This window comes from Alligator mississippiensis, chromosome 11 (genome assembly GCF_030867095.1).
Source record: "Alligator mississippiensis isolate rAllMis1 chromosome 11, rAllMis1, whole genome shotgun sequence".
In the NCBI taxonomy this organism is placed as follows: domain Eukaryota; kingdom Metazoa; phylum Chordata; order Crocodylia; family Alligatoridae; genus Alligator; species Alligator mississippiensis.
In genome coordinates, this window is record NC_081834.1 from 48,198,111 (window position 1) to 48,269,276 (window position 71,166).

At 46.4% G+C, this 71,166-nt stretch overlaps 4 protein-coding genes and 1 long non-coding RNA gene across 5 annotated transcripts; 4 read left to right on the forward strand and 1 right to left on the reverse strand.

Annotated features, from left to right (window-relative positions):
• The first annotated feature begins 8,347 nt into the window (after window positions 1-8,347).
• Window positions 8,348-9,842, forward strand: LOC132243870 (olfactory receptor 2V1-like). The gene has a single exon (XM_059714385.1). The coding sequence runs from the start codon at window positions 8,446-8,448 to the stop codon at window positions 9,385-9,387; it is 942 nt and encodes a 313-aa protein (XP_059570368.1). The 5' UTR covers window positions 8,348-8,445; the 3' UTR covers window positions 9,388-9,842.
• Window positions 9,843-20,626: 10,784 nt separating this feature from the next.
• LOC132243871 (olfactory receptor 2T27-like) lies at window positions 20,627-22,950 on the forward strand. Its single transcript, XM_059714386.1, has one exon. It carries the CDS (start codon window positions 20,775-20,777, stop codon window positions 21,717-21,719), a length of 945 nt encoding a protein of 314 aa, XP_059570369.1. The 5' UTR covers window positions 20,627-20,774; the 3' UTR covers window positions 21,720-22,950.
• A 6,970-nt stretch (window positions 22,951-29,920) lies between these two features.
• LOC132243872 (uncharacterized) lies at window positions 29,921-39,894 on the reverse strand. Its single transcript, XR_009455453.1, has 2 exons — window positions 39,639-39,894; window positions 29,921-30,296 (listed from the first exon to the last, which is right to left on the reverse strand). It is a non-coding gene; the product is annotated as an uncharacterized LOC132243872 (long non-coding RNA).
• LOC102565239 (olfactory receptor 2T11-like) lies at window positions 32,911-33,855 on the forward strand. The gene has a single exon (XM_014611096.3). It carries the CDS (start codon window positions 32,911-32,913, stop codon window positions 33,853-33,855), a length of 945 nt encoding a protein of 314 aa, XP_014466582.2.
• A 7,175-nt stretch (window positions 39,895-47,069) lies between the features above and the next one.
• LOC132244038 (olfactory receptor 2T33-like) lies at window positions 47,070-48,014 on the forward strand. Its single transcript, XM_059714963.1, has one exon. It carries the CDS (start codon window positions 47,070-47,072, stop codon window positions 48,012-48,014), a length of 945 nt encoding a protein of 314 aa, XP_059570946.1.
• Window positions 48,015-71,166: the final 23,152 nt, after the last annotated feature.

A 71,166-nucleotide genomic window follows, 5' to 3' on the forward strand; every position in this document is an offset into this window, starting at 1 on the left:
TTCACTTCTGCCAGCGCGTGACCTAGTTACTTGGTTACTGATCCAGAAGCCAAGGTGTATGTCTCTTCCACCCTCTCAGCCCGCTGCCAGTGCCCATGCCTGTCTCTGTGTATGCATCATTTTCCACAGATGCAAGAACAGATTCCTTCCTGTGCATAAGTGTCAAGAATGACATATAGACAAATCCATGAACTGGTCACAGAGACAACCAAGAATGAATAGACTATGTCCTCGCTGAGCTTCTTCTTGAAGGGTGGATATCAATCAATCAATCAATCAATCAATCAATCAATCAATCAAACAAACAAACACGTTAGGTTTTATACTGTTAGCTTTCTCCTGCTTATTGTTCTCAGGTCATCTGGACTATTCTTGACCCATCTCTGTCTCTTGGTTCCTGATTTTGGACCCTGCCCTGGCCTCTTCCTTGGCTACTGACTCTGGCCCCTGCTGAAGGACTTAGTCATGCGGGATGACTGCCTGAGTTCTTGTTAGTGAAATCTGGTGATGACTAAAGCCACTAGACTGATTAAACCTGAATGTGCCAGACACTTCACATCATGTAGACCATAAGAACATAATTTCTGTTCCCTGGGTCAGACCATAGGTCCATCTTGTCCAGTATCCTGTGTCGCACAATGGCAGAAAGTGGAGGCTGAAGGGGAGAGTGAAATGACTCTTAACAGGATTTTTTACCCTACTCTTCCTGTCACACTTGCAGCTTATAGCATTTAAGGCCTAGGAAGTTACATAAAGATGTAGGCACTCCACAAGGTATAAGAAATTCAGAAGGTTATAGCAAAAGCCAGGTACCACTCTACTTCAGAATGGTCTCACTCCTTAAGAGCAGTTAACAATACAATATAACCCAGCTGGAGTGACAGGTCACAAGAGAGGGAATTTTAATACAGCTGGAGTGACCGTGTAGCTGGGCTGGTACAAAAAATATGTGAGTGGCCAAGTAATTTGTGGGTGATAACATTTCTTGGACCAGCTGCATGATTGGATATGCTTTGACATGCTTTCAGGCCTGTTCTTGGGTCTTCTCTCTCTAAACTTTCATCGACACGGGTATGCCAGTTATGGGGGAAAGGTTACTTTCCTCCCAACCCCCAGCATAGTTCTGCATTTGGTATAGGTGAGGCTGCATTAAAACTACCAGCCTAGACTCTGTGTTGACTGGCAGAGATTATTCAAAGCACTATGGAGAGCTACAGATGCCTTCTCTTACACATTAGACTAATGTACAGGCAGTCTCAGATCAAGCACCTGATTCTGTGGTCTGCAATCAAGGAATGGACCCCACTCATCTGAGTAGCATCTATTCAAGTCTGAGGCCTCTGGGCCTGTTCTACTATTATCTGCATCCTGCACTAGAAAATCCATCAGTGAGAAATCGGGCATTCTGTATTAGAATGAAAACAGTCAAATATGACATTTCCCACTTTAAAAAAAAAAAATCCTACCCTTAGACTTTCTTTAAAAAAAGACTGAAATGTATTGTGATTTGTCCTTCCTGAAATGCTTTGCTATCTCCCACCTCAACACAGAGGTTGTCAAGAAATTTCCCTTTGCATAAGTTTACAGAGTTTTCAAACAGCTAAATAGAGGAAGGTTTGGCAGAGTACCCGTTGGAGCTGAAAGTACAACTTAATTAAAGACTTAACAAGAGTCCCCAGAGTGTGGGAACATTTGTGTATTTTCCTCCCCTTAGATTTAAAAACTATTGCTGATGAGTAACGTAATGGTCACAAACTTGACTTGGCTTTTGTAAAGACTGTGTTTTTTATGACCTGCCTGATCCATTCTCCACTACCGAATTTACTCAGTGAGCTGCAGATGCGTGATGAAAAAGACTTGCACTGTGCCTTTATGTAGTGTAGAACATCTTTTTTTAAAGACTGATTTCAAATTGTTTTTATATATTGCCTGTGTTGCAAAATTTTAAACATATTAAAATATTTTTTCAACCTGTGGGCAAGAATTGTTATTATATATTTTAATCTTGAAATTGAAATGGAGTTCATGCCTGAGAGTTTTTAAAGTAATTTACTTCCTCAGAAAACTACTGATGCCCTCTACTAAAGGAATGCCAAGCCTCGAACAGTCACTTCTTTAATTTTAAAAGTAAAGACAGCAAGAAAAGAGATTTATGTGGATAGCTCATGTAGTTGCTTTTGAGCTAATAACTCTCTATTTTTTGTAAATGCCCAGATGGGATTGGAAAAATAAAATATTTTGGGAATATATTAGAATACAGGAGAGTAGGTGTGTAAAAATTTGGGGTGTGGGAACTTCTTTTTAAATAAAGGACAGTGTTTTTTGGAAGAGATGAAACTTCTTACTGAAGTGGTCACAGAAAGAGATAAATCAAATCAAGGTAAGTGATTCCTGTTTTCTTTTAGTCCTACTTTATGCAGGCAAAGTTTTTAAAAAATTGATTTATCTTTATTAGAAACAGCACCATGTTTCTTCTTAAAGGTCCGCATGTGAAATAGGCCATAGAAGAAGTGGCACATAAATATTTCTCAAAATGTATCTCACTTATTACGTGGCAATAAAGTCATGTACATTTTACTTTTAACTATTATTACTTCTACTAGTAGGATTATTAATAAAATATGTTTTATTTTATTTTATTTTTCCTACAAATGTGTATGAAATGGCTTTTTTGCTGTGATAAATGAGATGATACAATTAAGAATTGGAAGGTGGAAATTATTAATGAAAACAGATTATTTCTGTCATGGTAGCTATGTAAGTCAAAGGAACCTGAAGAGGAGGAAATGTTTGTAAGGATTAAATCGTTGCTTTCCTGGAATCAATTCCAATATCCCCATTCACATTAGCAGGTCCAGGATTTCACCCAGGCCACTTTTAGGGCTATTAAAAGTGTTAGAGAAAGAGAGATTTAGTTTAACATAACATATCATAAATGGTCTGTGTTGTATATCATAACATACATGTATAATATCATATCATATATTTCCACTTCAAGGACTTTGAAACCCCCCTATAAGGAGGATCATTTGTGTTATGTGCTTCACCACTCTGTATCACACAGTAACTTGGGGCCTGTGTTCTCTGAAAGACCTTCTTTTTTGAGAGGACGTAGACCCCAAATTACTGGTGGTACCGGTGTATGAAACACATAACACAAACAATCCACTCTTTCAAGACTTTCCCTTGTCCCTAGCTTTGCATGTAAGGGGATAAATCCTAGTTACCTTTCTGTGCCTACTTGGTATGTACAAACTTCAGTAGCTATAGAGATTTAGGGTTTCTAGTTCACTCTGCCAGAAGGAAAACAGGCACCGAGGCTGAGGACTGCAGAGCCCCAGGGAGATTCTGGGGACCAAGGATGCTTTGAGAAGCTGGGTCCGGTAAAAGCACACAGTCCAAAAAACAGAGTCAAGGAAATTTTAACAGCACTTCTAATATTAGAATACAAACCACAGGCAATTGCTAAGATAGTAGAGGTAAAGCATAGCAAGCTGCTGATTTAAAAAAAACCAAAAAACAACAACTGTTAATTAAACGAAGAGAGTCACAGAATTGTTAGAACAAAAAGAAAGAAATCTTTAAGTTACCAATTCTTTTAACTCTCCAATGGGTGGGCAGCCTGTCTGGCAAAATAACTTCTTACTGAGGTTTCAGAAACTCGGTTTCTTGAAGCGCTGATATTAGTTCACCTGCAGGGGGGAAATACAGCAAGGATCTGGGTTGCTGCCTGAAAAGAGTTTCTGAGGCAGACCTGGGATCTTTATCACCAGCTTTGAGCTGGGCTTAAAAACCTTACTAAATAAAATTATCACAAATTAAGTTATCAGATGTTTTAAAATTATGCCTATTCATCAATGATATACACTTAATCCATCTAATATGGTAATAAGGTATACTTTATCTATTTCCCAAGGCATATTTTAGTTGACAGTGGACACATCTACACGAGAAGCTTAACATTGCATTAGCATAGTTTACTGTGAAGTAAGCAAGTCTGTCTACACATGCACATGCCTAGTTCATAGTAAACTTCTGTAATCCTGAGTAAATTTGTGAGCTGAAATGGCGTAGTGAATTTACTTGAGATTAGTAATAGTGCCGTAGTGCTCATGTAAACATCTGATTGGGAGCAAAATCTGGTCCAGGTCAGCCATCCACCTGGAGGCAGGAGGAAGCTTCCTGCTCATGGGAGCTGCCGGCTGGTAGGACGGGCTCCACCACAGGACTATGTCCCTCTGCCCAAGCCCTATGCTCTGAAATCGTGATTGGGGCCTGGGGACTGGGAGATCCTTATGTCCTGGCCCCCACTCTGCCATTGGACTGGGGAGTGGGGGCTGGGAGACCCTTAAATCCCATTCCTAGCTCCGTGATTGGGACCCAGTGCTGGGAGATCCTTATTTCCTGGACCGAGCTCTGTGGTTTTGGGACTCGGGCTGGGAGATAAGCATCTTCCATCACTGGGCCTGTGGTCGTGGAGCCAGTGCTGGGAGCTCCTCGTTGGTGGGGATGGGGAAACGTGGAGCATGGAGTTGGGCAGGGAACATGCTTGCTTGTTCCTAGCTCAGTTCTGCACTCACAGAGCTGGGTGGGGAAAGCCCCTCAGCCTGTCCCACCCCCCAGCTCTGTGCTGATGGACCTGAATGGGAAACAAGCCCCCTAGCCTTTCCCTCCTCCCCACCCCCCAGCTTTGGGCTTGCAGAGCTAAGCGGAGAACAAGCTGCCCAACCTCTACCTGGCATGCAGGGTGGGGGACAGGTCAAGGACAGGTCCCAGCACTATGCCCAATTGGGTGACTGAGGCACGGGGTTTAGAAAGAGATGCAGGGGTGAGGTAGGTGCCAGCCCTCTGCCCTGATCTGCTGGTGGGTAAGCTAGTAGCAACATAGCTGCCTCACTGGCAGATTTGGGGCAGGGAGCTGGGACCTGTCCCACCCCTGCAGCTCTCTCCAAGTCCCCTGCCCCTGATCAGGGAGCCAGGGCAGGAGCTCTGTGCTACTGGGTCAGGGGGACATAGTCCCCACTCCAGGAGCAGGCAGATCCAAGGAGCCGGGAAGCAGTTGTCTCCTGCCCCTTGCTGCCTGACAGCCCCTGTGCTAGGACCTGGGGGGAGTCTGGAGCTCCCCGCAGTGGTGGCAGGGGTCCATGGCAGGGCTGCAGGAATCTTGCTGCAAAGAGCAGCAAATCTTCTCTCTAATCCATGCATTTGTAGATACCTGCCTGAAAACACTTACTCCTGATTGGTTTACACCAGAATCAATCTAGGCCAGAGTTAATGCACCCAGTAGAAAGCTAGGTCTCTTAGAAAATCAGATTTGACCAGATTAGGTCAAGGCTGGCTGGCTGAATGCTGGCTTGTAGTTTATAAGTAGAGATCACCTGTAATGGAATACATTGTCCTGTGAGGTCAGAGGAAGAGCACAGCAAAGTCACTGTATCTTCCTCACAGTTGAACATCATGGGCACAGGTGGAGGGAATTTTTTTTGGGGGGGAGGGGGGTGCGTGTGTGCATGAGTGCCCCCCCCCCCACCCCCTTGACAGGAAGGTCTGTGGGGGAATAGGCAGATGAAGGGGAAAGGGCCGTGGGGAGGGAGAGAAAAGCTGAGCCTGGGATTGGGGCTGTGGCAGCCTCTTCCCTTGTGCCCAGGGTTGTTGCCTGGCACTGGTGGCCCCTGTGAATTTACCACCCCGCAGCACTGCACTGGCCACAGCTGCCTCCCCACACTGGCCCCGCACCACCCAGCAGGGCCCAGAGCCAGGAGCTAGACTGGGGCCAGCCTTGGCTGCACCACTGGGTCATAGGGGACGAAGACTATGGGACCCCTGGACCCAACTTGCATCATCCACAGGAAATACCCAGTGCAGCCCGGTGGCTCCTCCAGAAGCACTGTGCCAGGGAGCCAAGGAGGAACCATGTGACACCTGATCTTTGCACAGAGCTCTGCCTGCTCCCTGCCTGCATGCCTTGCTGCCATCTTTGAAAGCAGTGCAGCTGCATATGCGTCTCACTGCCAACCCAGCTAGGCAGTGAGGCATAAGGTGCCACCTCACACCACTTGCAAAGGCTGCAGCGAGGCGTGCAGGCCAGGAGCAGGCTGAGCCCAGCCCGCAGCTGTAGCTCGTCCTTGCCCCGTGCACAGACCGGGGCACCACGTGCCCCTGTTTTGGCTCCCTGGCGCCACACCCCTAGATGAGCTTCTGGGTTCTGTTTGCCCCACAATCCATCATGGCGGGGGCCCCATTCCCCATGAATGGAGGCCCAGCCAGGCTGGGGTGTGGGGCAATGCCCACAGTGCAGCAGGGAGTGGGGCAGGGGCAAATGATTCACCCCTGCCCCTACCCCACTCCCTCTTGGTTTATGGGGGGGGTCTTGATCTGCACCCCCGCAAGTCCAGGCAGAAAGGAAACTGCAGGTCAGTTTCTTTCAGTCTCTGCGAGCCAGCTGTGTTCCTGGCTAAGCACGGTATGTGAGTATATGTGTGTCTCCTCCCCAGCCCACTGCAGCAGCCTGCAGCTGGGCTGCCCTGGGACCCTACCACCCTCCCTAGAGAAACAGAGAAGCCAGTGAGATTGTGGCCTTTTACCTAGTGGGAAGAGGCAACTTCTTTCAGGTTCAGAGAGCTTTTGTTCCAAGAGTTATGAAGGCTATTCTTCAGGTGTTGCATCTGTACCACTCCTAGTCAGGCAGGTCCCTCACAGAGTATTTTGTACTGTATGGCCTTTAGCCCGTTACTGGAAATGTTCAAAATTAATGTTTCAATTTTGGGGGGAAATGCCCCTTAAAAAAGTGAAACATCCTTTTTTTCAGGAAAAAATACCCACTCACATTAATTGAAATACTGATTGACCATTTTTATCAAAAGCATTATAGAACTGACATTTCTTCTTAATTTTATTTTATCATTGGTTTCATGGAATTGAAATGATAGGCCAGAGATCTCTAGCAACCTGAGACTAAAATAAATTTGTTTCAGTTTTTTTCCTGAAATATATATACATAATTTTAAGCAACTTTTGTCATGTTCTAGTCTTCTCTTTCTTTGTTTTTCTTCTTCTTTTCTGAACAGCCTACAGCTGATTTTACTTGGCACATTTATTTGTGTCCCCTACACGCTGTTGTTACTGCACCATCATTTACTATTTCTTCTTGGAAGTACTAAATGACCGTGTAGTAACAACCCATACTGTGTCATGAGGATCAATGCTGCCCTTGCCACTCACTGCCCAGCTGGTCTGTTCCTCTCCCATCCCTGTGCCTGAAAGGAGCCTGATCCTGCTGTCCTTCCCTCCCAAGGGTTGCGTCGCAGGGCAGGCAAGCAACTACAGAATAGGTTGCCGTGCCGCTCCAGATACAGAGTGCGTGCGTGTGTGCGTGCATGTGTGTGTGTGTGTGTGGTGTTGGGGGTTGTAGCTCCAAACCACCCCCAAACTGCATCAGATCCCCCAGCAAGGCAGGGTGTGGTGCTTTAGTCCTGCTGCTATTGGGTGCTTTGGGGTACAGAGAAGGGGAATCCTACTCACCCCAGGATGCTTCCTGCAGTTCTTGACCCCAAACCGAGCTCCCAATAGAGAGGGAGTGTGCATTTTTCCCAAGTGATGGCAGCTCGTGTAGGGAAGGGTGAGCTCTTCTAGGAGCTGATTAGATCTGTCTGTCTACATTATATATATATATATAATGCATATTAATTAATATAACACAATATATCTATACATTTTGGTTATAAAATTATGCAATGGTAGCACAAGGGTGTAATGGGGAGATAAAAGAGAGAGCTTTACAGTATATGATGTTTAGCATCTGTTTAAGTTTTTGGGAAAGAGAAAAAAAAGAGTTGTATTGTGTAGGTCTTTATTTTAATTGCAAGAATCACTAACAGCATTCTTAGACTGATACTCAAGGCTATAGGAGTGGCCCATATTTTTCTTGCAATAGTTACTGTAGTGCAGGTACAATGTAAAATGTGTATTTAAAAAAAAAACAGTCAGACAAGAATCTATATGACCACTAAACTAGAACATCTTTCCTTTCATATTATTATACATTTATGGCAATCCCATGCATCTGAGTCATTTTCCTACGGCAGTTGTTTTATTCAGTTTTGTGTGTGGCAAAACTAAATAGTTAATTTTGACATTGCCTCTTGTGCTTTATTTATTAATGCAGCATGTAACCATTTAATGGGTCTATTTATTAATGCTTTTTGATACATTCCTGTTTATAATGTGGTACAGGGGACCTCCAGTTTTCTGTTTGCCCAGGGGCCCAAAGAAATCTTAATCGACCACTGCATGTCTCCCCTCTCTTTTGAACCATAATGCCTGTCATTTCTTTCACAGGAGAAGAAAACCTGCCAGTTGCCTCAGTTGCTATTAGTGAGTGTATGCACATTCCCCAAGGCATTTGGTTCTTGTCCAGGGTTTCAGGCAAAGCTGCATGAAGAGGAAATGAAGAGTGGGAATGAAACATCTTCAGCAGACTTCATTCTGCTGGGACTCCTGAGCCGGACCAATGTACACATGTTCTCCATGGCCATGATCTTATTAACCTTCATTGCTGCCGTTTCTGGAAATACTCTCCTCATACTTCTAATCAAAGTGGATTCCTCCCTTCACACTCCCATGTATTTTTTCCTAAGTCAATTGGCCTTCATGGACATCTGTCAGACTCTGATTGTTGTTCCCAAAATGGCAGTAGACTTCCTGACCCCAGGCAACCCCATTTCTCCAGCTGGCTGTGGGGCTCAGATTTTCCTCTTTTTGACAATGGGTGGAGCAGAGTGCCTCCTCCTGGCAGTCATGGCTTATGACAGGTACGTAGCAATCTGCAACCCCTTGCAATACCCTGTCCTCCTGAGCAAGAGAGTCTGCCTGGGTCTGACAGGCGGGGTCTGGATCGGGACATGTGTAGATGCCTTGATTCTTACAGCTTCTACCATGCACTTGCCCTACTGCGGCTCTAAAAAAATTAACCACTTTTTCTGTGAGGTCCCAGCCCTGCTCAAATTGTCCTGCTCTGACACGTCCCAATATGAGACCCTGCTGTTTGTGTGTAGCATTGTTATGTTCCTTATCCCTTCTTTCACCATCCTTGCCTCTTATGCTCGCATCCTTGCTGCAGTCCTCAGGATGAATTCAACCAGACAGCAGAAAGCGCTGGTCACCTGCTCTTCCCATCTGACTGTGGTGGGCATGTTCTACGGGGCAGCCATCTTCATGTACATGAGACCCAGCTCCTACCACTCCCCAGTGCAAGACAAGATTGTGGCTCTCTTTTACACCATTGTCACCCCAGTGCTGAATCCACTCATCTACAGCCTGAGAAACAGGGATGTCTTAGGAGCCCTAAGAAAGCTGGTTGGGAAATGCAGAGCATTCCAGCAAAATTGACAAATGCTGTAGTTTACTGTGAGCTAAGTCTCATTCAACTGAGACGGCCACCAGCAAGGTTTTCTGGAACATTTAGGGGACTAAATTTTCTCAGTCACTTAACAGCCAGTGACCTACTACGAATCATGGGTTATATCACTGAAATGCTTAGAAAAAAGGTTTGAGGAAGTCTACTCCATTTTCCAAGTTCACTAGAGTTCTTCTGTTGCAGGAAATTTTACTAAATTATTGTATATGTGAAGATTTAATGGGAGATTGAAACTTTTTATTTCCCTCATGCTGACCCTCTGAAGAAAGCCAAAACCCAGATAAAACGTCAAGATAATAGGAGAAGTGGCAGGGCAACAAAAATGATCTGGGGCCCAAGGAGATAAGACTTATGAGGAAAGGTTGAAAGCACAAGGGTTATTTATTAGGGCTGTGCAAAGCTTCAGTCCCTGATTTGATTCAGCGGAGATTCGGCCGAATCCAGTGGCCAAATCTCCAAATCTGAATTGAATCAGAGGACCCTTTAATCTCTGTGAATCAAATCAGAACACTTCAAATAGATTCAGATTCATTTGGAAAGATTCAGCGATTCAGCTGTAGAGGCAGCTTTAAACGTTTTTTCTACATACCTCTAGGTAGCAGGTGGCTCGTGAGTGCTGTGATGCTGGGGCACATGGAGCATCCCACAGGAGCACGGGGGACTCCCCAGTGCGCTTGGCAGCAGACCCAGAAGTGGACCAGAAGCACTTCTGGGTCCGCTGGGAAACATGTGGGGAGCCCTGCCACACTCCCCCGGCTCAGTGCCTGGTGCCTCCTGGGTCTGGGGAGGCACCCGGGGTCCCCTTGCAGCCATTCACTGATCTGGGGGAGGGAGTGTGGGGGGGGGGGGTGCAGCTGCACATTACCTGGCAGAGTACTTCTGGTCCACTTCTGGGCCCATTTCACACACCCCTATTATTTAGCATGAAGAAGAGAAGACTTAGCGGGGATTTGAGAACAGTCTTCAAAAACCTGAATTATAGAGAGAATGGAGATGAGCTTTTCTCTGTGGCTATCAGGTACAGGGCTAGGAGCAACTGCCTCAAGCCACAACAGAAGAAATTGAAGATGGAGATCAGGGGAACTAGCTGACTTTGGAGTGGTCAGGCATTGGATCAGGCGACCTAGAGAAGCTGTGTATTCTCCGTGCTTGGAAACTGTCACAAGCAGGTGAGACGGACACTCGGCTGGAGTGGTTTAGTGAGGGATGATCCTGCCTTGAGTAGGGTTATGGCATAAATGTCCCAATAGACACAGATAAACATGGCTGAAGTGGTTTTAACTAGTGGGGTCCTTTGCAGCGTGAATTTCCTATGATCCTATGTGCTTAGATCAGGGGTGGGCAAAATGATGAAGATCCGGCCAGTGGCCAGACTCCATTTCCCAGTAACCCCTGCCCACATAGTTGGGGCCAGTTTCACTATCACAACGCGGATGCTGCTGGAGTTTCCATGGAGACCAGCCCCAGCCACATAGGTAGGGGCTGCTGGGAAATGGAGAACTCCAAAGACCACCTGCATAGGCAGCCATAGTTTTTACAGAAGACAAGAAAAGTACTATTTTATCTCTTATTCATGAAAAAGGCTGTTACCAAAGAATCTCTCTACGCCTTGTGTAAAATAAATATATTTGATTTAACCAAGATATCAAGGAAAAGGCCAACAGGGGGAAACAGGAAGCTTGCTAGGCAAGAATGCAGAGCAGTAAATGAAAACTGAATGATGTTCGATGTTCCTGTCTTGTGACTGGAAGTAATGGAGCCAATCAGTAGACAGGACCAAATGACTGCAGGGCATTAATCAAATAAAGGAATCTTTAATTAAAAATGTGGTAAAATGAATTGGTTAATAGGTATAATATTTGTTTCACTTCTCACATCTGCCAGTTTTCACCTCAGACTGGTATTATGGTGCTAATTCTCAAAGAAGCAATTGAATAATTCTGTGAAGCAACAAAAATGATCCGGGGCCTGGGAGACAAGACTTATAAAGAAAGGTTGAAAGAACTACAGTTCTTTAGCTTGGAGAAGAGAAGACTGCCAATAGCATTTGATAACAGTCTTCAAATACCTGCAGGGTGATTGTAGAAAGGATAGAAATGAGTGTTTAGCTGTGTCTTTTGGGAACAGGACTAGGAGCAATGGTCTCACACTGCAGCAGGGGAAGTTGAGGTTGGAGATTAGGGAGAACTAGCTAACTCTGGGAGCAGTTGGGCATTGGAACAGGCTGCCTAGGGAAGCTGAGGAGTCTCCATGCTTGAAAACATTCAAGAGCAGGTGAGACAGGCACTTGCCTGGGGATATTTAGTCAGGGATGATCTTGCTTTGAGCAGGAGCTGAACAAGATGTGACCTTGTGAGGTCCCTTCCAGGCCTTCATGCCTACAAACATAGGATCCTATGATCCTAAGTGCTTAGACGCACATGTTCCCAAGAACTATTTTAAAGAGCGAGGGACTTTAGACTCGATTCTTGTCTCACCTATATTTTTTTTACGCCATTTTCACTCCACTGAGACAATGGTGGAACACATTTTTTTACAAAAGAGAAGAAAAACTCCATTTTAGTCTAATCTTTTCTCTTTAGTGGAAAAGATTATTATTATTATTATATTATATATATATTATATTTAATGCATTATTATTATTATTATATTCATAAAAAATGTTACCAAGTATCTGTCTAAACCTTATGGAAGAGAAATTGATTTGATTTATGCAAGACATCTCAGCGAAGGGCAGCATGGAGAAACAAGAAGCCTCCTAGCTTTACATCCATGGTGAAATGGCACAGGAGCAAATGAAAACAAAACGACATACAGCGGAGGCACTCATAGTAATAAGAGGAATAAGAGGCCATGGTGTCTGTGGTGCTCAGGTGCACTGATGGATGAGCTTGTTGAGACTGGAGCTGGCTCCGAGTCTAGTCAAGACATGGTTCCCAGATGAGGAAAGTAGTTGATCTCAAATGTGGCTTGGAGGAAACAGTGACCCCAAACTGAATAGCAAGACAGAGACGGGAGACATAGGATACTTCTTTCAATAATCTAGGCCGGGTTGTCCAAAGTAGGCCACTGAGGACCATACAGCCCTGGGGCAACCCCTGTGCTTCAGACACTGGGAGTTAAGTGTTTGAAAAAGGGTTCAGAGGAGAGGATCCCAGAGCTTTGCACAGTGCTTGAGCCCCTGAGTCACCCGTCTGCCTCCTGCACACATCTATAGCATGGTGGCCAGAGGCCTGGAGTGAGTGACTTGGGCCAGTGCAAGGGATTGAGCATGAGAAGATTTTGGATAATGCACTTACAACCTACTGGGAGTGTGCAGGCTTCATGAATGGACCCTGTTGTTTTCATGGAGCTGAAGTGGGATGCAGGGGAGGGATCCAGATGTTTTGGTTTGCATGGCCAGAAAGTGATGGCGATGTCCCCTTGGAAAAGTAGGACTGTTTGCCTGGGATTACACACAGGACTTTCCTCATGGCTCAGTTCAATGGTGAGTCACAGACCAGAAGGGAATAAAGCAGATGTGACCTCTTATTAGGAGTCTGGCACTTCTGGACTTTCAGAAATGCTATCTGCTTTTGGTTGTATCCTGTCTCTGGTCCTGAGTAGGGACCTACCAAATTCATGCTGGAAGCTGCCTAGGCAGAAGCTCCTTTAATCTTGGAGGTTCCCCTCTGCAATCCCCCACAAATCCTCACCCCCACTCCCACCCCCAGTTGCTGATAGGCCGAGGGGCCCAGGTGGCCCTGCTGCATGTGTCTGACCAGCTGGAAGGAGAAAACAGCACCATATTTGAAACCACGGCTTTTGCCTGTCTGCCAATCAGGAGCAAGGGGCAGGGCCCTGCTGTCAATTGGGGGAGGAGGGGACACGTTTCAGGGAACCTGCAAGATGAAGGGAATTGCTGCGCAGCCCACGTCCACTGTGAATTCGGTAGATCCCTAGTCGTGAGGACAATGTCAGACAAACAGAGGGGACTTGCCACATGTGACAGTGCTGGGGCTGTTCTGCTGGGGCAGTGTCAGGGGCCCGAAAGGCAGCCCAGCCTAACCAAAACAGGCTCTAACCTGTGGCCCATCTTTGTTTTTGAACCAACTGGCCAATGTTAGGGCCTTCTGCCTGGCTGCTGGTAATAGCAGTCTCTGCAAGAAAGTCCAGCTGTGGCTGCAGGACAGCCAACACTTCTGTCTGAAGATCTGCTGTGGTTAAGCTCTGTGGATCCTGCACTCACTGCTTTTCCAGTTTCTCAACCTGCTCACCTGTGTGTCTGGGCTTTGGCTCTTGGAATCTCCTCTTTGCTTTTCTTATTCACTTCCTCACCCCTGAACCTTGACCGGGACACTGTCTCAGCTTTTCCCCCATGGACCTCATGGCTAAGTCTTTGATTCCTGATCCGTAACTCACACCGTGATGTGGAGTCCACCCCTTATAGGCATCCAACTTCATGTGCATGAAACTCAACAATTGCCATTGGACAGGTGCAATAAAAGTAAGATTGAGTCTCCATATCATACCCTTGTCAGCAAAATCCTTACTCCTCTCTGACACTATCTGAGAAACTGGGCAATTTTAGGAGTCCTAAGAAACTCACTTGGCTATTCCATCTCTAGTTTATGGTCCGACCTAATTTAACGAGTTTTTGCTGTGAACTCTTTGGTACAGGATTGTCCTGACACTGGTGTTTGGTCCACGGAACACCAAACCAAGACATACCAACAAGAACAGCCCAGCCAAGACAGGCGATGAGCCCAAGAAGTATCCAGGTAGGAGACAGGGGCCTGGAGAGTCCTGGGATTAGTGGGACGGTGCATACATTCTCAGGAGGCTTTAAATGCCTCTACACTAATGCTCGTAGTATGGGGAACAAGCAGGATGACCTCCTTAGCAGCTCAGCGGCTGAGAGGGATCTTGGAGTCATAGTTGCCTCCAAGATAAACATGAGCCAGCAGTGTAACGAGGCCATCAACAAGGCCAATCACACATTGTTGTGCATTAGCAGGTGCACGACCAACAGATTGAGGGAGGTGATGCTCCCCCTCTATGTGGCATTGGTCAGGCCGCAATTGGAGTACTGTGTCCAGTTTTGGGTGCCACACTTCAACAGGGACATGGAGAATATGGAGAGGGTTCAGAGTTGGGCCACTCGCATGATTAGCGGCCTCTGTGAAAGACCCTACTTGGGGAGGTTGAGAGATCTGGATCTCTTCAGCCTTCATAAGAGACGGCTGAGAGGAGAACATGTAACCACCTAAAGTTTGTCAAGGGAGGACAACAGGGAATTGGAGATGCGCTATTTACCAGAGCGCCCCTAGGAGTAACTAGGAAAAATGGGTGTAAACTAGTGGAGAGTAGATTCAGGTTAGACGTTAGGAAGACATTTTTTACAGTGAGGGTGGCCAGAATCTGGAATGGGCTTCCAAGAGAGGTAGTGATATCACGTAACTTGGAGGTCTTCAAGAGGAGGCTTGATAGTCATCTGGCTGGGGTCATCTGACCTCGGTCCTCTTTCCTGCCAGGGGCAGGCGGTTGGACATGGTGATCCAAGTGATCCAAGTTTACTGGTGAAAAAGTTAAGTACTGGTGAACAAGTTAAGATACTGGTGAACAAGTTAAGAGGCTGTGACGTGGATGACTACACAGTCCGGTGGGTGGCGAATTGGCTGGAGGGCCGCACCCAGAGAGTCGTGGTGGATGGGTCGGTCTCGACCTGGAAGGGTGTGGGCAGTGGGGTCCCACAGGGCTCGGTCCTTGGACCGATACTCTTTAATGTCTTCATCAGTGACTTGGACGAGGGAGTCAAATGTACTCTGCCCAAGTTTGCAGATGACACAAAGCTATGGAGAGAAGTGGACATGCCGGAGGGCAGGGAACAGCTGCAGGCAGACCTGGATAGGTTGGACAAGTGGGCAGAAAACAACAGGATGCAGTTCAACAAGGAGAAATGCAAAGTGCTGCACCTAGGGAGGAAAAATGTCCAGCACACCTACAGCCTAGGGAATGACCTGCTGGGTGGCACAGAGGTGGAAAGGGATCTTGGAGTCCTAGTGGACTCCAAGATGAACATGAGCCGGCAGTGTGACGAAGCCATCAAAAAAGCCAATGGCACTTTATCATGCATCAGCAGATGCATGACGAATAGGTCCAAGGAGGTGATACTTCCCCTCTATCAGGCGCTGATCAGACTGCAGTTGGAGTACTGCATGCAATTCTGGGCGCCACACTTCAAGAGGGATCCGGATAACCTGGAGAGGGTCCAGAGAAGGGCAACTCGTATGGTCAAGGGCCTGCAGACCAAGCCCTACGAGGAGAGACTAGAGAAACTGGACCTTTTCAGCCTCTGCAAGAGAAGGTTGAGAGGCGACCTTGTGGCTGCCTATAAGGTCATCACGGGGGCACAGAAGGGAATTGGTGAGTATTTATTCACCAAGGCGCCCTTGGGGGTTACAAGAAACAATGGCCACAAGCTAGCAGAGAGCAGATTTAGATTGGACATTAGGAAGAACTTCTTCACAGTTCGAGTGGCCAAGGTCTGGAACGGGCTCCCAAGGGAGGTGGTGCTCTCCCCTACCCTGGGGGTTTTCAAGAGGAGGTTGGATGAGTATCTAGCTGGGGTCATCTAGACCCAGCACTCTTTCCTGCTTATGCAGGGGGTCGGACTCGATGATCTATTGAGGTCCCTTCCGACCCTAACATCTATGAATCTATGAATCCATTGTGGTCCCTTCCGACCCTACAATCTATGAATCATTTTCTGTAGGTGAGGGACTATTAAAACTACCAGCCTAGACTCTGTGTTATCTGGCAGATTTTAAAGAGACTTTTTCAAAGAACTAAGGAGAGCGACAGGTAAATGTCATACATATTAGACTAATGTACAGGCAGTCTCCGATAAAGTACCTGATTCTGTGGTCTACAATCAAGGAATAGATTCCACTCATTTGTGTGCAATCTGTTCAAATCTGAGGCCTCTGGACCTGTTCTTTTACTACTATTTGCATCCAACAAATTAGGAGATGCCTATCTGACCAGACTGTGCTCCTTTGCTTATTCTCTGTTCCAAACAGTGCATATGAGAGGGATGTCTTGCGCACAAATGTTTCAGGAACTAATGCTCTTGGTGGAGAAACATCATGTAGATTGAGTCAGAATCTGGAAGTCTTATTTCACTAGAAAATCACGCAGTGAGAGATTTGGCATTCTACGTTAGAATGAAAATATTCAAATATGACGTTTTCTCCTTAAAGAAACCCAAAAACACTACCTCTAGAATTTTGTTGAACAAACACTGAAGTATACTGTCTCTTGTCCTTCCTGACACGCTTTGTTCTCTCCCGCCTGAAGACACAGGTTACTAAGACATTTCTCTGAGCAGAAGTTTGCAGAGTTTTCAAACACCTGACTGGAGAACGGTCTGCCGGAGCACCCGTTGGGGCTGAAAGTGGAACTTAATTAAAGACTTGGGACAAGAGTCCCCAAAGTGTGGGAAGTTTTGTGTATTTTTCTCCTCTTAGATTTCACCATTATTGCTGATGAGTGACATCAAGCCCACAATCTTGTATTGGCTTTTTAAAACACTGTATTTTTATGACATGTCTGTTCCCCTCTCTCTGCTATCTGATTTACTCAGTGAACTGCAGACACAGGACTGAAAGTGTTGCAATGCCCGTTTTTTTCAATGTGGGGGCAGTCTTTGTTTCAGACTGATTTTAGATTGTTTTTATATATTGCCCATGTTCCATTTTCTCACCCCATAAAATATTTTTTCAGGCTTTGTGCATCAGCTATTATTATATTATTTAATTCTGAGACTTATATTGAGTTCATGCATGAGAGATTTTAAAGCAACTAACTTCCTTAGAAAACTACTGCTGGCCCATACTAAAGGAATGCCATGCCTAGAACAGCCACTTCTTTCATTTTAAAGTAACGATAGCAAGAGAAGAGATTTACATGGGTTGCTTGTGTATTTGCTTTTGAGCTTATAATTGTATATTTCTTGGAAATGTACATGTACCATTAGGATGGAAAAAGGAAACATTCTAGGACTCTAGTAGAAAAGATTAAGCTTCTTACTGAAGTCATCACAGAACGAGACAAAGCAGATCCAGGTAAGTGATTACTGTTTTCTTCCAGTCCTGTTTTATATAGGTGAAGATTCTTACAATCAGATATTTCTTTATTACAAACAGCCATTACCATTTTTCTCCATAAAGATCCTAATGTGTTAAGGACAAAAGAAGTAGCATGTAAATATTTTTCAAAATATATCTCATGTGTTGCATTTGAATAAAGTCACATACATTTTACTTTTAATTATTACTTCTCTTAATATTAATAATGTGTGTTTGGTTTTATTTTCTGTTAGGGCTTCTAAAAATGTCAGATAAAGAGAGATTTAGTTTAAAATAGCATATCATATATGCTCTGTGTTGTATATCATAACATAGATACATAATACAATATCATATATTTCTATTTTTAATATCACACATCCTTCACACTGTAAGAAGGATGGTTTGTTTTGGGTGCTTCACAACCCTGTACCTCACAGTTAGGTTGGGGTCTGTGCTCTCTCACAGAGGAAACTACAGGTCCTCTCTTTCAAGACTTTTCCTTGCCCCACCTTTGCATGTAAGTGGGTTAATTTCTAGTTATCTTTCTGTGCCTGCATGGTATGTACAGAGTTTGGTAGCTGTAGGGCTCTAGGGTTTCTAGTTCACTCTGCCAGAAGGAAAACAGGCACCGAGGCAGAGGACTGCAGAGCCCCAGGGAGAGTTTGCAGATCAAGGATGGTTTGAGAAGCCAGGACCAGTAAAACCACCCATTCCAAAAAACAGTGTCACAGACATCTTAATAGCACGTCTAATATTGGAATACAAACCATAGGCAATTATGAAGACAATACAGATAAGGCATAGTGAGCTGCTGATTTAAAAGAAATATCCATTAATCTAAGAGAGTTGCAGAATCGTTAGTACACAAAAAATCTTAAAGTCACCCGTATTTATGGGTCTCCGACAGGAGGACAGCCTTCCAGGCAAAATAACTTCTTCCCAAGGTTTCAGAAACAAGGTTTCAAAGAGGCGCTGATTTTGGGTCACCTGCAGAGGGACAACACAGCAAGGATCAGGGTTCCTGCCTGAAAGGAAAGTTTCTGAGGCCAACCAGAGCTCTTGATCACCAGTTTTAGCTGAGCTTAAAAACTTACTAGATAAAATAACCAGAGATCACCTGTGATGGAGTAGATTGGCCTGTGAAGTCAGAGGAAGGGCAGCGCAAGGTCACCATATTTCCCTCCCACTTGAACACCATGGGCGTTATCTCTCTAGTTAATCCAGTAGATCCCACACCGCCCTGCAGAAACAGAAAAGCCAGTGAGATTGTGGCCTTTTATCAAATGGGCAGAGGCAACTTCTCTTTGGCTCAGAGAGTTTCTGTTCCTAATTTCATGGAAGCTATTCTTCAGGTCTTGCACCTGGACCGCTCCTAGTCAGGCCCTTTGCAGCATATTTTGCACTCTATGTCATTCAGCTGGTTACTAAATATGTTCTGAATTAATATTTAAATTTTAAAGTAAAATGTCACTTAAAAGAGTGAAATTTCTCTTTTTCCCATAAAAAATATCCACACACATTAATTGAATTATTGATTGACAGTTTTTATCAAAAGTACTCCAGAGCTGATATTTCTTTTAATTATATTTTATTAATGGTTTGGTAGAAATGAAATGATATGGCACAGAGCTCCACCAGCATGAGAATAATTTCATTTGACTTATTTTCATGACAATTATTTTTTGTTTTTAAGAGGCTTATGTTGTGTTTATTCTACTATTTCTTTCTTTTTCCTTTCTGACCAACCTAGAACAGAACCCATTAGGTGGTACCTTTCATTTAGTCTATTTTAGTTCGTTTGCCCAAGTTACTGTACTGTGATATTCAGAAAGAGCTGAAAATCTCTCCTCTGAAATTCAGATGTTATAAAGGAGAATCAGTCTGAGCTCTTTAAACACTGAATACTAAAAATGAAGAGCTGATAGGAACATTTCTTTTAAAGCCATTCTTTTTAAACAGTACGTTGGCTTTGAAATGTTTCTGTTTTGAGGGGTTTTTTTAGTTTTGCTTGCTAAATAGTGAGGTGTTTGGAACAGACAGTGTTTTCCCAGACTCCGACATCCAGTTCCTGTCTTGGCAAGTACTCCTCCTCCTATTATTACAAGTAGCATTTATAGCGATAAATATCTTTGTTGGTGGTGATGGAAAGTGCAAATGGGTAGAATAACTGAGCCACACTCGGTCATTGTGGAATATTTCACCGAGGTGATTTTGTGAGATTATATACCATTGATTTTAGTCAGACTCACACGTAACAAGGGAGTATTAGGAGTGGAGCTCCTATTTGGGTAATATTACCAGCATGGAGCATAGGAACACCTTATTTGCCCTGCTTCTGGCTAGGGAAAGTACTATGCACTGACTTCCTCACTGCTGTGGCTACATTGCAACCAGGACTCCAGTTAACTCTTATAAACCTGGCTATGATGTCTCTATAGAGCATAGTAGTTGAAGAGTAGGCAACTGTTTCCAGCTGTAAACTGGAATAACCTACTGCAGGTTGGAGGCGGACACCCTAGCACCCTGCCACCACTGCCACTAATCTCCACTCGTGGCACAAGTAGATAGCTCACAGATGTTGCGTATCTTTGTGACAGCCTGGGGACAGCACCTGGAGAAGGTGCCCCCACCTCCAAAGGCCACCAATGCCCCAAAAAGGTCAGGGCAGATTCAAAACTTCTGCAGGCCATGGGTAATTCAGGGGTTGGCAACCTTTTTCAGATGCAAACTGGAATAGCCTAACCCAGGTTGGAGGTGGTGGGTGCTAGGACCTGCCACTAGTCTCCACCCGTGGCACAACTAGGATGCCCACAGCCGGCATTACTTGCCATAGCATCCTGGGGAGAGCACCTGCACAATGTGCCCCTCACCAAAAAATGCCACCAAAACCCCTGGGCCTGATTCAAAGGTTATGCAGGCCATCGGTTTAAAATCTCTGCTGTGCTCAATTCCACAGCGTAGGTATAACACAAGGTACACCACTGCGATTCCACATGCAGGTGGGGCCTGCAGCTGAACACAGAAATGCTGAGCAAAGTGTAGAAAATCTTTAGCCTAAGTAAACTCTGTTCCCCTGGAAGTGAGGTTATTGTCTCATCACCCATAATGTCTTGCATTTCTTCCACAGGAAAAGAAAACCTGCCAGGTGCCTCAGGTGCTGTTAGTATTATCCAGTAGGAAGTGTGCACACATTGCCCAAGGCATCTTGTTCTTGTCCAGGACTTCAGACACAGCCACATGAAGCGGAAATGAAGAGTGGGAATGAAACTTCTTCAGCAGACTTCATTCTGCTGGGACTCCTGAGCCGGACCAATGTACACAAGTTCTCCATGGCCACGATCTTATTAGCCTTCATAGCTGCCTTGTCCGGGAATGCTCTTCTCATACTTGTAATCCAAGTGGATTCCTCCCTTCACACTCCCATGTACTTTTTCCTCAGACAATTGGCCTTCATGGACATCTGTCAGACACTGATCATTGTCCCCAAAATGTTAGCAGACTTCCTGATCCCAGGCAACCCCATTTCTCCAGCTGGTTGTGGGGCTCAGATTTTCCTTGCGTTGACAATGGGTGTATCAGAGTGCCTCCTCCTGGCAGTCATGGCTTATGACAGGTACATAGCGATCTGCAACCCCTTGCAGTACCCCATCCTCATGAGCAGGAACATCTGCTTTCTTTTATCAGTTGGAGTCTGGATGGGAGCATCAGTAAATGCGTTGATTCAGACAGTGTTCACACTGGGTTTCCACTACTGTGGCTCAAAAGAGATTGACCAATTCTTCTGTGAGGTCCCAGCCCTGCTCAAATTGTCCTGCTCTGACACATCTCGATATGAATCTCTGGTATTTGTGGCTGGCATTGTCCTGCTCCTCATCCCTTCTTCCCTTATACTAGCCACTTACGCTTGTATCCTCTCCAGGGTCCTGAGCATGAAGTCAACCAAAGGACAACAGAAAGCTCTGGCCACCTGCTCCTCCCATCTCACTGTGGTGGTCATGTTTTATGGGGCAGCCATTTTCATGTACATGAGACCCAGGTCCTACCACTCCCCAGAGCAAGACAAGATTGTTTCTCTCTTTTACACCATTGTCCCCCCAGTACTCAATCCACTCATCTACAGCCTGAGAAACAGGGATGTCTTAGGAGCCCTCAGAAAGTGGATTGGGAAATGCAGAGACTTCCAGCAAGATTGACAGAATTTGTAGACAGCCCAGGTGACAGGGAGAGGAGACTTGCGTGCGGCTCAGCCCATTGCAGAGCCTGGCAGCCCTAACTGTAAAGTAATGTCTCTGAAGTCCAGCCTGAACCTTCTCTCTAACATTTTGTGGCTGTTATTTCTAGTCACCTCAGGTGGTGCCTGGGGGAACAGAGCCTCCCCAAATTTCCTCTGTTCCCCCCTGGTAAGTTTGTAAGTTGCCACCAGATCCCCTCTCAGCCTTCTTGTGTGGAGACTGAATAGTTTCAGGCCCTTTATCCTGTCCTCATGGAGCCTGCCCTGCTGCCCCTTGACCATTCGGGTGGCCCTCTTCTGGACCCTCTCGATGCTGTCCACATCCCTCCTGAAGCTCAGCACACAGAACTGGATGCAGTACTCCAACTGCAGCCTGATCAGCGCCGCACAGAGGGGAATGATCACCTCCCTGGACCTGGTTGTGGTGTATCTGTATTTGCACGACAAGGTGTGATTAGCCTTGCTGACCTCTTCCTTGCATTGGCGGCTCATGTTCATCCTGGAGTCAACAATGACTCCAAGATCCCTTTCTGCCACCGTCTGGACAAGAAGGGTGTTCCCAGCCTATAGGTGTGTTTCTGGTTCCTTCTCCCTAGATGCAGCACCTTGCCCTTGTCTGTGTTGAAGTCCATCCTATTCTCATCCGTCCACCTCTGTAACCTTCCTAGATCTAGCTGGATTCTGTCCCTCCCCTCCAGTGTGCCCACTTCATCCTACAGCTTGGTGTCATCAGAAAATTTGGACAGCGTGCTTTTTAGTTTGCCGCAATCACCAGATTGCCAAGCCTATCCTGTAGCATCCTCATGCTACCCAGTGCCTTCTTCTTACTTCCTATTTATTTGAAAAAAATGACTTTTTATTATCCTTAATTCTGGTCACTAGCCGGAGCTCCATCTCTGCCTTGGCCTGCCTAACAGCCTCCCTGATTAATCTGTTCTATTTAGCAGAAATTTCAGGTTAACCTGTTCTATTTAGCAGCTTTATTCATGGAAAAGGCTGTTACCCAAGAATCTATGTAAGCCTTTTGTAAAATAAATTGATTTGATATATTCCAGATATCATGAAAAAGGGCAACAGGGAGAAACTGGAAGCTTTCAAGGTTTACATCGATGGCAAGAATGCAGAGCAGTAAATGAAAACAAAACTGTGTCCAATATTCCTTTCTTTGTGACTGGAAGGAATGGAGCTGATGGGTAGACACAAAATGAATGCACAACATTAATGAAATAAAGGAATTTTTCATTAAAAATGAATAAGGTGTTGAAGAATGTTAATAGGAGTGCGCCTTCTCAAAGAAGCAATGGAACAATTTTGTGAAGGCTGGCTATCTCCATATTCCCAACTTTACCTAAAAATGAACAAACCCATGTGCTAGGTTCACATATAGCATTGCTCCATCTGCCCCTAAGAAGAAATCCCTATGATCTCCTTCTGAGATGTTGAAATCTCTATGATGTCACTGAGGGGAATGTATTATAGGTCAGTCTGTGTGTCCCCCTGGATTGAGTGAGGGTGAGAAAGAAAAGGCCATTGTGTTTGTGGTCCTCATGCATAATGATGGATGAGCCTGTTGATAGTGGAGCTGGCTCTGAGACTAGCCAAGCCATGGTTCCCAGAAGAGGTAAGTTGTTGAACTGAAGTGTGGCTTCAGGGAAACAGTGACCCCAGACTGACTACCAAGACGGAGAGGGGAGTCATAGGATCCTGCCTGTAATAATCTTGGCCACATGGGCTGAAGTAGGCCACTGGAGACCATAAAGACCTGGGGCAACACCTGCATTTCAGACATTGGGTGTCAAGTGTTTGAAAAAGCTTTCAGAGGAGAGGATCCCCAGAGTCACGCACAGTGCTAGAGATCCTGAGTCACTCCTCTGCCCCCTGTGCACGTGTACAGCATGGTTGTCATAGGCCTGGAGTGGCTGGCATGGCCCAGTGCAAGGGAGTGAGCATGGCAAGATTGAACCTAATGTACGTACGACCTACTGGAAGTATACGGGCTTCATGTGTAGTACCTACTCCTTTCATACAGCTGAAGTGGGAAGCAGGGGAGGCATCCAGGTGTTTTGGTTTGCATGGCCAGAAAATGATGGCAGTGTTCCCATGGAAAACTGGGACTCTTGGCCTGAGTGGTCCTTAGAAAGTTCATGTTGAACTTAACCTACCTGGACATATAGGAATCCTATCTACTTCTCCTTTTATAAGCCCTATGGTCATGAGTAGGGACCTACTGAGTTCATTGTAGTAGTGGGCTGTCCAGCAGCTCTCTTAATCTTGCAGGTTCCCCTGTGCACCCCACTGCCCAACATTGCAGATTGGCAGATGGGCCCTGGTGGCCCTGCTGCTTGTGGCTCACCATTTGGGAGGCAAAAACAGCACCATATTTAATACTACAACAATGGCCTTCCTACCAATCAGTGTGTGTGGGATGGGGTGTGGAGGGGATGGGACATGACAGGGACCCTGCAGGATTAAGTGAGCTGCGCAGAAGACTTCCACTGTGAATTGGGTAGCCCCTAGTTAGGAGGACAAGGTTGGGCAAAGGCTGCCAGGGGGCATTGAACATGTGTGACAGTGGTGGGGATATACTACTGGGGCAGTGCTGTGGGCTCTTATAGGCAGCCCAGCCAGGACTAATTCCCTAGACAACAGAGGCTCTAACTGGTGGCCCCACTCTGCTATTGAACCAACTGGCCACTCTTAGGGCCTCCTGCTGAGCTGCTGGTAACGGTTGTCCACTTAATTAAGTTCAGCTGTGGCAGCAGGCTGCAGGCCAGATGACACTTCTGTGTGAAGATCTGCTGTGGTAAGCTGTCTGGATCCTGCTGGGTTTTCAGCTCTAGGTTTCCAGCTTCTCACACTGCTCGCCTGTGTGTTCTGGGTCCGGCTCTTGGAATCTCCTCTTTGCTTTCCTTGCCCACTCGGGAACCATCAGCGGGAAGGAGAGGAGTCAGACGCACGTGTGTCCCACACGCACGTGTGCCCCTTTACCAACTGACTGACCGGAGGCGGCGGCGGCGGCAGCAGCAGCAGCAGAGGAATCGGCAGCGGGGGCAGCAGCAGCAGCTGATCCCCCGAAGGTAAGTGGGGCGGAGGGATCCAGTTCTGGGTCATAGAACAACTCATAGATAGAGAGAGAGAGACGAGCCAGGCCCACCAGAACTGCTGGGACTCATAAGTTTCCCGAAAAGGGGATTGCAGTCCTGAGGAGGGGAGGAGGCGAGGATTTCTACAGGGGAAGAAGGGTCCTCCCCTTTTGGTGATCAAGGGGAAGCCCCATGATGAAGTTGGTGAGGAAGGGGGAAACCTCCTTTGTGGCAGAGAGAGTTAAGGGTCCCCTTTTGTCATGAGGTGTCTTTGCAGTTACTGGGTCCGTCTAGATATGTGTCCTAGAGGAGGGAGATGGTGTTTCTTATGGTAACTTGCTCTTTTCCCCTGGTATCATTCCATCTTTTGAGCATAATTGCTGTACCATTGTTGTTGTTCTTGTTCCTTATATTGCTGAGCCCCTTGCTGTAAACTTGTGTACGTAATGTTGTATCATGAAATGATTATGAGCTGCTTTATTTAGCTTGCTACGGGACCTGCTAGCACATCCCCTACTCCAGGGGTTTTCAAGCTTTTTTAAGGAGCATACTCCTTCTGGTGGCAGCGGCTGGACATCACACGGCCAGTCCCATGGAAGTCGCTTGTTGCATGTGTGGCTCCAAGGGCTGCTGATGGGCCTTGCACCTGGCTAGTCATGCACGGCCCATCAGCAGCCTGCGGAATCGCATGTGCAATGCGTGGCAGTGGCGTTTGGTGTGCTGGATGGTGGCGGTGGCCACTGCAAGTGAGCTCCCCCCTGCCACCTCTGCCTGGTTGGCCTGCCAGCACCTGTGCATCCCACAGAGGAGGACTGCTGCCCTCAACCTCCCTGACCCTACTCCTGGGACATGGCAGTGTGGGGTGGTAGGTGGCAGCACTTCATTGCTGCCCACCCACATGTACCCCTTAGCAACTTTCTCAGTACCCTGGAGGTACACATACCCCTGGCTGACAACCCCTGCCCTAATCAATACTTGCTTTCGTTATACTGGTTATCTTCATGTATTGAATCTTATTAATGTAATCTCACTTACATATGTTTAGACTATAGTTTCATCTCTGCCAGGTTCTGTCTGTTCACCTATTGTCTAACCTGTGTTTTACCATCGAGTGTTCCTTTGCTGGCTGCCTGGAGGGCCTGCTGAGGGTAGGGGCTGTACACTAACTGGAAGACCAAAGAAGGCCATGGCCTATGCTGTTATAGTGCCTTCGCCTGCCATACCCAGCTTAGTTCGTCTGGGTTTACATTTAGTAAGATTTCTTGGTTTTGTACTCTTATATTGGTAAATAGTATATATCTATATCTATATCTACATATGTACACATTATATATTTTTATTGACACTGTACTGTAACATTAAATCTGTAAATAGTTAAACATCTTTGGGTGTTCCTGGTCTCTGCTCTGCTGTGCTCTGCTTTACTCTACTCTGTAAGGGAGGGAGGTGAGCTGGCCTGAAGCTTGGCAGTCATGCTCCCACAACACATTCACACCAGCTAGCATCCCTTCAATTGAAGAGGGGGTGCCAGCCACATACCACCTCAGCTACACTGAGATTTGCTATGAACTCTTTGGTTGGATTGTCCTGATCCTGGTCCCAGCAGAATGGATCATATACATAAAACGGCTTACCCAAGTCCATCGCTTATCAACATTTTAAAAAGGTAAAAGTTGTGTCTTGGTAAAAAATCTACTCTGTATATAGAATCAGCAGAAGGATTAAATTGTATGTAAGTACCAAAAGCTGCCCATATGCTACCATAAATTAACCGCTTTGGCACCTGATGGTGAAATAGGAATCACCCCTAGTGTTTTAGTAAGCTTGGAGATAACCCTGATCCCAAAATCTTAACTTAAAGTTGTCCCTGTTCTTATTCCCTGTTCCTAACTTCGTGTGGCATCACCATTCTTTCCCACATGTCAATGGGGCCATCTTTTCATTTGTCTATATGCCATTCTTGGCACTGACATGCAGGAAAGATTTCCATTCCTGAGTCCATAAACCTGCCCACTAACCAACAGAGTCTCTAACTGGTTGCCCCACTCTGCTATTTAACCAACTGGCCACTCTTAGGGCCTCCTGCTGGGCTGCTGGTAATGGCTGTCTCTTCAATAAAGTCCAGTTGTGGCAGCAGGCTGCAGGCCAGAGGACACTTCTGTGTGTAGATCTGCTGTGGTAAGCTCTCTGGATCCTGCTGGGTTTTCAGCTCTTTGTTTCCAAGTTCTCACCCTTCTCACCTGCATGTTTTGGCTCCGGCTCTTTGAATCTCCTCTTTGCTTTGCTTGCTCACTTCCTGGCTCCTGAGCTTTGACCGGGGCTCTGCCTGAGATTTTCCCCAATGGATCTTATAGCTAAGTCCTTAATTCCTGATCTCTGACTTGGCCATAGATTTGGAGTCCACACATAGCTTCTGCCTTCTCCCAACAGCCTTCACATTAGGCCAGAACACCTATGCTATGGTCCTTACCGGCAGTCATTTTCATGTGCATGAAACTCATCAATTGCCATTGGAAATGCACAATAAAAGTAAGTTTGGGTCTCCATATTACACCATTGTAAGCACATTGCTGGTTCCTTCCAGAATCTGGGATATTTTAGGAGCTCTAGGCATCTCATTTGGGATATTCAGTCTCTAGTTTGTGGTCTGATCTAATTTACTGATGTGGTAGGCTGGCCAAGGGTTCACCAGCAGCCCAGCTTGATGGCTTGAGCCTGGTGGCTCAGACTGATTGGTCGGGGCATTTCTCTCCCCAACCAATCAAAAAAAAGTAGGAGGATGGCTTGCCCTGCCCTGACCAATGTGTGAGGTGAAAAAGAGGACCTGATGGGGAACTAACCTCTCAGGCTTCCCCTTGGTCCATCTTCAATAGTGGGGTGGAGCCTCCAGAAGGGATAAAAGCCTGTGTGCCTAGCACATGGGTGGCTTTGGTGCGGGATGATGAAGATGGGGTGGCAGAAGAGCTGTTAGAGCTGACCATCAGGTTGGAGGAGTTGCCCCAGAAGTGGCTTGAAGATCCACTGAGTGGGAAGCAATAAGCAGCTGCTCTCAGCCCTACAGTGTAGAGAGCCGCAGTGGTGGTGCATGGATCTGTGCACTGTGGGTCTGGAGAGCTGATGGGACTGCGTGGCTGCATGAGGAAGCGCAGGTCCCTATTCCTACAGGAGGCAAGAGCCCCTTTGGTGCTCAGAGCAGTGCATGGGGCCTGTGAGGGCTGACAGGCCAGGAAGCTACATGAGGTATCTTGGGATTTCCTGCAGAAGGGGAAAGCAGGACGAAGCAACCATGGCAATGAAGGGGGAAGCCCCACAGCCAACTCAGAGAGAGAGAGACGAGCCAGTCCACAAGAACTGCTGGGAGTCATAAATTACCCGAAAAGGGGATTGCAGTTCTTAGGAGAGAAGGAGGCGAGGATTTCCACAGGTGAAGAAGGGCCCTGCCCTTTTGTTGATCAAAGGGATGCCCCATGATGAAGTTGGCAGAGGCAACCTCCTTCATGGCAGAGAGATTTAAGGGCCCACGTTCATCATGGGGTGGCTTTGCAGTTACAGCATCATGCATAATTGCTGTACCATTGTTGTTGTCCGTGTTCCTTATATTGTTGAGACCCTTGCTGGAAACTTGTGTACGTAATGTTGTATCATGAAATGATATGATTATGATCTGCTTTATTTAGCTTGTTATGGGGCCTGCTAGCACATCCCCTACTCCAGGGGTTTTCAAGCTTTTTTAAGGAGTGTACTGCTTCTGGTGGCAGCGGCTGGACATCACACGGCCAGTCACATGGCAGCGGCTGGTTGCACGTGTGGCTCCATGGGCTGCTGATGGGCCTCTCACACGGCTAGTGATGCACCCCCCATCAGCAGCCTATGGAATCGCATGTGCAATGCGTGGCAGTGGTGGTATGGTATGGTGTGGTGGATGGTGGTGAAGAGATTTAATACCACCTGTCCTTGTCTTCCCAGGTGGGTGTCCTCCCTGAGATGCTTCAAGGAAGGTCGGCATATAATGGTATCAATCAAACAAATAAAATGTCAGGTTCTTGACTTCTAGCTTCCTCCTGCCTTTCATTCTTAGATCCTCCAGACTACTCTTGACCCAGCCCTGTCTCTTGGCCCCTGACCCTGGTCTCCTCTCCAGCTGCTGATTCTGGCCCTGGTGGAGGACGGACAGACTGTGATTTTGTCAGTGACATCTGGTGGTGACTGAAGTCACTAGACTGATTCAGATCTGAATGTGCCAGGCACTTGAGAAAAGTCAACTAAAGATCAGTGCACCACAGAGTATAAAGAAATCCAAAGACTGAGAAATCAGCTATGCACCACAATACAGCCCATTAAGTCAGAAAGATATTTGGTCTCACCCAAGTTATCCAACTGGCCTTGGTCCCAGAGCTGAGTTTTATCTGCACAGACTCTCATCGTCTTTAAAACATGAAGTCTCTCTTTTTTTTTCTTTTTTTTTTTTTACCCCAGATTTCTTCACCTCTAGGTCTTTAGGACATTTATTTTTGCCTAGAAATCCTACCTGAGGAGCCACATACTACAGACAACTTCTAATAATGCTGAATGCAATCTTCTCTCTTCTTAGGAGCGGTGGCCACATCCACACTAGATGCCACTGTGCAGTGGTATTCAGGCTCCTGTGCAGTCAGTCTCTCATGTAGGTGCATCCAGTTAAAAATGAAATATAATCCAGGTCACAATAGAGGGGGTTTAATACTGTGGGAGTGATGGTGTAGTTGGGATAGTCCAGGAAATATGTGACAGACAAGTACTTCTGTGAATGATAAATGTGAATGGACCAACTGCATGGTTGGGATAGATTTTGACAAGCTGTCAAATGCAGTGAATTTGTCTTCAGGTCACTGGGAGGTTTTTGTTCCTAATGCAAGAAATGTGTCCCACACTGTCTTATCCTCAGTGTGAGAATGTTTCTGAGTAGCTCTCAGGCCTTTTGTCTCTAAATGTTCACTGACAAAGGTCTGCTAGTTAGGGGGCAGGGGTCTCTCCCTCCCACCCCCGACATACTTTTGCTTTTTGTGTAAGAGAGGCTCTGTTAAACCACGAGCCTAGACTCTGTGTTGACTGGCAGAATTTAAAGAGATTTTTCAAAGCACTAAGGAGAGCTACAGATGCCCTCACATACACATTAGACTAAGGTACAAACAGTCTCAGATCAGGCACCTGAGTCTGTGGTCTGCAATCAAGGAATAGATTCCATTCTTTTGAGTGGACTCTATTCATACCAGTGGCCTCCGGGCCTGTTCCTCTACCATAATTTACATACAACAAGTTCGGAGAGGCCTATCTGCCCAGACTGTGCTTCTTCGCTTTTTCTCTGTTCCGAGCTGTGCATACGAGAGGGATGTCTTGTGCACAAATGCTTCAGGAACTGATGTTCTTGATGGAGAAACATCGTGTCGAGTGAGTCACAACCCAGACGTCTCATTCCACTAGAAAATCAACCAGTGAGAGATTTGGGATTTTGTATTAGAATTAAAATTCAAACATGACATTTCCCACTTAAAAAAAACCAAACCCTACCCCTAGAATTTATTTTAAGAAAGACTGAAAAATAGTGTCGTCTTTCCATCCTGACATGCTTTGTTCTCTTCCACCTCAACACAGAGGTTGCCAAGGAATTGCCCTGAGCAGAAGTTTGCAGAGTTTTCAAACACCTGAATGGAGGAAGAGCTGCCCGAGCACCAGCTTGAGCAGAGAGTGCAACTTTAATTAAAGTCTTGGGACAAAAGTCCCTAAAGTGTAGCAAAGTTTGTGTATTTTTCTCCCCTTAGATTTATGAGCTATTGCTGATGAGTAACGTAATGGCCACAAACTGGATTTGGATTTTTTAAAGACTGGACTTTTATGGCATGCCTCCTCCCCTCTCTCTGCTACCTAATTTACTCAGTGAGCTGCAGACACAGGATTGAAAGAGTTACAATGCCCCTTTATTCAATATGGGGGGTCTTTGTTTCAGATTGATTTCAGATTGCTTTTATATAGTGGCCATGTTGCATTTTTTCAACCCATAAAATATTTTTTCAGGCTCTGGACATAAGTTATTTTTACTATATTCTTTTAATTTTGAAACTTAAATGGAGTTCATGCCTGAGAGATTATAAAATAATTTACTTCCCTAGAAAGCTACTGCTGCCCCATACTAAAGGAGTGCCATGCCTTGCAGAACAGTCACTTCTTTCATTTTAAAGTAAAGACAGCAAAAGAAGAGATTTACATGGGTTGCTTGCATACTTGCATTTGAATTAACTGTTTATTACTTGTAAATGAACAGGTCCCATAGGATGGGAAAAAGAACATATTCTAGGAATATAATAGCATATGGGAGACTAGATCTTTAAAGATTTGCCAGGAGGGGAGCTTCATTTTAAATAAAGGACAGCATTCTTGGAAGAAATTAAACATTTTCCTAAAGTGGTCAGAGAAAGAGATACAGCAGTTCAATGTAAGTGATTGCTGTTTTCTTAATGGTCCTACTTTATACAGGTACACATTCTTAAAAGCAGACATATATTTATTGCAAATAGCGCTATTTTTCTCCTGAGAGATCCCCACATGATAATGACAGAAGTAGTGGCATGTAAATGTTTCTCACAGTGCATATTCTCCAGTATTACTTTTAAATGAAATCATATACATTTTACTTTTAATTATTACTTCTACTAGTTCATTTCATTTCAGTTTTTAACTCCAAAGGTGCTTCAATGTGCTTCATTTTTGATGTGGAAAAAAATCAGAGGATACAATTAAGACTTAGGAAGGAGGAGGAAACTGAGGAGGAGGAAATGTTTGCAAAGAAGGGGTAAAAATCTGGCTTTCTTGGAGGCAGTTCCAGATATTGTACCCCTTTCACCATGGCAGGTCTAAGATTTTACCCAGTCCACATTTAGGGCTATTAAAACATGATATACAGAGAGATTTAGTTTAACATAGCATATCACATATGATCCATGTTGTATATTATAACATATATGTATAATATCATGTATTTCCAGTTTTAATGTCTTTGAAACCCACACTGTAAGAAGGATAGTTTTGAGAGGTGCTTCACAGCCCTGTATCTAACAGTTACTTTCGGGTCTGTGCTCTCTCAAAGAGGAAACCAGCGCCCTCATATTAATTTTTTATTTTTTTTTACCAACAGTAACAAAGTTTTGGTTTCAATGGCACTACAAGTCTTCGCTTAAAGGAAACATTTATAACCAAATTGAACCCACCAAAACTATTTGTTGCTGGATTGAGCACTTCTGGGGAAAAGTTGCGTTAGCATCCGCACATACTTTTTACACCAAACCTTTAAAAAAAAAATTTTTAGCCGCAGCACAAGGACCTGGTGGCTGCCTACAAGCTCGATAGGGGGAATCAACAGCAAATAGGCAGAGCTCTTTTCTTCCCAGCACCAGCTGGGGTGACGAGGAACAATGGTCATAAGCTGATGGAGAATAGGTTTAGGTTGGAGATCAGAAAGCAATATTTTACAGTTAGGGTGGCCAAAATCTGGAACCAACTTCCCAGGGAAGTGGTCCTCACCCCTACCTTGGGCATATTCAAGAGGAGGTTGGACAATCACCTGTCTGGGGTCTTGTGAACCCAGCATTCATTCCTGCCTGTGGCAGGGGGTCAGGCTAGATGATCTGTTCAGTTCCCTCCTGGCCCTAGCTACTATGAAACTATGAAACTCTTCCAAGACTTTCCCTTGTCCCTAGCTTTGCATGTGAGGGGAGAAATCCTAGTTATCTTTCTGTACCTACATGGTATGTACAAAGTTTGGTGATTATCGAGCTCTTGGGTTTCTAGTTCACTCTGCCAGAAGGAAAACAGGCGCCGAGGCAGAGGACTGCAGAGCCCCAGGGAGAAATGAACACCGTTCCCAGGGAAGTGCAGTTATTGTCTCATCAACCATAATGTCTGGCATTTCTTTACAGGAGACAAAAACCTGCTGGCTGCCTCACTTGCCATTAGTGTTACCCAAGAGAAAGTATATACACATTTCTCAAGACATTTTGTTTTTGTCCAGGGCTTCAGGCACAGCTGCATTAAGAGAAAATGAAGAGTGGGAATGATACTTCTTCAGCAGACTTCTTTCTGCTGGGATTCCTGAGCTGGACCAATGTACACATGTTCTCCCTGGCCATAATCGTATTAGCCTTCATCGCTGCCTTGTCTGGGAATGCTCTCCTCATATTTCTAATCCAAGTGGACTCCTCCCTTCACACTCCCATGTACTTTTTCCTGAGTCAACTGGCCTTCATGGACATCTGTCAGACCCTGATTGTTGTCCCCAAAATGGTAGCAGACTTCCTGACCCCAGGCAACCCCATTTCTCCAGCTGGCTGTGGGGCTCAGGTTTCCCTCACACTGACAATGGGAAGAGCAGAGTGCCTCCTCCTGGCAGTCATGGCTTATGACAGGTACATAGCTATCTGCAATCTTTTGCAATACCCTATTCTCCTGAGCAGGAGAGTCTGCCTGGGCCTGACAAGTAGCGTCTGGGTTGGGGCATCTGCAGATGCTTTGATTCTTACAACTTGCGCAATGCACCTGCCCTACTGTGGCTCTAAAGAGATTAACTATTTCTTTTGTGAGGTCCCAGTCCTGCTCAAATTGTCCTGCTCTGACACGTCCCAATATGAGACTCTGCTGTTTGTATGTGGCAATTTCCTGCTCCTCATCCCCTCTTCCACCATCCTAGCCTCTTACTCTCACATCCTTGCTGCAGTCCTAAGCATGAAGTCAACCAGAGGACAGCAGAAAGCTCTGGCCACCTGCTCCTCCCACCTGACTGTGGTGGGCATGTTCTACGGGGCAGCCATCTTCACGTACATGAGACCCAGCTCCTACCACTTCCCAGAGCAAGTCAAAATTGTGTCTCTGTTTTACACTATTGTCACCCCAGTGCTGAATCCACTCATCTACAGCCTGAGAAACAAGGATTTCTTAGCAGCCCTAAGAAATTTGTTTGGGAAAGGCAGAATCTTCCAGCAGAATTGACAAAAGCTGTGGTTTAATGTTATTTATACTAAGTCTGATCAAAGCCAAAGCCTAGGCTTACTGGAAAATTTAGAATTAAACCATATTATTTTAACAGTATCTGACTGCCTTAGCTACCAGTTTCCCCTGAGAATCACAATCATTTGCATTCCTCTCTCACGTAATCCCTTAGGAAATAGTTGGAGGTAGTCAGCCCCACACCTCTATCATAGGAGCTTTCTCCAGTCTGTTGCATGGACCAAAGGCCTCCAAGGACCTTGAAGATCTTCAAGGCCCTTGTCCTGCCCTTTGTAAATGCCTGAAATTGTGCTGCAGGAAGAAGGCCAAGTGTTTACCTGCAGACGTTTCAAGCAGCCACTTGTCATAGTAGGGCATTACGTTTGGGCATGATTCTCCTGTCATTTGCATTGGTTTTAAATCAAGTAAACATCACTGAGTTCATCAGTGGAGCCCTTGTGTTTCCTAGCACAAGGAATGAGCTCAGTTTGTGCTTTTCTCCTCTTTATAGCAGCCAGAATCATGTAGAATGGGAAATGGTCGGTAACCAAGTATGTCTCTAAACCACATGTAACCTAAATTAATTTGACTTATGCATGCCATCATGGAAACGGGCAACAGGGCAAAACTTGTGAGCTCTGCATCCACCATGAGACTTTGCAGAGGAGAAAGAGACAAGGAGATGGGACTTATTGTTGCCTTTCTTTCTCGATAGGAGAAATGGAGTGTGGCAGGAGACAGGAGTTACTAAACATAGATTCTGAAATAATAAAAGAATTGTTCCTTAAGGATAAATAAAAAATCTTAAAGATGAATTGATATGCTGATATAATTCTTCTATTCACTTATCACAGCTGTGCTTAATCTCCAGCCTGCAGATCACATCCATTTATACGCATCATACGTGTCATCGGGCTCCCCATAGTTCCAGAAATTTGGTGGCTTGAAATTGGGGCAATAACAATGCCACTGCTTCCTCACTGTCAAATTGCCAAGCCCAGCACCAATGGATTAGGCCCTGGGCACCACCAACCTGTCACATTTGTAATTTGCCTATCAGTCTCATATTTTGACCCAGTTTCTAAGTGAATAAATATAAAACCTTTGAAAAGCATTGGGTTCGTCTTCATCTTCCAAATAGCATCTCAATATAATGCATGTCAATTCAGTAAATTCTTAAAAGTGTAGGCATCAGACCATGGCCCTAGCCTAGTATCTTGTCTCTGACAGTGGCACTAGTTCTGCCTGAAGGTCTCCTAACACTGCTTGGCTCTGTCACTGGAGTCTGGCCTTTGGAAACTTGGCTCAACTTTGGTGACTTGGTCTTTAACTGCAAAGACCTGATACTACCTGTGCCTTGGTCTCTGCCTCTGGATTTTCCCCTTGGATTTGGCAACTTGGTCTGTAGCTTCTGCCCCTCCATGTGGCTCTTGGTCCCCAGGTCCTGTCTGTAGCCCTACCTGCAGTCCGGACCACCTAAAACCTGGTTCTTACAATACATGCCTGAATGTCCTGTTTCACGTCTGTTAATGAAGCTTTCCTCCATGAAATCTTTTTATCCCCTTTTCAACTTGGCTGTCCTATCTTCTTCTATAGCCTCTTATTGTAACAAGTAACACAGGTTAACTAGGCGCTGCAGAATTATTTTGAAGTCCTCTACCTGTGGACTTTGGCCCTTGGTAAAGGCCCTAGTTATAAGGATTACTAGAAATCACCATCAACAACAGCATAACCCAGGCAAGAATCCATTTTAAGTGTTCTTAATATAAGAAACTCATTCCACCATTTTATCCTGAGAATGAGAATATGAATTGAAATGAACAGTCACATATCTGTACATTAGACCTCCAGGCTGGTGTTTTTAATGGGTGACATGAACACCTACATGCTGGCCAGCACTGCATCACAATATGGCCCACTTGCACCCATAAGGGCAAGTGTCGTCATCTCGGCTATTCTATTGGCCACGGCACAGAGATGAGCTTCACCAACACAGCATCTCACTGCCTTTAAAAGTCTTTCCTGACAACTTGTTTCATTCTGTTACCTTAGAGGAATGTCATTTGTAGTTTGCAGACCTAGTTATGCAGATGGTGCCTGACTATCTGGGTGTGCAAAGGCCTAGGCAGCCAGACGAGAATTCAAGATGGAAACCTGCCAGTTTTTGGGTCGATGGTCAACTCTGGTGCATCTGTCTCAAATCCTTCTGACCCGTGCAGGACTGATTAAACCATAAGAATGGCCAAATACCAGGGGAATGGCCAAAAAAAAAAAAAATGCCAAGTTTAAGAGACACTCACTTTGGGTTCAAAGGGAAAACCTGGCAAGAGACACCCAGAGAGCAAACCAGGAAAGCCAAGGCTGGGACAGAACTCCAGGTAGCTGCAAATATTAAGGACAACAAAAAGTCCTTTTTTAGATCTGTGGAGAGCCAGAGATAAAACAAGGGATCATTGGTCCCCTGCTAAACCAGGTGGGACAACTGACAACTGATGCCCAGGAAAAAGCAAACTTGATGAATGGGTATTTTGCGACAGTTTTTCACCACCCCATGGGATGCCCCTGCCCACTGCGGGGCAGGGAGGCCCGGGTGAGGGAGATTCCTCACCCTCCATCAAAGCTGACCTCATGAAGGAACACCTTGACAGGCTGGATACCTTCAAGTCAGCCAGCCCGGACGGTTTACACCCCCGGGGACTCAAGGAGCTGGCAAGCATCATAGCCCAGGCCCTGGCACGGATCTTCGAGAACTCCTCATGCTCTGGTGAGGTGCCCAAATATTGGAGGAGGGCCAATGTGATCCTATGATCCCTGCTGACTTCCTGCCCCTGGGGCAGGGGGCTGGACTTGATGATCCTCCGGGGTCCCTTCCAGCCCGAATGTCTATGAAATCTATGAAATCTATGAAAGCAATTGGGAGTTTGCCAAAAATTGGATATGCCTAAGGTATCAGGTGCTGCAGACATCTAGCAAGTGTAGTCTTCCCATTGTAGAAAGAAGCCTTTTTTAGAAGTGATAGTGATCTAAAATCTCTACAGATCATTATGTCAGTGGTGGCTTCTTTCTTCTTCACACAGAGAAGTTTCCATGTCAAGTGGCAAAATGCAATATCTTCCATGTTTCAGGGATCTTGGCTGTAGCCATATTGGTCTAACCATAAAGACAGGGAAACCATTTTGCCATTTGAAGTGTTGCTGTTTGAAATGGAAACTTCACAAAGTGAAGAAGAAAGAGGTCAAATATAGCAGGCCAGGCTACTAATGAACACAAGGTTTCAGGCCTCCCACAGCCTGTCTGGCATCTGAGAAGTCCAGGTAACCAGCCTCCTTTTTATCCCTGCAACTCATATCCGTTTGCATTCTCACAGAACAGTTCTCCAAAGACAGCTTTTTTCCTACCTGAGACATTTCTGACCATCTTGAATCTCTCTCACCATTTTCATTTCTTTTTCTCTGAAGACGAACACGTGTGCCAGAAAGCTTGCAAAGAACAACTTTTTTGCAACTCTTTAGTTAATCTAATAAAAGATATTGCCTCAACCCAAAGAGATTTTATGTCCTTGTGCTTAGACCAATACGGCTACAGCCAAGATCCTTTGCTCAGTCTGTGCACCTACCTAGTCATGCTTAGGTATTCCCGTGCAGAAAGCTATGTATCCAGGATGAGAATTCCCCTGGGCATCTAACTACCCCAAAATGCCATGTAGTTGAACAAAAAAATGATCACTTAAATGACCAGAAAAGTACTAAATGTCTGAACCCAGAAATCCCCGTCCACCAGAATGCTGTTGTGCCACCCTGGAGTGATGGCAGATCCTTTGAAGGGTTCTGCGAAGTAGGACGAGATAAGTGAAGTGTGAAGAGAAAAGCACATAAGTGCAGGCTTAGCCATGGCCTCACAACCCCACTGCCTGGCCTCTCTGCAAGTAACTCAGGACTGTAAGTTATTTTTATTTTAGTTAATTGACTGCCACTCAATTCACAACAGTTATGGAGGGGGCCTCGAGTCCAGTGAGGGCTGGCTTGAGTCTGCAAAGGTTGAGCCCTACTGCACAAGACCATCAAACATTGTGAGAAGCTTCACATTCTGTTTCGCATTGAGAATATTAAAATTTGGCTTTTCCAACACAGAAAATGAAAATAAAACTCTTAAAAATTCAATTAAGGATAACTAAAAATTGTTTTCTTTGGTCATTTCTGAAATGTTTTGTTCTGTGCCCTCACCCGCCTGAGGCAGAGGATGCCAAGAAATTCCCCCAAAGAGAAGATTGCAGAGTTGTCAAGTAATTGAAGAGAAATTGCAACTTAATTAATGACTTGGGACAAGATTCCCCAAAGCCTGGGGAAGTGTTTCTCTCCTTAGATTTTACATTTATTCCTGTAGAGTGATGTAATGGCTCTAAGGTTCACCTGGCTTTTTTAAAGACTGCATTTCTTTAAATAAGTTCTCCTCCCTTTCTACTAGGTAATTTATTCAAGTAGCTCCAGAACCAAGTGTGACAGTCAGAGCTATATTGTCCCTTGTTCAACAGAAAGGTTTTTTGTTTAATACAGATTTCAGATGTCTTGTTCTAAAATTTCATCCAGGCCATATTTTTTTGATGGCCGAATACCATTCATTTATTTTTCGAATTAAGTCATGAATCATTATTATATCCTTTTATTTTTGGAAGTTCAATGGAATTAATGCCTGAATGACTTTTAACCCAGTGTCCTGTGTTATAAAAATACCATGGCCTCTCCCTAAAAAAAAATCATTTAAAAATTTTTAATTCCTTTATAAAGTATTATTTTTAAAGCAGTGTTGGCCAAAAGGATGTTATATGGGGTGCTCATTCATATACTATTGCAACTTCTTTTGAGCTGATAACTATGTATTTCTTGTAGATACCCATAAGTCAGTGGGATGGGAAAAAACAAAGCATTCAACAAATACAGGAGAGTAGACCTGCAAGATTTTTGTTTTGAGAGGTTCTTTATAAATAGAGGAGAATATTTTTTGCTGGACATCAAACATCTCTCATTTTTAGAATGATTGAAGGATGAGATACAGCAAATAAAGCTAAGTAATTATTTTACATACATTAAGGCACTGAAATATAGGTGTTTCTGAATTACACGTGAAACCTTTCTGGTACTTTAAGTTCTGCATATAATAATCAGAGAGGACGAGTCACATAAATGTTTCTCAACATATATTTCAGCTACTATATTTAATTACAGCTAAACTTAAATTTAATTATTAATTTTAATTTCACCTACAAGTAGTACTAAGAAAAGGTATGTTATTGCACTTTGATTTTTTTTTAATCTAACACATGTTACTGTATGATAATAATGATGTGGAAAAGAGGCAGATAATATAACTGATTGTGATGTCCTTGCAATGATAATGAGGACAGATTCTTCCTGTTAGCATGTCTACATACATTGATGCATTTCAGATGAATTGAAGAGGAAATTCTTGTTTTTAAAGGGTAAAATCCTGGCTCTAGTAAGTCATGTACAAAATCCCTGTTCATCTCTGTGTCTCCAGGAAATCAAACATATATGACATCCTGGACAGATTGAGATGAATGCAACTTTTGTCTTTATAATATTTCTATATTTCCATTCATACTATCACTTAATGCATTTTCATTCCTAATGTCTTTGAAGCCCATCCAGTAGAAGGGATGGTTCGTTTAACGTCCCCCACAGCCCCGTGTCCCACAACCAGCCTGGGATCCCTGCTCCGGCAATGGAGAAACGAGGGTCCCACTCTTCCTAGATCTCACTGTTTTTTACCTTTCCTGCTTATGAGCCAAATCCTTGCTGACCTTCTGTGCTTCCATGCAGCTGCAGAGGTATTTAGCTGTAGAGGTATTTAGCTGCAGAGGTATTTAACTGCAGAGAGCAATTAGCAGTTCAAAGAGTTTGCCTTCTAGTCTCAAATCCCCTTCCCGAGATTCAAGGCTGCGTTCGTCTATTGAGGTCAATGTCTCCGTATCTCCCCAAGGGCTCTTTCAGGGACTGCAGACACTGAAGAGGTGGTTTGCTTGGCTGGCGGGCGGTTGTACGCAGCAGAGCCAGCCACCCTCCTCCTGCGGTTACAGAGAAGCCAGTGTGATTGCACGATTCTTTATGGAGTGAGAAGAGGCAGTTGCTCTGTGTTTTTCAATACTTCACATTTCTCTCTAACAACTTATGGCTGCTATTCCTTGTTACGGTGGGAGGCGCTTGGGGGAACAAGGTCTCTCCCATTCCCCGCTGGTCCCCCCTAGCAAGTTTATAGATGGGCACCAGGTCCCCCCTCAGCCTTCTCTTGTGAAGGCTGAACAGGCTCAGGTCCCATAGCCTCTCCTCGTAGGGTCTGCCCTGCTGTCCCTGGATCATGTGAGTGGCCCTCCTTTGGACCCTCTCAATGCTGTACTCCAACGCAATACTCCAACATGTTTTAGGGTATGTGTCATATCCAAATCCATGTTCCCTAGTGCAGACTTGCAGCGACTGAATAAAAGCATTTCACAAGTGCTGCAAGAATTGTGGCTCCTTATCTCACTGTTCAAGTGTGCCCAAAGAGTGAAAAGGCATCCACCCAACAGAGACGATCTGAGCAGGGTGTGGGGCCCCGGGCAAATCAGTGTGTGCAGGGACACACTCCCAGACTCAAGGAAGTCAGGGGCAGATTCGGCAGTGGGGGGGTGCTGAGCAGCCGAACATGAAGGCAGCAGCAGTACAAAATCACTGTGCCGCTCCACCCGGCTCCGCGAGACCCACAAAGCATGGGGAATGGGATGATTGTCCTAATTCATCCCCACCAGGGACGGCCCTCCCGCCCAAAACACATTAATTCCAGCAAAACACTGCTACAGTGGTTGCTACTCACTGTAGACTTGTACCAAGATCAGGCCAGTACTGAGAGGTTCAACCAGAACCAGGAAGGGCACAGAAATCCCCGTAGGCCCCTACCCATGACCCCTACTGTGGCCAGATGATCTTTCTCTGTCGTGCGCAATGCACCAGGCATCCTCAAGCCCTTGTCAATTCTTTTGGAGAGTCCATGTATTACTGTTCAGGGAAACAAGAGCTTGCTCTGTGAGGCCTGCTCCAGTCAGATTTCATTGAAGGTGTGCTAAGCCATTGTCCCATTGTGGTTAATCATCTCTCTGGTGGCAAGGCAGTGGCTGCTGTGCTTGAAGGAGACCAACACAGCTTTCAAACCAGGAGGGCAAACTGTGGTGGACTGCCTGTGCAAAAAAGCATAAGTCCCATTTCTGTTTCTTGCTCCTAAGTGATGGCCAGACAGTTTCATAAGTACAATAATTTGTGCTTAGGCACTGCTACATGCAGCTACACTTGCCCTGTGTTTCCCTTCTAGGCTCAGGCTTGCTCATGCTCATGCACGATGGCTGCATAAAAATCCATGGGTGACAGAATCACCTGGGCATGTGCTTAATAGCATGTAGCTCCAGAGATGTAAGTCCTCCTTTTCCTTCATTTTTCCTCACATATGTATGTTGGATGGACAATCTCAGCCCAGCACAGGAGGAAATAGAATCTGAACTTTGTGTCTGTTCCAAAAATTGCCATAATCTAAGTAGAAGGATACTCCTTTGGCACGTCAAGGTGAAATAGGATTTAGCTCTAAGTATCCTGGTGAGGTCGCAGCTTGCCTTGACTTTGGTCCCTGCTCCCAACCCCTTTTCCTGCACCTCTGTTCTCTGAGCCTGGTTTCTGACATTTGATTTCTTCCTGATTATGGCTCAGCTCCTGACTATGGACTACTCCTGAGCCAGCCCTATCTCTCAGCTTCTGATTCTAGCCCCTAATGCTGGCCTATTCCTGAGCTACTGATTATGGTCCCTGGCCACGTCCCTAATCATGAAGGCAGACTACCCATGTCCTAGACACCGACATCTAGTAGAGAGAGAAGGACACTAGATTAATCAATGCTTGAACGTGTCAGAAACTTCACAAAAGTCACATAAAGATACTCTGGGATCCAGAAAGCATGAACACTCAAAAAGGCAAAGACATGAGTAGGCTGATGTAGAACAAAGAGGAGAAGAACATTTAATTAAAGTTCATAATGGTTTCAATAAATCATGTGGCCTGACCAGTACAGTGGTTATGCAGCACTATATGGCCTGCTTGAGCCCTGAAGGATGTGGACATGGGTGGATGCAGGAATATGAAAAGAGGGTTGTGAGAGCTTCCACTTGTGTCCCCTGCCCGCACCAAGGAGGGAAGCCAGGACAGCAGTTGTGGCGGGTGACTTTTTGAAGTCTGTGAATCAGGGAAACTCCTCCCTTCACCTCTAAGCACCTTCTCCCTTCCAGTGCAGGTGCCCCAGTCCTCTCCCATGCTCTCCAACAGGAGTTGCCTAGGTGTTGTCTTTGGGTGGAAGAAGGACTGACTTGTCCACTGCCCCCACTGTCCACAGCTGATCCAGGGGCAGGGGAGCCCCAGGGCTGCTCCTGATCTGCTCCAGGCAGGGGCAAGGAGAAGTGACAGCCTGAGGTGCCAGGCTCAGCTGGGGACAATGGGAATGGGGGGTGGATCCCCCATCCCAGCACCTGCTTCCAGACTGCAAGGGACACTTGGGAGGTGGGCAGGGAGCAAGGGCACCTGGAAGCCTGTTGCCACTGCTGTCTCCAGCTGACCCGGAGCAGGCCAGTGGGTGATCCCCGCCTTCCAGGCACTCCTGCTCCCTATCCAGCCCTTGGGTGTCCCAGTTGGTGGAGAGGGGTGAAGCCATGTCACAGGCAGTCATTGCAGTGAACCAGCAGCAAGGGGTGGGCTGTCTGCCATCTTGCTGGCAGCCCTTCACGCTGGCATCCTCCTCCCCTCTTTCCCCTTAATGGGCTGCATGGCTGGTCTGCGGCACAATGAGGACTGCTGGCTTTCTTTGGGCAGCCACTATTTTATTTTCAGTAAGTATTTTTTTTTAATTTTGCATTGAGTTTTCCAAAAAATGTGGAGCCCATTTTTAAACATGGAGCCCTCCCAAACTTGTGGTTTCTGTGAAAAGTGTGCGATCGTGAATTCGGTAGGTCCCTGCTCATGAGGTCTAGTCAACCCCACAAATGCACTAGGTTGTCTAATGTACATGCTCGGTCTGTGCCTTGCCTAGCTATCCTTAGTTACTCAGATGCACAGGGCTATCTGTCCAGGAAGAGAATTCCCCTGGGCATGTAAATACCCCAAATGCCATGTAGGTGACCAAAAAATGACCACTTAGATGGCAGAAGAGTACTGAATGTCAGACCCCGGAATTCCCCTTCCTCTAGAATGGTGCCCTGGCACCTTGGGGTGGTGCAAGATCCTCTGAAAGTGCCTCGAGATTGGAGGAGATAAGTGAAGCGTGAGGAGATAAGAAGATAAGCACAGGCTCAGGCATTATCCCCCAAACCCACTGCCTGGTATCCCTGCAAGGAAGTGAGTGCTGTAAGGTATTAATTTGTTTTTTGAAACTGAGTACCTCTCAATTCACAAAAGTTAAGGAGGGCACCCCAAATCCAGTGAGGGGGGTTGCCTCGAGTCCAAAAAGGTTGTGCACTACTGTACTAGACAATCAAAATTGTGAAAAGCTGCACATTCTGTTTTAGATTGAAAACATTCAATTTTGACATTTCCAACATGGAAAAAGAAAATAAAACTCTTACAATTCATATAAAGAAGACTATAAAATATCTTCTTTGATCATTTTAAAAATACTTGGTTCTGTTTCCTTACCCACCTCAGGCAGAGCATGCCAAGATATTCTCCCAAAGAGAAGATTGCAGAGTTGTCAAGTAACTGAAGCAAAAGTGCAACAATTAATGACTTGGGACAAAATTCCCCAAAGCCTGGGGAAGTTTTCATCTGCTTAAATACTAAACTTATTCCTATTGAGTAATGTAATGTCTCTAAGTTTGACCTAGCTTTTTATAAGATTGCATTTCATTAAATAAGTCCTCCTCCCCTTATATTAGGAAATTTATTCAAGTAGCTCCAGAAACAAGTACGAGAGTCAGAGTTACACTGTACTTTCTTCAACAGAAAGGTTTTTTATTTAATATGGATTTTGTAGTTTTTGTTTTTCAGTCTTCTCTAGAAATACACCACTCATATATCCAGACTAAAGATGTGAATCATTATTATATCATTTTACTTTACAAACTTCAGTGGAATTAATTCCTGAAAGACTATTAAGCCAGCGTCCTGTGTTAGAAAAATACTGTTGACTCACACTAAAGCAATGTAATTGTTTAATTTTTAATTCCTTTAAAAAGTATTGTTTTTAAAGTAATGTTGGCCAAAAGAATTTGATATGGATTGCTCATTTATATACTACTGCAACTTCTTCTGAGCTGATAACTATTTATGTCTTATGGAAGGCCATATGCCAATGTGATGGGAAAATAAAGCATTTTACAAATGTAAGAGAAGACAGGAGAATGGAGCTGCAAGATTTTTGTTCTGAGAAATTCTTTATAAATAAAGGACAATATTTTTCACTGGACATCAAACTTGTTTCTTTTTAAGAATGACTGAAGGATCGGATAAAGCAAATAAGGGTAAGTAATTATTTTAGACAAGTTAAGGCACTGGAATATAGGTTTTCCTGAATTACACAAAACCTTTGTTGTATTTTAATTTCTGCATATAGTAATTACAGAGGATGAGTCACATGAATGTTTCTCAACACAGATTTCAGCTGCTATATTTAATAAAAGTTAAACATAGATGTAATTACTACTTATTATTTCACCTAGCGCTACTACTAAGAAAACATATTTTATTTCATTTCGATTTTTTAAACTGACACGTTATTAGGTGATAATAATATTGTGGAAAAGATGCAGATAATATAACTGATTATGTGGTCCTTGTAATGATAATGAAAGCAGACTCTTCTTGTTGGCATGTCTAAATATGTTGATGCATTTCAGATGAATTGAAGAGGAAAAGGAAATTCTTGTTTTCAAGGGGTAAAATCCTGGCTCTATTGAAGTCCGTTAGAAAATTCCCATTCGTCTCCATCTCTCCAGAATTATAGACATATATGAAATCCTGGATAGATCGAGTTGAATGAAAATTGTGTCATTATAATATAGTTTTCTTCACATTCATAATATCTGTTAATGAATTTTAAAATGTCTAGCGTCTTTGAAGCCCATCCAGCAGAAGGGATGGTTTGTTTAACGTCCCCCACAGCCCCGTGTCCCACAACCAGCCTGGGATCCCTGCTCCAACAACGGAGAAACGAGGGTCCCACTCTTCCAAGACCTCACCTGTTTTCTACCTATGCAGTTTATGAGCCAAATCCTTGTTGACTTTCTGTGCCTCCATGCAGCTGCAGAGGTATTTAGCTGCAGAGAGCAATTAGCAGTTCAAAGAGTTTGCCTTCTAGTCCTAAATCCCCTTCCCGAGATTCAAGGCTGCATTTGTCTATTGGGGTCAGTGTCTCCGTATCTCCCCCAGGGCTCTTTCAGAGACAGCAGACACTGAAGAGGTGGTTTGCTTGGCTGGCAGGCGGCTGTACGCAGCAGAGCCAGCCACCCTCCTCCTGCGGTTACAGAGAAGCCAGTGTGATTGCACGACTCTCTATGGAGTGAGAAGAGGCAGTTTCTCTGTGGCTCCAATACTTTACGTTCCTCCTTCTCTGGACACAGTTTCTGCCGGCATTGTACCGGTAGCACTCCAATGGGACCTCTCACAGGGTATCTTGCACTGTCACGTGGTCAGCTATTAGAAATGTTCTGAATTAATATATTAAATTGTGAGGAAAATGGCAGTGAAATATGCCCCCCCCACCCCCCCGCGAAAAAATCATTGATGTTAATTGAAATATTAATTGATGCTTTTACTAAAAATGTTAGGGAACTATTATTTTGTAGTTATAATGATTTAATAGTGTTTTAATGCAATCAAGATGTTTTTTCAGAAACCTTTAGCAAAATGAAAAAAGGCAAAAATAATATCCAAATTTCACATTTTTTCATGAAAAGACCTTTCCATCTTTAACTTGCTTCTGTCAAATGTTTTATTTCTATTTCTTTTTCTTCTTCTATATCCCTAAATTTGATATTATTCTGTTACCTACTATTTTCTATGTATTAGCTTTTAAAGTAAAACAACTATAAATTATGGAAATTATTAAAATAGGGCCAAATGTTCTATTAAAAAAAAATCCAAGCTCCTCCACTCATGGCTCTGGACTCTGTGCAGATGATAGGATGTGGGAGCACATCTCGAGAGCTTAGAACTTATTTAGAAAATGGTGAGGTGTTGGGGAAAGAGACGTTTTCTTACCACTCCTGTGTGCAGTGATGGAGCTGTCCTCTCAGGCTACTCCTCCTCCTTCTAGTGATAGTGATGGTAAAAAGTAATGGTTTTGTGGCACATTAAGTTTAGTACCTGTAATAACAGATACCAGCTCAATGTACAGCAGCCAGTACTCCTGCGCTGCAGTACCAGCTCATGCCTTTTTAGTGATACTAATGCACACTAGACTAATGCTACAGCACGTTAGAATGGTTTGCTGCCATGACACACTAATGTGCGGTTGAATTTGTCTACTGTGCATTTGGCATCTCGTCCTCTCAAATTACAACTCCTTCTTCTAGTGATAGTGATGATGACAATTACTGTAATTGTGTCTGCTGAAATAGAAAAATGACTAACCTGGGCCTCTTATTCATTGTGGAAGTATCTGGTTTCTATGGCTATTCCATGAGATTATAGATTACCTGTTTTCCCTTTCACTTCAGTCTGACTGATGTGTAACCAGGGAGTTTCCTATTAGTAGCACATGGAGGGAGCAAGAAATTACACATCCTGAATCAGGGCTGTTTGCTCAGCGCGTTCTGAGTGCTACGCTGCCACAGTGAGGGTGCAACCAGCACCTCAGTAAACTGGACAAAACGCGGCCGTGGAATCTCCACACCTGTAACACAGAGATATCAAAGGTAAAACCACTGCAAATCCACCTATAGATAGGCTCGCAGCATGATGGCCGGAGGGGGAGCTCATTTAAACTACATATTACTTAAAAAAGCTCTTGCATAACGCAAATTACAAGGATATAAGCCAGTTTTTCTCATCAGCCATCATGTCTGGCATTTCTTTCACAGGAGGGGCAACCCAGTGACTGCCGCAGATCCCACTAGCGCTACCCAGTAGAAAGTGTGTGCATATCCCACAAAGCCTTGCTCTATCCCACCACTTCAGGCCCAGCCACATGAAGAGGCAATGGAGACACACAATACAACTTCACCAACAGAATTTGTTCTGCTGGGACTCCTGCACCACACCAAAGCTCACACTTTCGTCCTTGCCATCATTTTGCTTGCCTTGGTTACTGCCATGTCTGGGAATACTCTCCTCCTAGTACTAATCCAGGTGGATTCCTCCCTTCACACCCCCATGTACTTCTTCCTCAGTCAACTGGCCTTCATGGACATCTGTCAGGCCCTGATTGTAGTCCCCAAAATGGCAGCAGACTTCCTGACCCCAGGCAATCCCACTTCTCCAGCTGGCTGTGGGGCTCAGATTTTCCTCTCACTGACGATGGGTGGAGCTGAGTGTCTCCTTCTGGCAGTCATGGCTTACGACAGGTATGTAGTTATTTGCAAACCCTTGCAATACCCTGTCCTGCTGAACAGGAGAGTCTGCCTGGGGCTGGCAGCTGGGGTCTGGGTTGGGGCAGCTGCAGATGCTTTGATCCATTCAGTTCACACCATGGACCTGCCCTACTGTGGTTCCAAATATATCGACCAATTTGTTTGTGAAATCCGATCCCTGCTGAAACTGTCCTGCTCTGACACCTCCCAGTACGAGACTCTGCTGTATGTGACTGGCATTGTGCTGCTCCTCATCCCTTCTTCCATCATACTAGCGTCCTACCCTCGCATCCTCTCCATGGTCCTGAGGATGAAGTCAACCAAAGGACAGCAGAAAGCTCTGGCCACTTGCTCCTCGCACCTGACTGTGGTGGGCATGTTTTATGAGGCTGCCATCGTCATGTACATGAGACCCAACGCCTCTGACTCACCTGAACAAGACAGGATGTCCCCTGTGTTTTGTACCATTGTCACCCCAGTGCTGAATCCACTCATCTACAGCCTGAGGAACAGGGATGTCTTGGGAGCCCTAAGAAAGCTGGTTGGGAAATACAGAGTCCTTCAGCAAAATTGACAGGACTTGGTACTAGATGGTGTCAAAGTTGACAAAGCTGCCGGCAGGTTTTGGGGAACATTTCCTAGGTGACTCCATTGTAAGAAACAGCTTCCAGCAGTCGGTGATTCCTTCAGGGTCTCTCCCCCGGCAGCTCCCCGCACAGAGTTGCTTCCCTTCGGCCCGGTCTCCCTCGCTTCCTCAGCGCCGCCGGCTCTCCCTGCTGTCTTGCTGCCGGAGTCAGTCTTGTCCGGTTTCCTGTGTCCCCTTTTGCCTGCCGCGCGTCTCCTTTTATCCTGGGGTTTTGGCTGACTCCCCTCCCCTCCTGTGGCCCTCTTTGCAATACAGGAGGGGCCATTTTACTTCTCTGGGGCTCTTCTCTCTCCTCGCACTGACCCGGGCCACGGGCTGGACTGTACCTGCCCCTCTTCTAGCCCCCAATTTCCGGCCTGTTTCTGAGTGACTGGTTCTGGTCCCTGGCCACAGCCCTAAATGTGAAGGCTGACTGCCCGTGTCCCGGGTACTGAGATCTCGTAAAGGCGGATGAGCATTAGTGTATTCAAGGCCTGAATGTGTCACACACGTCACAAAAGCACATTAAATTACCCTGTGACCCAGAAAGCATGAGCACTCAAAAGGGTGGAGACATGTATGGGCTGATGGACAAAAACGTGGAGAACAAAAAACTAGTTAATGTTCATTATCATTTCATGTAATCATGTGGCCTTGTAGATGAAGCTTTGTTTAAATGCTGCCCCAGATGCTGTGTGAAATGGTAGCGTTTACACAGAGATTTTCCAAAGCACTGAGAGGAGCCAAGCACTCAATCCTCAGTGAAAGGCACCTACCTTTTATTTCTGCTTTTTCAAACTTCTACCCTAGATCCGGGGCTCTCAAACTGTCTTAGACTCAAGGTCTCCCTGTTCAGCTCAAAGCAAACCTCGGAAAGTGCCAGCTCTTAGCTTTCACTTAGCTTTCACACTTTGGGATAATGGACAAAATACACAGCAATTTTTCAGTTGCAAAGGACTCAGACGAACCACAACAGGTCAGGGTGATGTTTAACACTATCAGACTCCACCCAGGGAATTTGTGCCTGAAAGTGTTTTTAACTAATTCACATCGTTATAGAAATCGTGTTGTCTCTCAGTAAAAGAATGACAGCTTAACTAGAGCCATTTTGTTGTTTTATTATTTTAAAAATAATGGAGGCAAAAAGGTTTACATGGTTTGGTCATATTTAGTTTTCAGATGCAGAGACTGAAAGGGGACTTAATAGCAGCCTTCAACTACCTGAAAGGGGGTTGGAAAGAGTCTGTAGCTGGGCTGTTCTCAGTGGTGGGAGATGACAGAACAAGGAGCAATGGTCTCACGTTGCAATAAGGGAAATACAGGTCAGATATCAAGAAGACTTTTCTCAGGAGGAGGGTAGGAAAACACGGGAAGAGGTTACCCAGATTGGTGGTGGAAGCGCCATCCTTGGAGGTTTTCATGATCTGGCTGGACAAAGCCTTGGCTGGGATGATCTTACTGGGGATGGTCCTGCTCTGAGCAGGGGGTTGCACTAGATGACCTTCTGGGGTCCCTTACAAACCCTAATTTTCCAGGCATCTATGAGCATTTGTACACACCACAAGATTTCCTGTTTACACTGCCACAACTGTGTTTGTGTTTGCAAGAACAGGATTTCCCACTGCTTTAAAAGGTTTTTTTGGCACATTAAAGTAAAACTGCTCGGACATGTTTTAGTTTGTGATGCCGCTGATTACATCACCTTATCTATGGATTTGTGGCATGTTAAAACAAAGTGTAATGAGCCTCTTATCCACCTGATGGTGCTGTGGCTTTTTTTTCAGTTCACCCCTTTGTCTACCAGATGGTACTTTGCATTGGTGAGACACGGCAGCCCCATCCCAGGGTGGCGGGGGGCGGGCATGCCACAAACCTCTCCTCTTTCCTCCAGCCTGCGCTGGTGCCAGACACATGCCACCGCCTGCAGGAGAAGGAGCCACCACGCTCCAGCCCAGTCAGGACGGGGACAGCTGGGGCCCCTCTGGCAGGGCTGGGGGACAGGAGGCTGCAGGTCAGGAGTGAAGGGCAGCAGCAGGGCTGGGGGGGCTGTGGCTTGGCATTGAGGGGCAACAGGATAGGTTGAGGCACCGGCGTGCTGCTGCCCTCCTCTGTGTGACAGGACTGCAGTTCCCAGCGTCCCCCGGCTGTCCAGGCATGGTACAGTTTCCATGGGGACCCCCGACCCACCCACGGACACTGTCTTGTCTCGGGGACTCCAGGTGCATGGTGTCCTCTCTCCATCCAGGCTGAGTTTCTTCCAAGGGGAGAATTTTTTAACACTCGTGTGAGTGTGTCTTACCAATCACTCAGGTGCAATAAAACGGCATGTTACCCTGTCTGTCTGCCTGCCTTCTTGTTTTTGTGGAGGAATGAAAATGCCTGTCTCTGGGTGGGGCAGGGTGGAGAAAACCCATACCTCTGCCATACTTTCTCATTTTTCTGCACAGCAGGGAGAGCGTGGCCCCTCGCTGGCTGCTCCAGTGCTTGCACCAGGAAGTTGTCCTCAATGCTTTCCAAAATCTTCCTGGCTCACCCGGGCACTGCTGTGTTGCCCTCCTGGCAGATGTCAGCATGATTGAAGTCCCCCATGACAGGCAGGGACTGTGCTGGGGAAACTTGTGCTAGCTGTTTGGAGAAAGCCTCATCCCCCACTGCCTCCTGGTGGTGGTCTGTAGCACCCCCACTATCACATCACACGTGTTGCTCACAACCAAAGGAAGACACATAACCATAGTCTACAGAGCCACATTTACATGAGGATCCATGTGCACTTAACCCCTGATCTGAAGTCAGGTCGTGCACAGCTCCTCGTACCTTATCTCAGATATGTTGCAAAGTCTCACAAACAGCTTCCTACTCATGTCTCTGCAGGACCTGCAGCTGCTTGTGCATGGGAGAGGCCACATTTGCCAGCCAGAGTGCGGCCCTAGGGTCATGGTTGCTGACAGCCATGGCCCTGAGGATGCACTGGCTCCACCAAAGGTGGACCCAGGACTGCATCATCCTTCAGGACTGGCTGGTGATGGGATTGGAGGACCGGCTAATGGACACACAGGCCTGGCAGATGGAGGATGTTGCCTGCAAGGGCGTGCAGGACTGGCATGAGGAGGTGTGGGACTGGGCATACTGGGCAGTCTGGGTGCAGCTCCTGGCCCTGGAGTGCTAGTGGGGGGAAGCCTTGCAGGAGCACACTGCAGGCCTGCCCAGGGCAGAGCAGGCCACAGACAACCACTGGGTGCTGAATACTGTCCAGACCCTAGTGGTGGCCCTCATGCTAACCAGTGTCCACACCCTGACCCTAGCCCCACCTGCCCCCTGGCAACTGCCTGCTCCCAGAAGCAGGTGCCCCCATGCACCTAGGTGGACGTCCTGTGCTGCCTCCAGAAACCAGGAGCCCCCGGCCTGGCTCGTATCTTGGGTCCTGTGCCACCTGGCCCCCTCCAACCTGGGCCTAGGCCCACTGTTCAGCCCCAGACAGATCCAGAGCTGTCAGCAGTGGCGCCAAGACCAGACACTAGCCCTACTGACCCTGGGCACCAGCTGGTAGAGGGGAAGCCACTGGATGATGTACTGGGAGAGCACTGGATACCATCGCATCTGGGTAAACCCAGCGTGCACTGGACTCACTGCAGCGTACGCACCTGCAGGGGAACAGCCAAAGACCAGGGTGCTGGCTGACTGTGCCCGGGCTCTGCCCCATAGGTGCCTGCACCCTATAATCCCCAACCCCAGGACAGCACATAAACATCTTCAAAAGACAACTGGATGCACACCTTGCTGGGGTTGTCTCAGTCCAGCAGTCTTTCCCGCCTACCAGCAGGTGGGCTGGACCTGTTTGATCTCATGAGATCCCTTTCAGCTTCTAACTTCTAGGTATCTCTCAAGCTGGGAAAGGGTTTAAGTACGTTGTTGCTCAGACCCAAGGAGAAATGTGTTGCAGGGAGAGAATTCTTTTTCCTTTTTTGGGATGGGAGGTAGGGAAGAAGGCAGGAGGCAGCACAGGAAACCATGAAAAAATCTCACCCCACCCTCTTTTTAAATTTACTTAAGAAGAATTTCAGATGCATGTGAACTGTGTGAATAAAGAAAGGAAAGCTGCGGCAGTCTGGTTGAAAGTCCCCGGTACAGGGCCTGACACAGGCTGGTTAGTGCCCCATGCCCTGTTGTGCCATCACATTGCTGTGGAGACTGGTGGGAGAGAAAAAGGCATTGTCAAGTATTTTTTCCTCATACCTCAGTTGGTATCGACTCAGAGAGTGAAAAGTGATAAGGTTTCCTAGAGTTCCCAGTTTTATTATTGTATTATTAGTGGTTAGGATTTATATTGTTAATGTTAGTTAGGACTTTAGGATTGATAGGAATTAGCATTTCAGAAATTCTTAGTATCCCCATTGATAGAGTATCCCCTAGTTGATACGGGTAGTGTTAGGAATAGAGCAAAAATGGAGCGATGACAAGGATCTCGGCGAGTGCATGGAAGTGGCTTGCTCGGCCTTCTCCTTCCTTTCTGCTGCTCTTGGTCGCAAAGGCTTTCAGACGAGCTCTCTCTTACCTGGAGCAGATTTCTGATTGTCTGGGTTTGTGCATGTTTGCGAGAACATGGCGTTTCTTGCAACCTCTTGGTGTTTAATATGAGATCCCTCACACCCAATCAGCAACCCGCCCCCCCGCTGCAAGTTGCCATGGCAGCAAGAATGAGGGAGTTAACCCCCACCTGCTGGCGGTCAGCTGACCAGAAGAGGCGGGGCCTGGGACATATATAAACCCCAGGGCTGGGAGCAGGGAGGCAGTTGTCTACTAGCAGCCAAGGGGGAAGGAGCTCTCCTAGAGGGAGCTAAGAGAAGGGGCCTGACTGCCCGTTCTGCTTCTGGGGATATTAAGGGACTTTAGGAGCTCCCCACATACCTTGGCCTCCAAGGCCTGTAGTGCTGGGGAAGAGGGCGCTTTTGAAGGGACAGAGTAATCCCTTTGCTGCTTGAGTTATGTTGTAGCGTAGGGGCTTGCTTTTTTTATTTCTGTTCGTAATGCCGGTGGATTGGGCTGAGGCTATTGGGGAAGGAGGAGGCCTCGCTGGGGGCCAAATACAGTGTGGGGATTGCAGTGCCAGTGTGGGCGCAGTGAGAAAAGAGGGCTGAGGAGAGCCCAGTGCACAGGGGCGCAGAGAGAGACAGGGCTGCGGAGAGCCCAGCGCCGAGGGGCGCAGTGAGAAAAGAGGGCTGAGGAGAGCCCAGCGCCGAGGGGCGCAGAGAGAGACAGGGCTGCGGAGAGCCCAGCGCCGAGGGGCGCAGTGAGAAAAGAGGGCTGAGGAGAGCCCAGCGCCGAGGGGCATGGAGAGAGACAGGGCTGCGGAGAGCCCAGCGCCGAGGGGCGCAGAGAGGGACAGGGCTGCGGAGAGCCCAGCACCGAGGGGCGCAAAGAGAGACAGGGCTGCGGAGAGCCCAGCACCGAGGGGCGCAGAGAGAGACAGGGCTGCGGAGAGCCCAGTGACAATCCGAGGCCAAGTGAAACCAAGGCCTCGGAGGGACGCTGTAGGAATATGATCTGCGAGGCTTGGGGCATGGTAAAGTGATGGTTTGGAGCCATGCATCTAGCCCATAAGGCTGAGGGTGTCCCGAGACATCCATGTTGAAGCGGGACCCAAAACAGGTATGAGAACGCCAGGATTCAGTGGGGTCCATCAGGCCCATGTCCAAACAAACTTGGGGGCAGCTTCCCTATTCAAAATTAGTACCAACAAGACGTGGCAGATGAGAAAGGGGTGCCTGTCGAGCTGAACTGGCACAGTTGAGAAGCCCTAGGTTTATCATGGCCATCCTTGGGGACCCCATCCTGTGACAGGTTCCCCATAGACTGCAAAGAAGTAAGTCATCTCTGCCTGGGGAGCCTGGGCCCCAGAGCGCCTTCTCTCTATCATCTCTTTTCTTCCTCCAGTTCCCGCAGCTCCAGGGCCGTGGCCACAGGGAAGAGCAGCCAATAGCACTAACACCACCTGGAAGCCATCAAACTGCTCCCGCTGGGTCTGGGTCTCTCAATAGACCCTTAAGGAAAGGTTGTGTCAGACCTGTTTGTGTTCAGTGATAGAAACAATGTGGTCACAACAGAAAAGCAGTCCTGTTTTTGCAGGGTGACCTACCTAGAGGACACATAAAAAGCTTTGTTTTGGCAGGGATGGCCTACCCCAGAGTTTAGTAATCCTTGGATGCATGCCAGGACATGGCATGAAAGCCATTTTACTTGGCACAAGATGGAGGAGCCTGTGGTGCATTGCCAACCCTCTGGCTTTACTTGATATGTGGAATGAGCTGTCTGCACTTATCAGAGGATCAGCGCAGACTCTTGCCGAAGTCACTGCTTTTGTGCTGCTCCAGAGCCCAGAGATTCAGTGTAGCCACCATCCATCACTCTATTTTCCCTTTGCCAAGATGTGTGATGCAGGAGAAAGTGGGAGGTGGGAAATGGTGGTGCAACCTTTGGCCCTCTCTCCTCACCAAGCACAATCCCAAGGGGAGCCAGTCCAACAGAGATTTAAATCCAAGAGGGGAGCCCACCCTGGCCAAGCTTGCTTCCAGCCCTTGCTTTCCCTCCCCAGAATGGGACTTCTTCCTTGTCTCTCCCCGCTATGAGAGCAGAAGCACTTTGCACCAGGATTTGGCCCCTTCTGATTCCCACTCCTATTTCCCTTGCTAGAGCAGGGCTTGGACACCAGTTCCCAGCTGCATTACCACCCAGCAACCACACACCAGGCATGGCCCAGGCATGTTTGATTTTAAACCTTTGACTTCCCCATGATGTAACCATTTTTTTTTAAACTCTGGAATTACCCACGACAAGAGAAATGCTGAGCTGGTTTTACACTGGAGAGAAGATGTATCCCTGAGGGCTGTCTGTCTAGTGGACTCTGGGGCTGTGATCTGGGCATTTCACTTCCAAGTCCTGCTTACAGTTTGGGTAAAGCCAGCAGTGACCAGAAATATCTTGCACATGGGGCATGCCTGGAGGCCAGCGTGGAATGGAGATGGGGAAATGGGGTCTCAGTGTTGGCCCTGGTGAACATATGCCTCCTACTTCAAGATCAGCAACCATATGGGGAGAGTCCTGGCCTCTCAGCACAGAGAAGACTGGTGTGCAGCCTCTGGGGACATGGTTTTCATTGAAATCCTGTCCAGAATCAGAGATAAACCTGACTGTGATGGCCAACGTGGTAGGTCCCAGGGAGCAGACACCTGGCACAACCTTCCCTGTGACGAGGGTACAGTCCTTAGAAGGGTCATTTAGGAGATTGGCCTAATTTAGCTGTGTGACTTCACTTCTGTCCTTCTCTGGCTCTGGAGCAGAACTGCCAGACCAGCCCCACAGCTGTTAGGCATCCACAGCTGCAGCTGGAGGCACTGGAGCTGCAGATGCGCAGATACACTGAGGAGAAACTGTGCTTGGCTAATGCTGATGTTCCCAAACTGCAGTCCACAGGCCGTTTGTGAGGCACTAACTGTGTCTATACACCGCCCCAACTGTCTCACACTCTTCTGCCACACCTTGATGTCTTACTTGTTGAAAAAATATATTGTGGGGAGTGTGCCTCATACCTTTGGCCTCGGGTTGAGGCCTAAGAACATGGTTCCAGCATCCCATGTCCGTCTCCAGCCTCTGATCTTAATAGACCCCCACCCCGATCTTAATAGCACCTGGTGGGTCAATGGATCTTGTAGTTAGGGCTGGTGAGGATCTAGATTGCCCTGGGGACCTAGATTTCCACTCAAAGACAATTATGAGTATCCGCAGCTTTTTCTCTGCCTTTATTAAGCTGCCAATGGAGGTAGTGAATTAAAGTCAAGAGTTATCATCACTCATCGTAACATTGAAGCAAAGAAATCATACACCAAGGGGCCGGTGTTTTTGTCTTTTCCCGGTTCAACATCAGAAGCATTTTGCACCAGGATGTGGCTCCTTCTTGTTCTCACTCCTACTCCAGTTGCTGGGGAAGGACTCAGACAAAGTCCTAGCTCCATCCTCCAGGGCAACCAAGCACCCTGCATGCCCCAGGGTTGTTTGATTTCAAAACTTTGAGTAAGTTCCCCCTGATGTCATCCTCTTCATTGAAACTCTGGAGCTACGCATGTAATGAGAGAAATGTTCAGCTTGTGTTACATTGCAGAGAAGTTCTCTCCCTGGGGGCGGCTGCCTGGTGGGCCCTGGGGCAGTGATCTGGGCATATCACTTAGGCCCCAGCTTAGTTTGGGGAAGGCAAGTAGTGACCTGCAACATCTTCCACATGCCTGGAAGTGAACGCAGAATGACCTGGGGAGGGGAGATGGGGTCTCAGTGCATTCCCTGGTGAGCATACGCCTGCTGCTCCCAGATCAGCAACTGTATGAGAAACGTCCAGGTCTCAGAGCACAGAGATGAATGACCTGCTCCTGGAGGCTCTTGTCGGGTAATGGGGCAACAGTTGATGCTATTCATCCCTCCAGCTGTAGACAGACAGGAGCTTGAGGAGGGAAGGTTGGGGACCAAGCCCCTCTGCTCTGCTGCAGTCAGGATAGGGCCAGGACACAGGATGTGATGTTTCCTATGCTCCCATGCCCTCCACACCCAGCTTCCAGTTGGTGCTGCACAGTCGTGGCAATGCCCAACCCTGCTTTATCATACTGCCACATCATCCTTTCCCCTCCCTAGCCAAAGAAAGGAGTGACATGAACCCAGAGCTTCACTCTGAGGATTATGGCCTTTTTCCTCTTGCTTTCAACCCCTCCTATGCAACTTGCTGCAATCCAGGACAGCTCTGGGCAGTGCAGGCCTGCTGGGGAGGGGGAGGAACAGCCCCAGCTTCCCTCCACGGTTGAGCTGTAAACTCCTGACACTTGACATGGTCCTTCTCTTCCTGCACCCAGCAAAGGTAACTCTGGTTTTGTCCCAGGTGGGGATCTTGGCTCCAGCCTTGCCATTAACACAATGAACAGGAGAAGGAACATGGTTCAACTTCCCGATTCCCCGTCCACTTCCAGTGTCCTCTGGGGAGTCCACCGCCCCAACTGGGTGCTCCTGTGTTGGGACCATATTGTTTCTGTCCCTGAACACAAACAGGTCTGTCCCAACCTTTTCTCAAGGGTGTGCTGAGATCTCATGAGGCTGCAACATGTCCTCCTTCACCCACCCCCTCCTGATATCCGTTGTACCCGTTTGCACCCCTGTGTCCTCCTTTCCGTGTTGTACCAACCAAGGTCACCAAGGACATCCTGAGTCCAACTAATTTTTAAATTCTTTATTAAAATTTGGGGTCCAACTATATGGGAGGTAATTTCGGCCTGGGGAATAGTGAAGGCCTGGCATGGGAGTGTGGGTCCCTTCAACTCTTGTCCCTGCAAAAAAGGGAAGAACAGGGGAAATGTTAGGAAAACGCTGAGGCTGCCTGGGGTCTGGGCACAAATATCTCATTTGTGGTCTCTGTGGTGCCCATGCTGGCTGCTCACTGAGGTGGTCTGGGCTGAGCAGGACGCTGCCTGACTTCAGCTGTCCCTCCCTGCTAGTGCTGGGGATGCTCCCACATCCCACAGCTGTTTCAGGCTTTTTTAAGCTGTTCAGAAAGGCTGTGGTCTCCCAGCACAATAGCACAGAGCCTCCTCCCTGTCCTGCACAGCTTTGTCACCCTCACCCTGACGGACCCAAACAGCTCATCCTCTCGGGTCCAAGCAGAGCCTCGGTCCCAGACAAGACCCTCTCTGGGGAACCTGCTTGGGGTGGAGGATATTGGGGGGCTCCATGGGATCTGTAAGAGGGATGAGTGGGTTGAAGGAAGATGTGCCAGAGGCCATAGAGGAGGTGTGCGTGAGAGGGTCCCTGGCAGGGAGAGGACTCAAGGCCCAAAGCTGCTCAGCTCCCTGCTGTCAGAGCCAGCCCCAATGACGCCCTCCCTGGCTCTGTGTGGGCAGATATTGATGTCCAGACAACTCCCACATGGGATTATGAACAAGACCTTCACCTTCCTCCTCCTCTTACCCAAGCCTCAGCCCGAACCATAGGAGCCGCTTCTCCTCCTCCTCCCACTCCTGCTCCCGGTCCAGAAAATACTGCTCCACCTGCTGCTCCTTCTCGATCCAGAACTGGAGGTTCAATGGGAAGCAGGAGGGAACAAAGGAGGAGTCAGCGCAGACAGCAGTAAGCGACCCCACAGGACACATCCCCACAGACAGGCCAGCCAGGGCTCTCAGGTGCCATCCATAGTGCTGCCAAAGACTCTCATACAGCCTGTGCCTTGGTTTCCCCATCTCCACAAGAAGACCATGGGCACATGGCTGAAAATGCTCAGGCCATGCCACACTCATCTGGTTGGTGCTGCCGGGCGCCAAACGTCTGTCCATTGCCCTTGTCCAGCATTGCAGGGGGGGAGCTGGTCCTGTACCTGGCAGGAGGGGCCCTCATGCTTTCAGGAGGGGTTAGCGGGATTAGCTTCTTTTGCCGTCTGCCCCGGACCTGGAGCTCTGGGAGCTGGAGGAAGGGAAGAGAGGACTGGCAGAAGGCACTCTTGCCCAGTCTCCCCGGGTGGGGATGTCCTACTCTTTTGCAGTTTATGGGAAAGCAGTAGGGGAACTTTCCCTATTTAGTGGGGAACACCATGGTCCTGAAGTCCTAGGTCCTGCCAAAGACTAGTATAGTTCCTGCTCCCCACGGGAAAGCTCTGCTCGTTCTATGGCCAGGTCCTTTGAGAGGTAATATTGTAGGCCCTGAAGCTACTGAAATCTTCAGCAGCAGGAACTGAAGGGAAAAGGTGAGGGTGAGGATGAGGACATGGGAGGCAATGTTTATATAATTATTTGGGCCCGTATTGTTCAGAAATCCCACCTGGTTCTGCAGAAGATCGGGTGAAGGAGCCGTGCAAAGGTGTTTGGTCAGATCTGATAGGAATGAACCACCATTAGCATGTCTAGAGGACGGCCAGATGGCACCAACCTTGGGCAAAAGTTGCACTCTCCAGCTCTCACCAACACCTTGCTCAGGGTACTACATTTCTCATCACGCCTCTGCAAGACAGGCAGTCACTCCTGCAGGTTGGCAGAAGCCCAAACATGAGATTTAAATGTGATTCCATTGCAAGAGCCCAAAATACAGACCAGAACCATAGGGGTCTACACTAAACACATGGAGAAGCAGCAGGAAAAAGGAAGACAGCAACACACTAGAAGACAGTCAGAAGAGACTTACAAATTGCATAGTAAGAGGTTGCAAGGAACCCCGAGCACATGAGAAGGGAGAAACTAGACAATGTCCTACTTTGGAAAGCCGCAGGTTAGAGACAGATCCAGCGTGCAAGATTTCCCAACCGAGAGCAAGAGAAACGAAGGAGAAGCCCTAGAAAGCCACTTACACGCGCTGGGCGGGATCCTGGTCTTCTCTCCATTCTTGGTTTTTTTTTCCTGGAATCAGTCCTTATAAACTATGGGGTATCTTATCACTAGGGGATATTATATAATTTCTCAAAAACTAATTCCTACTAATTCTAAGATAACTCTACTGACTATACAATACTAAGCTACACACTATATAAACTAACTAATATTAACCTAAGAAATAAGCTGCTAACAATATAAATCCTAATCACTAATCCTAGAAATAGAGGGACAACAATAAACAACACCTGGGAAACCTAGTCAAACTAACCACTTGCTCTCGGGGGATACCAGCAGAGGTGGGGGAAGAAATACTTGAAGCTGCCTTTTTCCCTCTCACATCACAAGTCTCCCTGGTGACAAGATGGCCCGTGTCATAAAGGAGCATGTGACGTAAAGCAACCTATGTCAGGCCCTGTACCTGGGGTTTCCAACCAGGCTGCCTCGGATATCCATTTTTCTTTCAAGTGTACACATGCATCTTTATTTCTTTCTGTGTAAATAAAAAAAAGACAGCGGGGCAGGGGGAAGGGATATTCCTCCGGTTCCTGTGCCTCCTCTTCCCATCTTCCCCATGCCCATCCCTGCAAAAGGAGAAAAAATATTTTCCTGAAAGACACTGTGCCTTGCCATCTGATCAATAGTTTATTTAAATCCTTCCCCATGACTTGGGAAAAAGTGATGCTTTGTCATGAAATCCCATTTCCTAAGCTCCTGCGCAGGATCAGGAATCAAAACATGTCTGATTTTCCCTGTGCACCCCTAGAGAACAGGGTGTCAGAGATTTTCCTTTGAATGTCTAGGTTTTCTGTGGCTGGATTCCCTCTTTTTGCCTTTACATTTGATTTCATGGCTGTAACAAAACAAAAAAAAAGTTGTTGGTCAACAAAGTCCTTGCAAGGATCCTGTGCTCTAAAACACTGATGTTAAACTCATCTGGACAGCTAGTTTTCCCAGGTCCAGTCCATGGCTTGCTAGGGGCTCTCCTTCATTTCTGCTGATCTTGGTTGGAAAGTCTTGCACACTGCTTCTCTCTCCCCTGGAGCGGTTTTCCACAGCAGGACAGTGTGTGTGTCTGTGCACGCTCTCCCATCTCGTGCTTGGTGTGCCTTGCTATCTCTTGCTGCTGTGAGTCTCTTCTGGCTGTCTTTTAGCCTTGTGTTTTCTATTTCTTTTTTCCTGCTGCTTCTCCATCTGTTTAGTGTAGGCCTGAATTCTCCTGGTAAGTAACTTGGGCTCTTGGAAGGGAGTCACTGTCTGGTCTCATCTTTGGGCAACTGCCAACCTGAAATAAGGACCAGCCTTATAACCCCAAAGTGCACCCCACCTCCCTGTCACAACCATCACCTCCCTGGCTCTGTTCAGGGAAAGAGAAGGTGAAATCCTCAGGGACCAAAGTCATTGCCATGGGAATGCAGCACAGCTTCGTCCCCAACAATACACACCTGCCCCAGCTGCAGGGGAGCCAGCAGTCCCTTGCTCCCTGTGGTGCTCCAAAGGTACTTTGTGGTGGTCCCTCTAAGACAGGACTTCAGAGCTGCTTCTCTTATATAGAGCTATGGCTGTAACATTAAGTTATTTGAAAGATTTTGCAATAGCTTCACATGCCATAGAAGGGTTTCATCAACAGACTGAGACACAGAGAGAGAGAGAAAGGACAGGAGTTTGCACTGGAGGGAATCTGGTTCCCTATATAATAAGATCACTGCAGCTGGACACCTCTTGGATGTAACAGGCTTCTGCCAAAGTCTCAGCCTCACCAAAAGGAATCAAATACAATGCAATAACCCATCACCCACCTCCTGAGTCCAAGAAACACTTTGGAGCAGGTCCTGGAGCTTCTCTGGTCTCAGAGTTGAAATGAATCCAAAAAGAGAGTTCAAATGAATCCAAAAAGTGCCAGGGTAGGCAATTCTTTGCAGATTTTATTCGAAGACACGCATTGTCTCCTCAGCCAATGTCTGCCTATCCTCACATTTTCAAGGCCAGTGAGTTTTAACCAATTGCTCTGCCCTACTGTCTATGTGGGTGACTGAGGCAATGTGAGAGCAAAGGGTATGATCATACTGGGTCAGCAATAGTAAGTGGGAAGTATCATTCCTACTTATAGGAACGCCCGGGGGCAAAGCTCTACCCAGGAGATCTCTTACAATCTTTTCTCCAGTGCTTGATGCTGAAAGCTTGCAAATGAAAAATTATTTTTGTGCCAAAATCTTTTACGTCTAATAAAAGATATCATCTCTACTCCGGGCCCTGATTGCTTCCATTGTGGAGATACTCTTTGGCTCACTGCCCCAGCCAGAAACTTCAACCAAGGAAAGCTTACTGAAAATGGTGTTTGCTAACTGGCTTCTCCTGTCACTCATTCTCCCACGGCGTATGATGAGCTGTAGCTGCCATGTTTCAAGACATCAACTTTTTTACGTGACAGGAAGGCACATGGGCACAATCTAGCATCTTACCGGGGAAGTCAGAGGTGCACCTCTACTTGGAGTCAACCAGACATGATGAGATATCATATAAGAGACACACTTTGCCTCCAGCTTTCACCAGTTTTGCCCCAGAATGGGCAGGGGATGGACTACAGCTGGACGTGCAAAATGTGGGACTAATTTTAGAAAATCTTCAGCCTAAATAAACACTGTTCCTAGGGAAGTGAGGTTATTGTTTCATCAACCATACTGTCTGCCATTTGTTCCACAGGAGAAGAAACCCTGCTGGGTGCCTCACTTGCTATTGGTATTCTCCAGTAGGAAGTGAGGAATGATGTTCTTGTCCAGGACTTCAGGCACAGCCACAGGAAGAGGAAATGAAGAGTGGGAATGAAATTTGTTCAGCAGACTTTATTGTGCTGGGACTTGTGAGCCAAATCAATGTGTACATGTTCTCCCCGACCATGATCTTATTAGCCACATACTTTTTCCTCAACCAGTTGGCCTTCATAGAAATCTGTCAGATGCTAATTTTGGTCCCCAAAATGTTAGTAGACTTCCTGACCCAGGCACCCCCATTTCTCCAGTTGGACGTGGGACGCAGATTTTTCTCACACTGACAACGGGTGTATCATAGTGCCTCCGTCTGGCAGTCATGGATTATGACAGGTACCTAGCTGTTACTAACCTCTCGCTGTACCCATCATGAGCATAGATTCACAGATTCATAGATTCATAGATGTTAGGGTCGGAAGGGACCTCAATAGATCATCAAGTCCAACCCCCTGCATAGGCAGGAAAGAGTGCTGGGTCTAGATGACCCCAGCTAGATGCGCATCTAACCTCCTCTTGAAGACCCCCACGGTAGGGGAGAGCACCACCTCCCTTGGGAGCCCGTTCCAGACCTTGGCCACTCGAACTGTGAAGAAGTTCTTCCTAATGTCCAATCTAAATCTGCTCTCTGCTAGCTTGTGGCCATTGTTTCTTGTAACCCCCGGGGGCGCCTTGGTGAATAAATACTCACCAATTCCCTTCTGTGCCCCTGTGATGAACTTAAAGGCAGCCACAAGTTCGCCTCTCAACCTTCTCTTGCAGAGGCTGAAAAGGTCCAGTTTCTCTAGTCTCTCCTCACAGGGCTTGGTCTGCAGGCCCTTGACCATACGAGTTGCCCTTCTCTGTATCCTCTCCAGGTTATCCGCATCCTTCTTGAAGTGTGGCGCCCAGAATTGCACGCAGTACTCCAACTGCGGTCTGACCAGTGCCCGATAGAGGGGAAGTATCACCTCCTTGGACCTATTCGTCATGCATCTGCTGATGCACGATAAAGTGCCATTGGCTTTTCTGATGGCTTCATCACACTGCCGGCTCATGTTCATCTTGGAGTCCACTAGGACTCCAAGATCCCTTTCCACCTCTGTGCCACCCAGCAGGTCATTCCCTAGGCTGTAGGTGTGCTGGACATTTTTCCTCCCTAGGTGCAGCACTTTGCATTTCTCCTTGTTGAACTGCATCCTGTTGTTTTCTGCCCACTTGTCCAACCTATCCAGGTCTGCCTGCAGCTGTTCCCTGCCCTCTGGCATGTCCACTTCTCCCCATAGCTTTGTGTCATCTGCAAACTTGGACAGAGTACATTTCACTCCCTCGTCCAAGTCACTGATGAAGACATTAAAGAGTATCGGTCCCAGGACCGAGCCCTGTGGGACCCCACTGCCCACACCCTTCCAGGTCGAAACCGACCCATCTACCACGACTCTCTGGGTGCAACCCTCTAGCCAATTCGCCACCCACTGGACTGTGTAGTCATCCACATCACAGCCTCTTAACTTGTTCACCAGTATGGGGTGGGATACCGTATCGAAGGCCTTCCTGAAGTCTAAGTATACGACATCCACCCCTCCTCCTGTGTCCAGGCGTTTCGTAACCTGGTCATAGAAGGAGACTAGATTGGTCAGGCACGATCTGCCTGGCACAAACCTGTGCTGGTTTCCCCTCAGCATAATTTGCCCTGCCGGGCTCTCACAAATGTGAGCCTTGATAATTTTTTCAAAGACTTTACCAAGGATGGATGTGAGACTGATTGGACTATAGTTGCCCGGGTCCTCCTTCCTCCCCTTTTTGAAAATGGGGACCATGTTAGCCCTTTACCAGTCCTCTGGGACTTGGCCCGTGCACCACGAGTGTTCGAATATTCCCACCAGTGGCTCTGCAATGATGTCAGCCAGTGCCTTCAGCACCCTCGGATGGAGCTCATCCGGGCCTGCCGACTTAAAGGCATCCAGTTCCTCCAAGTGACTCTGCACCATCTCAGGGTCTACGCATGGTAGTCTAGTGCCTTGCTGCTGCCTCTCTACAACCCCAGTGAGAGACTTGTCGTGCCCCTCGCTTAGGAACACTGAGGCAAAGAACTCGTTGAGGAGTTCAACCTTGTCCCCCCTGTCTGTCGCCAATTGTTTCTGCCCATTTAGCAGAGGTCCTATTCCTCCCTGGGCCTTCCTTTTACTCCCAATATATCTAAAAAACAATTTCTTGTTGTCTTTTACTTGGGTTGCCATCCTCAGCTCCATGGTAGCTTTGGCCCGCCTAACTGCCTCCCTACAAGCATGAGCAGAGGAGGTATATTCATCTTTAGTGATCTCACCCTGTTTCCACTTTTTATGTGCCCCCCTTTTGGCCCTTAGGCTGCCCTGGATTTCTCTGGTCAGCCAGGGAAGCCTCCTGGCCCCTTTCCCTTTTTTGCCTCGCTCGGGGATCGTCTTGCTTTGTGCCCGAAGGATCGTTTCCTTAAGGCACAGCCACCCTTCTTCAGGAAAATCTGCTTTTTTTAGCAGCTTGGATATAGATGGAAGCATCTGTAAATGCCTTGATTTAATCAGCGTTTACCCTGACTCTCCCTTATTGTGGCTCAGAAGAGACTGACCACTTCTTCTGTGAGGTCCCAGCTCTGCTAAAATTGTCCTGCTCTGACACCTCTCAGTATGAGACTGGTGTTTGTGTGGCATTGTCCTGCTCCTCATCCCTTCTTCCATTACACTAGCCTCTTGTGCCTTTATCTTCTTTAAGGTCCTGAGGATGAACTCAACCAGAGGACAGCACAAAGCTCTGGCCACCTGCTCCTCCCACCTGGCTGTGGTTTGCATGTTTTATGGGGGAGCCATCTTCATGTACATGAGACCCAGCTCCTACCACTCAATAGTGCAAGACAAGATTGTGGCTCTCTTTTACACCATTGTCACCCCAGTACTGAATCCACTCATCTACAGCCTGAGAAACAGGGATGTCCTATGAGCCCCAAGAAATCTGATTTGGAAATGCAGAGCCTTCCAGGAAAATTGACAGGAACTATAGTTTATTATGAGCTCTGAATCACTAAAGTGAGAAAACTGGAATATTTAGAAGGAAGTTAAATTATTTTAATCACTTAACAGTTAATCTCCTTCTGAGAATCATGGGTGTTTGGACTCCTAAATGCTTTGAAAATAGGTTTGATGCAGTCCACCCCACTCTCCCAGCTCTCTAGTGTTCTCCTGTTACAGGAAATTTAACCAAATTATTGCATACTCGAAGACTAGTTGGGGGATTGATACTTTGTGGTTCCCTTATGCTGACCATCTGCAGAAGGCCCAAACCCTCCTGCAGGAAATACATCTAGTGGCACGGCAACAAAAATTATCCAGAGCCTGAGAGCAAAGACTTATATGGAAAGGTTTAAATTACTGGGAATATTTAGCCTGAAGAAGTAAAGACTGCCAGGAGGTTTTGATAACAGTCTTCAAGTACCTGAAGGGAGATCTAGAAATGATAGAAATGGGCTTTTCTCTGTGCCTACTGGGGACCAGACTAGGAAAAATATTCTCAAACTGCAGCAGGGGTACTTTAGACTGGAGATTAGGGGGAACTAGCTGATTTTGGGCCTGGCTGGGGATTGAATCAGATTACCTAAAAAAGCTGAGGAGTCTCCATGCTTGGAAATGTTCGAGAGCAGGTGAGATGGACGCTTGACTGGAGAGAATTAGTTAGGGATGATCTTGCTTTGAGCAGGGAGCTGGACTAGATATACCCTTGTGAGGTCCCTTCCACGCCTACTTCCCTATGATCCTATGAGTGTAAGTGCTTAGATGCAGGTCTTTGCAACAACTACTTTTAAGAGCAAAGCTCTGTATTTCAGGGTTGACTCTTGTCTCAGCTGTTTGTTCACCACTTTCACTCCATTGAGGCCGATGGTGCAACACATGGTTTTTACAGGAGAAAAGAAAAGCTGTAGTTTAATCTAACCTTTTCTCTTCAGCAACTTTACTAATGAAAAAAAACAGCTGTTCCCCAAGTAGGATCTCTCTAAGGCTTGTGTAAAATAAATTGATCACATTTATGGAAGACATAACAGAAAAGGGCAATGGGAAGAAACAAGAAACTCCCTAGTTTAATAGCCATGGTAAGCCAGTGCAGGAGTAAATTAAAACAATACGGTATCAAATGTTTCTTTCTTTGTGACTGGAAGAAATGGAAGTGACCAGCAGACAGGGTATAAGGAATGCAGGCCAGTTATCAGATAAGGAATTTATCATTAAACATAACTAAGATGTGGAAAAATGAATTCATCAATGGCAATAATATTTCTTTCACCTCTCACACATTTTCCAGTTTTCTTATCAGCATTATGATGATAGATCTCAAAGAAGAAATGGAACAATTTTGTGAAGACTTGACTGTCCCTAAAGTTAGCCCCAAGTCAGTCCACAGACACAGGGTTACTCTGCAGTCAGGTGTAGACTCCCTGATGAATTTTTCCAGGATTTTCCCTGGGATAGAAGTTGGGCTAATTGAGTTGGGAATCTACTCACCACCTGAATAAGAGAGAAGAGGTTGACATTGTATACCTAGAAAATCAGGTTCAAATATCTGAATTAACAAATTCAGGTGAACAGGTTCTACAAGCCCTGGCCTTCTCCTCCCAAGTGGGTGCCTAGTCGCCTGGTTATTAAGGCAGAACACAACCTCTCTTCCTGTTTTCTGTACCTGTGCCTGGTCTCTGTGAGCACAGAGTTGTCTAGAGCCACAAGAATAACATTCCTTCTGGTGCATTAGTGTCAAGAATGAGATGTTGCCAAATAAAAAGGTAGTCACAGAGACAACCTGGTATCTGTGTCCTCTCTGAGCTCTTTCTGGGAAGGGTTGCAAATAACAAATAAAATGTCAGTTCTTGACTTCTATCTTTGTCTTGCCTATCACTCTCAGGTCCTCTGGACTACTCTTAACCCAGCCATGTTTCTTGGCCCTTTACCTGTCCTCTTCTCTGGCTAGTGATACCAACCCCTGAGGGAGGACCTAATCATGAGGACGGATGGACTGAGTTCTTGCTGATGGCATCTGGTAGTAACTGAAGCCACTAGACTGATTGAGATCTGAATGTGGCAGGTACTTGGCAAAACTTACATAAACATGAGTGTGCTCCACAGTGTATACACTATCCAAAAAGCCGAGGCATAAGCTATGCACTACAACTGCATGGCAGGGATAGGCTTTGACCAGCTTTGGCATGCAGTGCATTCTTCGTCAGGTCAGAGGGAGTCTTTTGTTCCTAAAACAAGAAATTTGCTCCACCCAGTCTTAACCTAAGTGTGAGTATTTTTCTGACTAGGCTCTCCGGCCTTCTCTCTCTACACTTTCATTGGCACAGCTATGACAGTTATAGGGGAGTATTTCTACCCTCCCCCACAGCACAGTTATGCATTTGGTGTAGGTGAGGCTCTGTTAAAACCACCAGCCTAGACTCTGTGTTGAGTGGCAGAATTTAAGCAGATTTTTCAAAGCACTAATGAGAGCTACAGATGCATTTGCATACATATTCGACTAATGTACAGGCAATCTTAGATAAAGCACCTGATTCTGTGGCCTACAATCAAGTAATAGATGCCACTCATTTGAGTGAATCAAATCTGAGGCCTCTGGGCCTGCTCTTCTACCATAATTTGTATCCAAAAAATGAAGAGATGCATATCTAACTAGACGGTGTTCCTTTGGTCTTTCTCTGTTCCAAACTGTCCGTGTGAGAGGGATGTGTTGTGTTCGAATGTTTGAGCAATTGATGTTCTTGATGGAGAAACATCATGTCGAGTGAGTCACAACCCAGACGTCTCATTCCACTAGAAAATCCAGCAGTGAGAGATTTGGTATTCTGTGTTAGAACGAATCATTCACACATGACATATCCCAAGTTAAAAAAAAAAGGCAAAAACCATATCCCTAGCATTTCTTTTAAGAAAGACTGAAACATATTGTCTTTTGGCCTTCCTGAAATGCTTTGTTCTCTTCCACTTTAAGACAGAGGTTGCCAGGGAATTTCCCTGAGAAGAACTTTGCAGTTTTCTTTGTAGAGAATGGAGGAAGCTGTGCGAGAGCACCCACTGGGGTTGAAAGCGCAACTTAATTAAAGACTTGGGACAAGAGTCCCCAAAGTGTAAAAAAGTTTGTGTATTTTTTCCCCTTACATTTCAAAGCTATTGCTGAAGAGGTGATGTAATGGCCTTAACTTTGACTTGGTCTTTTAAAAGTCTGTCTTTATGACATGTGTGCTGCCCTCTCTCCACTAAATTTTTCAACTTGTACAAATAGTTTTTCAGGCTCTGGCCAAGAATTTGTATTATATTCTAATTTTGAAACTTAAAGGGAGTTCATGCCTGAGGGATTTTAAAGTAATGTATTTCCTTAGAAAACGACTGCTGCCCCTTACTAAAGCAATGCCATGCCTAGAACGGTCACTTGTTTAATTTTAGAGGGTTTTTTCAAAGAGATTTATGTGGATAGCTCATGTGCTTGCTTTTTTGCCAATAACTCTTTATTTTTTTATAAATGCACATATGGGATGGGAAAACATTTATTTTAAAGCCATTCTTTTTAAATAGTACATTGGCCTTGAAACTTTTTGGTTTTGGGCTTTTTATTTCAGTTTTGCTTGCCAAATCGTGAGGTGTTTGGAACAGGCAATGTTTTCCCATACCCCGACATCCAGTTCCTGCCTGGTCAAGTGCTCCTCCTATTACTATGAATAGCATTTATAGCAATAAATGTCTTTGTTGGTGGTAATGAAAAGTGAGAACGGCCAGAACAACCGAGCCACACTCAGTCGTTGGGGAATATTTCACCCAGGTGATTCTGTGTGATTATTTCTCATTGATTTCAGTCAGATTCACACGTAACAAGGTAGTATTAGGAGTGCAGCTCCTATTTGGTTATATTACCAGCATACAGCATAGGAACTCCTTATTTGCCCTGTATCTGGCTAGAGAAAGTACTATCCACTGACGTGTTCACTGCTGTGGCTACATTGCAACCAGGACTCCAGTTAACTCTTATAAACCTGGCTATGATGTCTCCATAGAGAATAGTAGTTGAAGAGCAGGCAGTCGTTTTCAGCTGTAAACTGGAATAACTTACTGCAGGTTGGAGGCAAACACACTAGCACCCTGCCACCACTGCCACTACTCTCCACTTGTGCCACAAGTTGAAAGTCCACAGATGGTGCTTGTCTTCATGACCGCCTGGGGACAGCACTTCCCCCTATCTCCAAATGCCAACAATGCCCCAAAATGGTCAGAGCAGATTCAGAACTTCTGCAGGCCATGGGTAATTCAGGGGTTGGCAACCTTTTTCAGATGCAAACTGGAATAACCTAACCCAGGTTGCAAGTAGTGGGTGCTAGGACCTGCAAGTAGTCTCTGCCCATGGCACAACTAGGATGCCCACAGCCGGCATTACTTGCCACAGCATCCTGGGGAGAGCACCTGCAGAAAGTGCCCCTCACCTCCACATGCCACCAAAACCCCTGGCCCTGTTCAATGGTTATGCAGGCTATAGGTTGAAAATCCCTGCTGTGCTCAATTCCACAGCGTAGGTATAACACAAGGTACACCACTGCGATTCCACATGCAGGTGGGGCCTGCAGCTGAACATAGAAATGCTGGGCAAAGTGTAGAAACTCTTTATCCGAAAGTTAACTCTATTCCCCTGGAAGTGAGGTTATTGTCTCATCACCCATAATGTCTGGCATTTCTTCCACAGGAAAAGAAAACCTGCCAGGTGCCTCAGTTTCTGTTAGTATTATCCAGTAGGAAGTGTGCACACATTGCCCAAGGCATCTTCTTCTTGTCCAGAGCTTCAGGCACAGCCACACAAGGAGGAAATAAAGAGTGGGAATGAAACTTCTTCAGCAGACTTCATTTTGCTGGGACCCTGGACCCGGACCAATGTACACAAGTTCACCATGGCCATGATCTTATTAGCCTTCATCATTGCCTTGTCTGGAAATGCTCTTCTCATACTTCTAATCCAAGTGGATTCCTCCCTTCACACTCCCATGTACTTTTTCCTCTGCCAATTGGCCTTCATGGACATCTGTCAGACACTGATAATTGTTCCCAAAATGTTAGCTGACTTCCTGACCCCAGGCAACCCCATTTCTCCAGCTGGCTGTGGGACTCAGATTTTCCTCATGCTGACCATGGGTGTATCAGAGTGCCTCCTCCTGGCAGTCATGTCTTATGACAGGTACATAGCGATCTGCAACCCCTTGCAGTACATCATCTTCATGAGCAGGAACATCTGCTTTCTTTTATCAGTTGGAGTCTGGATGGGAGGATTGGTAAATGCCTTGTTTCACACATTGTTTATACTGTCTCTCCCCTACTGTGGCTCAAAATTGATTGACCACTTCTTCTGTGAACTCCCATCTCAGCTCAAATAATCCTGCTGTGACACCTCTCAGCATGAGACTCTGGTGTTTGTGACTGGCATTGTCCTGCTCCTCATCCCTTCTTCCATTATACTAGCATCTTACGCTTGTATCCTCTCCAGGGTCCTGAGCATGAAGTCAACCAAGGGACAGCAGAAAGCTCTGACCACTTGCTTGTCCCACCTGACTGTGGTGGTCATGTTTTATGGGGCAGGCATCTTCATGTACATGAGACCAGGCTCTTACCACGCCCCAGAGCAAGACAAGATTGTTTCTCTGTTTTATACCATTGTCAGCCGACCATTCAATCCACTCATCTACAGCCTGAGAAACAGGGATGTCTTACGAGCCCTAAGAAAGCTGATTGGGATATTCAGAGTCTTCCTGCAAAATTGACATAAGCTGTACGTTACCATGAGCTAAGTCTCATTAAACTGAGAAGGCCGCCGGCAGGGTTTCCTGGATCATTTAGAAGGAAGCTAACATTTCTCAGTCACGTGACAGCCTGTGCCCTATTAAGCATCATGGACTTTTGGACTTTATCACTTAAACGCTTAGAAAGA

Coding starts and splice junctions, on each gene's coding strand:
- LOC132243870 (XM_059714385.1), top strand. CDS start 8,446: ATGAAGAGTGGGAATGAAACATCTTCAGCAGACTTCATTCTGCTGGGA.
- LOC132243871 (XM_059714386.1), top strand. CDS start 20,775: ATGAAGAGTGGGAATGAAACTTCTTCAGCAGACTTCATTCTGCTGGGA.
- LOC102565239 (XM_014611096.3), top strand. CDS start 32,911: ATGAAGAGTGGGAATGATACTTCTTCAGCAGACTTCTTTCTGCTGGGA.
- LOC132244038 (XM_059714963.1), top strand. CDS start 47,070: ATGGAGACACACAATACAACTTCACCAACAGAATTTGTTCTGCTGGGA.